The sequence below is a fragment of the Schistocerca piceifrons genome, chromosome 7 (assembly GCF_021461385.2).
Source record: "Schistocerca piceifrons isolate TAMUIC-IGC-003096 chromosome 7, iqSchPice1.1, whole genome shotgun sequence".
Taxonomy (NCBI): domain Eukaryota; kingdom Metazoa; phylum Arthropoda; class Insecta; order Orthoptera; family Acrididae; genus Schistocerca; species Schistocerca piceifrons.
Window position 1 is genome coordinate 210,491,465 of NC_060144.1, and position 72,089 is coordinate 210,563,553.

The 72,089-nt window shown below is 44.5% G+C and overlaps 1 protein-coding gene across 1 annotated transcript; it reads right to left on the minus strand.

The window, feature by feature from the left end:
- Positions 1-22,461: 22,461 nt before the first annotated feature.
- LOC124805556 (protein krueppel-like) lies at positions 22,462-44,852 on the minus strand. The gene is made up of 4 exons (XM_047266122.1): positions 44,798-44,852; positions 37,265-37,555; positions 29,298-29,668; positions 22,462-23,379 (listed from the first exon to the last, which is right to left on the minus strand). Exons 1-4 carry the CDS (start codon positions 44,850-44,852, stop codon positions 22,651-22,653), a joined length of 1,446 nt encoding a protein of 481 aa, XP_047122078.1. The 3' UTR covers positions 22,462-22,650.
- Between the last annotated feature and the right edge of the window lie 27,237 nt (positions 44,853-72,089).

Below are 72,089 nucleotides of genomic sequence, written 5' to 3' on the forward strand. Positions count from 1 at the left end.
ATTTTGATGCATTAACTGAAGGCAGAAAGTTGGTGCGGACGCGACTCAAACACCGGCGGACCAGAATTACTTCGTCCTAGTGAGCTAATGGGACAGCTGGTGCACAGCGCAGAATTCACGCTTCCTACTTCAGGCTCTGCTGCACGTTATTACAGCGTTGCCAGAGACTTATTTTCTAAATCGCATTTCTATCGGCCATTAAAATTGCTAAACCACCAAGATGTGCTACAGACCCGAAATTTCACCGACAGGAACAAGATGCTGTGATATGCAAATGATTAGCTTTTCAGAGCATTTACACAAGGTTGGCACCGGTGGCGACACCTACAACGTGCTGACATGAGGAAAGTTTCCAACCGATTTCTCATACACAAACAGCAGTTGACCGGCGTTGCCTGGTGAAACGTTGTTGTGATGCCTCGTGTAAGGAGGAGAAACGCGTACCAACACGTTTCCGACTTTGATAAAGGTCGGATTGTAGCCTATCGCTATTGCGGTTTATCGTATCGCGACATTGCTGCTCGCGTTGGTCGAGATCCAATGACCGTTAGCAGAATATGGAATTGGTGGGTTCAGGAGGGTAATACGGAACGCCGTGCTGGATCTCAACGGCCTCGTATCACTAACAGTCGAGATGACAGGAATCGTATCCGCATGGCTGTAACGGATCGTGCAGCCACGTCTCGATCCCTGAGTCAACAGATGGGGACGTTTGCAAGACAACAACCATCTGCACGAACAGTTCGACGACGTTTGCAGCAGCATGGACTATCAGATCGGAGACCATGGCTCTGGTTACCCTTGACGCTGCATCACAGACAGGAGCGCCTGCGATGGTGTACTCAACGACGAACCTGGGTGCTCGAATAGCAAAACGTCATTTTTTCGGATGAATCCAGGTTCTGTTTACAGCATCATGATGGTCACATCCGTGTTTGGCGACAATGCGGTGAATGCACATTGGAAGCGTGTATTCGTCATCGCCATACAGGCGTATCACCCGGCGTGATGGTATGAGGTGCCATTGGTTACACGTCTCGGTCACCTCTTGTTCGCGCACTTGAACAGTGGACGTTACATTTCAGATGTGTTACGATCCGTGGCTCTACCCTCCATTCGATCCCTGCGAAACCCTACATATCAGCAGGATAATGCACGAACGCATGTTGCAGGTCCTGTACGGGCCTTCCTGGATACAGAAAATGTTCGACTGCTGCCCTGGCCAGCGCATTCTCCAGATCTCTCACCAATTGAAAACGTCTGGTCAATGGTGGCCTAACAACTGGCTCGTCACAATACGCCAGTCACTACTCTTGATGAACTGTGGTATCGTGTTGAAGTTGCATGGACAGCTGTGCCTGTAGACGCCATCCAAGCTGCCTGACTCAATGCCCAGGCGTATCAAGGCCGTTATTACGGCCGGAGGTGGTTGTTCTGGGTACTGATTTCTCAGGATCTATGCACCCAAATTGCGTTAAAATGTAATCACATGTCAGTTCTAGTATAATATATTTGTCCAATGAATACCCGTTTATCATCTGCATTTCTTCTTGGTGTAGCAATTTTAATGACCAGTAGTGTATTTTGCTAGATACACTTCTGTCTTGATTTTGTATGAGGAATCGCGTGTTGACCTCGAAGTGTGACATTTTTTTCTTCACCCTGTGTACATATGTACATAAATATAAACCTGCTCCCATGTTTACAACATGTATTGATTTACACAGATGAGCCAAAATATTATGACAGTCTACTTGACAGTGTGTTGGTCCACGCTTGGAACGCAATAAATCTTTGGTCCTAAGCGGCACTGGTTATAAAAGTTCTTAGTAGGTTTCCAGAAGCATGTGTAGGCTCGGGTTACGCTATTCTCATCTATTATAGGCCGGTGATTAGTGGGGGCGGAGCTGGCGCCCAACAGCGTCCCGTATGTGTTCCAGCTGGTCTGATCAGGCGAGTTTGCTGCCTAAGACATCAATGGTAAATCACTATCATGCATCTCGAACCAATGTAGCGCCATGCTGGCCTTCCGACATGGAGAGTTATCCTACTGGAAGATGCCACACCATAGGGTAGAACGTCAAGCGTGAAGGGGAACAGGTGAAACACAATAATTTTGACATATTCTACAGCTACCTTGGTGCCTTCGATTAATAACACAGAACCCACGGAGTTCTAGGTGTATAATTAATCAGCATGCACAGTGTTTATAATTAAACTTTCGCTACTTGAGACAGTGTAGGCGGAAAAGTTTTTACCGTATGGGTACCCGGGTTCATAGTGTTGCGGCCACATGTAGTAAGCGTTGCTTCACGCAGTGGAGAATGGCAAAACACAGGCACGCCGGCGACCGAGGCATTGCGAAGTAAGCGCGGCACAGATAGCCTTGCTGACAGTTGCAGTCTACCAACAAGCTTACGCAAGGACGCACACACACCGAGCGCCAAGCGAAGCCTGGAGAGTGCTGAGTAAGGAGAAGTGAGGCCAGCACGCTAAGTTACGCTGCAATATACTGCGGGAGTAATAACAAGAAGCTGCCACCGAGGGTAAAAAACGTCTTCCTGCCGGATATAAATAGTGGAGCGCAAGCAGCAACGGAGAGAAGCCATTAGGAAGCAGTTCGGATCTGAGGACGGACGTGGTCCGTGTCCGAATGTTCAATCTTCGTATGACGAGTCCGGAAGTCTGTTCCAGCTCGCAGGAATCATCTGTTCGCCGCCAGATGTCAACTCCAGCTCGGGAGGTCGGCCCGACTTCGGTCGGCACCATAGCTGACTAACTACAGCGAGAACTTCCAGCAGGACCGGCCGCAGCGCGGTCTCGGTCACAGGCGCCGCCGGGGACTGACGCCCGGACTTCACGGCAACCGGCCCCACGACGCGTGGTCCGTCCATGACGGGAGCTCGCGGACATCGCGACTGACGGCTTCCCAGCCGCTGGTGCAGCAGGCGCCGTCAGCAGCTGACCTCACGGCTCCGTGGGCAGCGACGACGAGGGAGAAATTGTAAAGAAAGTTCAATAAATAATTGTAAAACTGCACGCCGTCTCAGTCTTTGGCGCAGCCACTGTGTCTGCTGCCAACAAGTAGCAAACGGCCGTAACAAGAGCTGCAGAAGTCGTAACAAGTGGCATCTGACGTAGCAATGGGAATGATGTTCAGACTGTGCACTGCAGGATTTGGTTGTTAGTAGTGTTAGTGTCATGACTTGCCGTTAGGCTCCGATACTGGTACTCCAATGTAGCGTCGAAATTCAAACATCAGTGTGAATTACCGTTGCAGACAGCCAACATGAATCTGGACAAGGTGAGCAGGGCTTTATTCGTAGAGTTGTTTTATCAAAGCAACAGCAATAGAGCTGCTGCTTTTCGTGAGTATCGACGCATTCCGCACCGGGTTTGAAGAACACGATCCGAATTAACTGGCGATATGGGAACTCCTCCAGGGAGAGGCCGACGGGCAATTGCGGCAAATTTTTTTGGAGATGTTACTGTTGACATGGCTGAGAATGCTGGACCCAATGCGTGATCTTCACGCAGTGCCCAAGCTGCGTCACGACAGCTCAGCAATGTATGGTCCACCGTTCGAATAGTGCTACGAACAGTTGTGAGATGGTATTCTTACGAAATTTCAGGCTGTTGTGCGCTGAGTAACGTTTTTAACCTGGGACGTAAACATGGGACTAATTAACAAATGCTACCCCTTCATTTACAAATAAATGTGTTTCAGTCATTGGTTTATTCGTAATTTCTGTTCCGCCTATCCTTACAAATGTTTCCACAAAGATTCATTGCCGTACCATCACAAGTTTTTCAAGGGGACCCTCTCAAGTAAGGAAAGTTTCGTTATAACCACCCAGTAATGTTACACCATCGGTCAGTGTTCGGGACATGGCAGCTCGCGGGATTAGCCGAGCGGTCTTAGGCGCTGCAGTCATGGACTGTGCGGCTTGTCCCGGCGGAGGTTCGACTCCTCCCTCGGGCATGGGTGTGTGAGTTCGTCCTTAGTATAATTTGGGTTAAGTAGTGTGTAAACTTAGGGACCGATAACCTTAGCACTTAAGTCCCATAAGATTTCACACACATTTGAACATTTTTTCGGGACATAGCGGATGTTTTGGTGTTCCGCTCACCTGGATGAAGGCTTATGGGCTCGTCCAACAACACTGTGGAAACGTGATTTTCCTGACCAAGTGACAGATATCCAACGTCCACTCTCGATGATCCTGCGCCCACGGCGATTGTAACTGACGATCTTGTGTGCTCAACATGGTAAAACTTGGTGGTCGTCTAGCTCAAAGATGCATGCCTAATAATATGTCGTGAGCAGTGTGCTCCGAACAACTTGTGCCTGCATTAGTATTATACTCTGCCGTCAGATCTGTCACATATCGCCACCTACGTTGTTTTAGAGAACGGGCAAGTCTAGATCTCCACATTCTGTAATGATGTATGGGCATCCAACACCTCGTAGTCTATTTGTGGTTTCACCCTCTTTCAACGATTTTCAGAAGACGCTCATCACCGTAGCACGCGAACAGCCGGCCAGTTTCGCCGTTTCCGAGATGCTCCTTCGCTTCGAAGGTGCCGCGCCATAATAACGGCATCGAGGACTTGGTTAACTTGTACTTGAAATTAATTAAGAAGTTGGGTAGCACCGTATATCTTAAAGGTGAAACACACACGCATACGCACACACACACACACACACACACACACACACACACACACACACACACACAACAGACATGCAGAGGAAAGCGTCCAAACAAATTATGTACACTGAAGCGCCGAATAAACTGGTACAGGCCCGCGTATTCAAATACAATGTAAACAGGCAGAATACGGGGTTGCGGTCGGTAACGCCTACGTAAGTCAGGTTCAAATGGCTCTGAGTACTATGGGACTTAACTTCTGAGGTCATCAATCCCCTAGAACTTAGAACTACTTAAACCTAACTAACCTAAGGACATCACACACATCCATGCCCGAGGTAGGATTCGAACCTGCGACCTAGCGGTCGCGCGGTTCCAGACTGTAGCGCCTAGAACCACTCGGCCACTCCGGCCGGCGTAAGTCAAGTGTCTGGCGCACTTGTTAGATCGGTTACTGCTGCTACAATGACACGTTATTACGATTTAAGTGAATTTGAACGTGTGTTGTAGTCGGCGCATGAGCGATGGCACAGCAACTCAGAGGTAGCGATGAAGTGGGGATTTTCCCGTAGGACCATTTCACGAGTGTACCGTTGCAAAATACTAACGCGAATTCTTTACAGACAAATGGAGAAACTGGTAGAAGCCGACCTCGGTGAAGATCAGTTTGGATTCCGTAGAAATGTTGGAACACGTCAGCCAATACTGACCCTACGACTTATCTTAGAAGAAAGATTAAGGAAAGGCAAACCTACGTTTCTAGCATTTGTAGACTTAGAGAAAGCGTTTGACAATGTTGACTGAAATACTCTCTTTCAAATTCTGAAGGTGGCAGGGGTAAAGTACAGGGAGCGAAAGGCTATTTACAATTTGTACAGAAACCAGATGCAGTTATAAGAGTCGAGGGACGTGAAAGGGAAGCAGTGGTTGGGAAGGGAGTGAGACAGGGTTGTAGCCTGTCCCCGATGTTATTCAATCTGTATATTGAGCAAGCAGTAAAGGAAACAAAAGAAAAATTCAGAGTAGATATTAAAATCTATGGAGAAGAAATAAAAACTTTGAGGTTCGCCGATTACATTGTAATTCTGTCAGAGACAGCAAAGGACTTGGAAGAGCAGTTGAACGGAATGGACAGTGTCTTGAAAGGAGGATATAAGATGAACATCAACAAAAGCAAAACGAGGATAATGAAATGTAGTCGAATTAAGTCGGCTGATGCTGCGGGAATTAGATTAGGAAATGAGACACTTAAAGTAGTAAAGGAGTTTTGCTATTTGGGGAGCTAAATGACTGATGATGGTCGAAGTAGAGAAGATATAAAATGTAGAGTGGCAATGGCAAGGAAAGCGTTTCTGAAGAAATGAAATTCGTTAACATCGAGTATAGATTTAAGTGTCAGGAAGTCGTTTCTGAAAGTATTTGTATGGAGTGTAGCCATGTATGGAAGCGAAACATGGACGATAAATAGCTTAGACAAGAAGAGAATAGAAGCTTTCGAAATGTGGAGCTACAGAAGAATGCTGAAGATCAGATGGGTAGATCACATAACTAATGAGGAGGTACTGAATAGAATTGGGGAGAAGAGGAGTTTGTGGCACAAATTGACTAGAAGAAGGGATCGGTTGGTAGGACATGTTCTGAGACATCGAGGAATCACCAATTTAGTATTGGAGGGCAGCGTGGACGGTAAAAATCGTAGAGGGAGACCAAGAGATGAATACACTATACAGATTGAGAAGGATGTAGGTTGCAGTAGTTACTGGGAGATGAAGAAGCTTGCACAGGATAGAGTAGCATGGAGAGCTGCATCAAACCAGTGTCAGGACTGAAAACCACAACAACAACAACAACAACAACCGTGAATACATGAATCCGGTAAAATATCAAATCTCCGACATCAGCGTGCGAACCATTCAACGAAACATCATCGACATAGGCTTTCGGAGCCGAACGCCCGCTCGTGTACCCTTGATCACTGCATGACACAAGTTCTACGCCTCGCCTGGGCCCGTCAGCACCGACACTGGACTGTTGATCACTGGAAACATGTTGCGTGGTCGGTCGACTCTCGTTTCAAATTGTATCGAGCCGATAGAAGTGTACTGGTGTGGAGACAACCTCATGAATCCATGGACCCTGCATGTTAGCCAGGGACTGTTCAAGCTGGTGGAGGCTCTGTAATGGTGTGGGGCGTGTGCAGTTTGAGTAATATGGGACCCCTGAAACGTCTAGATACGTCCCTGACATATGACACGTACGTAAGCATCCTGTCTGATCCATTCATGAACATTGTGCATTCCGACGGACTTCGGCAATTGCAGCAGAAGAATGCCTCACCTCATACGTCCAGAATTGCTAGAGAGTGGCTCCAGGAACACTCTTCTGAGTTTAAACGCTTATACTGGCCACCAAACTCCCCAGAAATGAACATTATTGAGCATATCTGGGATGCCTTGCAACGTGCTGTTCAGAAGAGATCTCCGCCCCCCCGTACTCTTACGGATTAATGGACCGCCTGCAGGATTCATGGTGTCAGTTCCCTCCAGGACTACTTCAGACATTAATCGAGTCCATACCACGTCGTGTTGGGGCACTTCTACGTGCTCGCGGGGGACCTACATGATATTAGGTAGGTATACCAGTTTCTTTGGATCTTTAATGTATACACTCGTACAACGGCTGTGAGCCTAGCACCTGAATCACACAAGTATGAGAGAAAATTAACTGAAGAACACAATTACAGGTAACGTCCGAAAACATGCTGTGTCGTCCCACGATGACGCGTAACTCTCCCAGTTTGTGAGTGGAACCTGACCAACACGGATGAGGCACAATGGAGCTAGGCCGCCTGGGGGCCGGGCTGCCACCAGTGAAGCAGGCGCCCTCGTCTTGGATTCTCGAGGTCGGAACCAAATACGGAAGTTACGGTCGTGGTGTCAGTGTATCTGGATGTGCCGCTACGGATTGATCGTCCTTTCCTTCTGAATAAAACTCACATGGTCTCCCACCCTCAGAATCAACTTCGACAAAAAACATGGCATAAAGAAAGAGTAATTAATAATAATTACTGAGTCGTTTGTGTATACGACAAAATGTGGCACCTGTCCAAAAACGTACAAATTTTAATATTTGTTTTAGAGAACATCGTAAGATAAGTAGTAACAAAACAATTTTTCGTTCACATTAAAAACATACGAACATGAAGTAGGACCTATGTATTAACATCTTTACTTACTTTTAAGGGCTTCTCCACTCTTCAGTAGTTGTCCTGTATTCCCATAACCCAGTTTTCACGATTGCGGTAGTCTTCCTCTTTCAGACCACTCTTCCTCATCGCTCCAATTACTCCCACTCTCCATCTTAATTTTAGCCGTCCATGCTTCCTCCTCCCTGGCGGTGACCACTCCAGGATTCCTTTTGGCCATCGTCTTTGCTGTATTCGCCGTACATGGCCATACCATTGAGATCTCTGTTCTCAGCTCTTTGCACAGCTGGTTGTTCCACCTCCATTATCAGCCTAAACCGCATAACTCCATTTAACATTTTAATTGCTCCTCTTACCTGCTGGATTATGCGTTCTACATCTGCTTCACAGATTCCCAACGAACAGATAATTGATCCTAAGTGTTTAAACTGCTTTACAGTTTTAATATTTCCTTGTGCCAGTACTGTATCCCTTCCATTTCCTCCCACTACTAGATATTCTGCTTTGCTCATATTTATTCAAGTCAACCTCATTCAAATGCTTCCATTAACTTCTTTGTTATGAATTTGACAGCCACTGTACATTGTGCTATCAGTACCTGATCATCGGCAAATAACAATGCTGGAAAGAAAATTCCATACCTCCTTGTGACTGATTCCACCGTTCTGTTTATAGAGCATATATATTTTAAACAGGTCTATGTCACATTGCAACCATGTCTAAGTGCTTTTGATGTTTGAAATGTCTCACTCATCTTTCTCCCTACTTCAACTGCTGCAAACGATTGGTTTTTAGTTGCAGACAGGCCATGAATAGAGACTCACAGGAGGAAGTTATGTAGACCCATCACAATTTTTATGGGCATTACTTTGGAAATAGCAGCTCTGGTATGGCTGTTTTGAAAGCCATGGTCAGGTGATAGGTGCTTAGGCATTGGTACGCTGAATTCATCAACAGACCTGTTTAGCCAGCACGAGGTGGTCTAGCCCATACCTTGCAGTCCTGACAACATAGCAGACGTTCAGCTCAAACGCGAGACAGGCCAGGGGATTACTTCATCGTTGCGCCACGGAAGTGTTGATTCGTACTTGGTTGGGAGCACTGCTCCAGCATAACAGTGTGTCATTAACCAGTATTAATATTGGTTGATTTTGGCAGAGAGATCAGTAGTGTGGTAGCACCCATCACAAGGCAAGGGCGATATGAGTCACCACCAGGTTATGGCCAATAAGCAGCCAATGCTGGTTTGAGTGGACATCTCTGCCAGATCAGCTCCCAGTATTAAGTCAGCCACTGTGCTGTAGATGAGCTGTTTCCAGGCTCTCTTCGGCAGCAGCTGATCCTCTACCCTGGAGAGCAGCAGTTCGTGTATGGAGTGGTGAAGCTGCCTACACATCTGCACATGTGTGAGCCTCCAGCTCGTGCCGTCTTTGCCCACTGGGGAGAGTTGTTTCTCCAGCACCTGAAGGTCTACACAAGAATCCTGGCAGTTGTACGGTCCATTGGCACTTGCTGCATGACACTATACTGCGTAAACTGGGGTGTGAATTACTGAGTGGGTTAGAAAAGTGTCAGAATCCCTCGGAGCAGACATCACAGCTAACCATGCCGCTACATCCTGTGGCAATCTAGTGGAAGAGTTTGAGTAAGGATGGAGAAAGTTACGTGCTATCACGTGTAGTGCAAACAGGGAAGTCGTGTTACAGTATAGGGTGTTTTTCGTGGTTAAGGTGTGGTGCTCCTGTTGCACTTTATAAAATGCTAAATACAAAAGGATATGGATACATTTTACAGCAATGTGTATCCCATACAGTAGAGGAACAGCTTGGAGATGATTGCACTCTGCCATAAAGCAGCATCTGTGAGGCAATGGTTTGTGGACAAGTTCTGAAACGGACTTGTGAGTATCTTATAATCTTCAACATTGGGTTATTTGTACGTATATTTTTGGTATTTTTCGTTAACTTTTTCTGTTTTATTACTGCAGAGTGCGTGTTATACTGATGTAGCTACCGCTGGTTTCAGCCATGTCCAGCATTTCACAGTGATCTTTAATAGCTGACAATGCCTTTTGAATAGAGACTGGCATTGTGCTTTTGTTCCCTTGCTTGGCATAGCACAATAATAGTTGGAAGCAGTGTGGGTGAGTATATAGTTGTTGTAGGGCAGCCACACTTCCACGACATGTGCAAGTCTGGAAATACTGTATCTGGAATAACTATTTGCATTGCAGTCTCGTGTTATTAAGAACAGTAGTAGCGAGTGTGGCAGCTGTGCATACTGGCCGGCTAAAAGTGCTTGTGTAAGACTTGTATGTTTGAATAATATAATCAGGTTAACTTTTCATGCTACATTCTCATGTTATCATGTGTAGTAGTGAGCGTGAGTCTGTCACTGCCACTGGTTAGCCACACTCGTATGACATATTCGTGTTCGGAAGTAACATATTCCGGCTAATTATTTGCACTAAATGCATATGGTCTTTATGTTTAAGTGCGAAGCAATTATTTTTGTATAGTGGCATATGGGACATTGTTAACACTGTGTGTACTTAAATTGGTTTGAAATGAGTAGAGTAACAATTTCAGTCATGGATTGTGCAATCTTTGATCCACCAATAACTGTTATCAACTGAATCTTTCACTACCCACTTCCCAAAATTACCAAGAAAAGAACGCACATAATGAGATATTTGGAAGTGAAGAGAAGTAACATAGCACGTTTATTATTCCGCACTGCCCCAATCACTTTATAGACTGGCCTGCCCAGAGTCTGAACCTGAACCCAATGGGAAACGTGTGGGATGAATTAGAATGTCGACTTCACCGCAGGCCCCAACGTCCAACATTATTTTCTCTGGTTTCTGCACTGGGAGTGGACTGCCATTCCTCAATGGACATAAGGCACATAACTGAAACTGTACCCTGCAGAGTTTAAGTCATCATAAAGGCAAAGGGTGGACAGACGCCATATTAATTTCCACTAATGGATGACAGATAATTTCGATCGGGTACTGTACACTCACTTTGAAAGTAATGAAAACATGTCAAGTAAATGTTATTATTTTTAATGGGTGCATATTTAAATTGAGTAGGCCCTTCTCGCACAATGTTTCTGATGGTGTCAAGTATAATGTATTCTGATCACTGAGATGCTCGATCATCATCAGTAATTTGACATTCATTACTGGATAAACGCCTCATTGAGACTTTTCCATGCAGCACAGTCTTCAGCTAAAACACTCCGTCACACCTACACGCTTTCTAATGTAATCTACCCACCTTCCATAAGAGCGCCAGCCCAGTCTTCTCTTGAAAGCCAACAAAGAACTTCCTTGTCCATCTGCTGCCCGTTCGCCTGGCTACATTTACAACAAACTAAACTTTCATTCCATTTTCATTGAAGCCTAATTTACGTCTTAGACCTCAATCTGTACTCTATTTCACATGTTTGGTTATTTTTCTGTGATGACAATGCCGACCTAACATCTGTTCATCTGCACCGATTTTTAATGAGTCCTCCAGTTATTCGATGTTTGTGCTACGTTTGAGCCGTACTACATCAAAACACGCTTCTGAATAGACATCTATCAGTGGACATATGTGGAATCATCTGTTTCTCTTCAGGCTGTAAGCTGTGCAAAAACGTAATAAGAAGATGAATGTCGATATAACTGTGGCTATAAGTGTATGTGTGTGGGAAAAACATAGACTACGGATCATTTTTATGATGTAAGCTAAAAACGGCGTTCCTCCGTATTCTCTGTACATTTCTGCTACGTACGTCCCTCGAAAAAGCCACATTGACAAAGAACGCAATCCTCATGAGGATGAGGTGATGGCTACACTGAAAAAAGAAACCCTGTACCCCAAATATAGCAGTGCACTACAGACTGTAAGTCGCTGAAAAGAATATGTGTCTGTTGGGAATGACTGATAAGGATGATGTGATACTTATACAGCCGATGGCTTCGATGAGGATTTCAGAAACAGTACTGTTTCCTGATAGCACTAGCATGCTTTTGTAGGGCTGTAAGTAAATTATGCGTAACCTGCCCAGCATTGTAGCTGCACATGCATAACGTATTGTATTACCAACTTTAAAGTACACATCATGAATTTTGAGAAAAATAGTAATGATCTACCAGGCCCCAAATCAGATAAAGCTCTAATAGTCAGAAACTTAACTTCAGATAAAGCGAAAATACTTTAGAATCGCTTAATTATACTATGCTGATGAAATTCATTCAAATAAAAAGAATAAAAAACAATACTGTTCACCCTTGAATAATTTAACCTTACTTGATTGTGTAGGCACTGAAATGCGTTGGAAAATATCAAAGCTGGTCGAATGAAGAGGATATGGGCATGTTTACCAGCTCCAACTTCCTTGATTTGGGTTTTACGAATCATACCATGAATGATTCGTACTAATAGGACTAAGCCGACGTTTCCATATTTCGTTGTCCGTTGTTAAAGTGAGTAAATTTATGTGGTGTGTATTTACTTTTATTACCGTCTTCCATTAGGATTTCATAGTTCCATGTTTCATTCCTCTGCTTTGTTTTCTTTCAGAAAACTCTGTGTCTGTCAGGAAGAATTCTATAAGTCTCTGTCACTGGCACTGGAATACAGCTTACTAAAAGTTAAATTAAAAAAAAAATTGAATTGCGTGGTGTCGATAAGATCTGCCCCGACGGCCGCAAGCATTTGTTTTGTCGTTGGGAACTTTTCCTTCTGTGATGGTCAGCAGGAAAAGAATGTCAGCTATTATCTGCTGGATAGTCATTTGAGATAATGCAACATGAATCTGTATACAGTTTGTAGTCTGAATTTATGAGCCATAAGACTAGAGCCTAAAGCCCTTAGACTAATACACTCAGACCAGTGAACTCTCTCTCTCTCTTTGACAGTATTTAAAGCTGACAGCAAAACGAAATAATACATAAGCACATGTTCCATATCAATTTACCCCCATTTTTATTGTAATTATTTATTCTACCGCAAAAATCACTAATAATCTGCCGACAAACATAAGGTGGGAAACTGGGAATAACCCAAATTAAAAACAATTAGGAATGAAATCGTTGAAGGAATCTTCATTTTTTATTATGTGTACAAATGTGATGGCTGACGTTGCACAAAACTGCACTGAAGTACTACAACACGAAAAGCAGCAGTTTTCGCCCTAGTAGATAAATTTGTTTACTGTCTTTTATACAGTGCAACTGACGCCCGTCATTGTTACACTACACACATCAAAAAAATTTTTGCATCACCCCGGTTCCCAAAACTCCTGAATATAGACGTTGACTGTGGATATTGTATCACAGACACAGTCCCTTTGACTGCTCAGCGATGTCACAAAAACCACCCAAAGATGTAAACAACTATGCATCTGTAACGCCTGTTAGACGGAGGGGGTCCGACAGCCGATCAGTTCCAGTCATTCCACCAGGACGAAGGTACACGGTTCGTGTTGCTGTATTTCAACATGGGAAGTGTCCAGGTGTCTCGTCGGAGTGAACCAAAGCGATGTTGTTGGGACATGAAATAGATACAGAGAGAGAGAGAGAGAGAGAGAGAGAGAGACAGGAACAGTCTATGACATGCCTCGCTCAGGCCGCCCAGGGGCTACTACTGCAGTGGATTACCGCTGTCTACGGATTATGGTTCGGAGAAACCCTGACAGCAACGCCATCATGATTGATTAATGCTTTTCGTGCAGCCACAGGACGTCGTATTACGACTCAAACTGTGCGCAATAGGTTGCATGAGGCGCAACTTCACTCTCGACATCTATGGCGAGGTCCATCATTGCAACCTCGACACCATGAAGCGCATTACAGATGGGCCTAACAACATGCCGAATGGACTTCTCAGGATTGGCATCACGTTCTCTTCATCGAAGAGTGTCTCATATGCCTTCAACCAGACAATCGTTGGAGACGTGTTTGGAGGCAACCCGGTCAGGCTGAACGCCTCGGACTCACTGTGCAGCGAGTGCAGCAAGCTGGAGGTTCCCCTGCTGTTTTCGGGTGGCATTATGTGGGACCGACGTACGCCGCTGGTGGTCATGGAAGGCGCCGTAACGGCTGTACGATACGTGAATGCCATCCTCCGACCGATAGCGCAACCATATCATCAGCATATTGGCGAGGCATTCGTCTTCATGGACGACAATGCGCGCCCTCATCGTACATATCTTGTGAATGACTTCCTTCAGGATAACGATATCGCTCGGCTAGTGTCCACCATGTTCTCCAGACATGAACCCTATCGAACATGCCTGGTATAAATTGAAAAGGGTTGTTTATGGACGACAGGATACAACAATCACTCTGAGGGATCTACGCCGAATCGCCGTCGAGGAGTGGATCTGGACCAACAGTGCCTTGATGAACTTGTGGCTAGTACGCCACGAAGAATACAAGCGTGCATCAATGCAAGAGGACGCGTTACTGAATATTAGAGGTACCGGTGTGTACAGCAATCTGGACCACCACCTCTGAAGGTCTCGCTGTATGGTGGTACAACATGCAATATGTGGTTTTCATGATTAATAAAAAGGGGCGGAAATGATGTTTATGTTGATCTCTATTCCAATTTTCTGTACAAGTTCCGGAAATATCGGAACCGAGGTGAGGTAAAACGTTTTTTGATGGGTGTAGTATAAACTGTACAGTACCTATCGCCCGAAATGTGTTCTCAATACAACTCTCACTTGGCACCAATTTCTTTTTTCCATCTCTGTACCAGGTTTCAAAATTGATGACTGATAATGGATTTGTATGTTCGGTGAACATTATGATATGGCTACAGGAGCTTATCGCAAATTTCTTCCGCGCAAACAATGATGCCTTCAAGTATAGATGACATGGCGAAAATGTTTAAAAGTAATTATTTCCTTTCCGTATCCCAAGAACCACCTTAAATTTGTTTACGCCTGAGTTTAAATAAATGAACATGTCTGTGTGTAAAATTCTGCTATTTTACTGCGCACAATGTAGTGAAACATTTCTTTTATGTCTCCACATTAGCATGGGACGATTCAGTACGCTTTCCTTGTCAGATGTAGTAGGAGTGACAGCAGGATCCTTAATCAAAGTAAATTGCGGTATTAAATTACGTGTTGTGTAATTTTTCGTGTTTTTGTCGAATGCATTATTTAAGCAGCACTTCCAAAGGCATTCTTTAACTGAAGGACAGTGATCTATCATCACCAGGAATGTGTACCTTACGAAAATTTTTCGTTGTATAGGGTGATTATAATTAAACTTTCGTTATTTGAGCCAGTGTAGAAGGAAAACTACCAGTATTTACCGTATGGGTGCCCACCAGATTATTAGCGTTAGTGTCACGTCTTGCCGTTAGGCGCCGCTACTGGTTCGGCGACATAGCGTTGAAACACAAGAATTAGTGTACATTACAGTTGCAGGCAACCAACATGGCTCTAGAGAAGGTGAGCAGGACTTTACTCGTCAAGCTGCTTTATCAGAACAACAATAGTGCACGTGCTCTTCGCGAGTATCGACGTGTTAAAGAAATATGAGAAATCCTCTTCCGCGCCGGGGTTGAATAACTTGATTCGGAAGCTGGAATTATCTGACGATTTGGGAATTGCTCCTGCGGCACAAATTGTTGAAGAAGTTATTGTTGCCATAACTGAGACTTCTGGATGCAATGTGCGGTTTTCACGACAGTTGGACACTCCATGGTCAACCTTTCGAAAAGAGCTGCGAACAGTTGTGACATGGTATCCGTGCAAACTACCAGGCTGTGTAGACGCATTGGAGGGAGAGTGAAATCTAAGATTTAGGTCTGAGGGGGACTGGGTGCCGAGCTCATAGAAACTTTGTATCGACGTGCCGTCTCCAAATAATATTATTTAGAGTAAGCGAAGATGGTACTTACTCTATTATACCTTATGGTGAGATAATTTTCGAGACTGTTAAGTCTGGAACCTATGTAGCCAGAAGCTTTTTTATTATATATTTTTTAAGGGAGGAACGGGGATACTTCTGGGGAGAGCCCCGTAACCTCTTGCCCCCACCGCCGGATTCGCCTTTGCGGAGCAGTCCTCTTTGCGCACTGTTGATGAACATGATTCGGAAGATCTAATTAAATGGTGATTTTTGAACTGCTCCTTGGAGAGGTCGATGACCAATTGCGCCAAAAAGTGTTGAAGAAGATACTGTTGCCATGGCTGAGAATGCTGGATGCAATGTGTGATCTTGAAGTAGTGCACGATCAGTCACCATAGCTTAACATACCGTGGTTCATACTTCGAAAAGTGCTGTAAATAATTATTGTGAATTGCATCTCTAGTACCGTTCCAGGCTCTCGTAGATCCACATAGTTGTCACACTGAGCAATGTTTGCAGCCTGGAACGTAAACATGATATGCAGGTTAGCAAATGTCACCCTGTCATATGGAAATTAAAATGTGTATCTTTCAATGCTTTCTCCTTTATTTCTCTTCGACATGTCGTTGCAAATGTTTCTACACTACTCAAAATAATTTGCCGAACATGACTTTGGGTGTCTGCCATTTTCCACTGAACAATAATTGAGGACTGAGTATATTACCAAATTATACCTTTATCTTTCACAAATTGAAGAAAGAAAACATCATTACATCCTCCATCGTTTACATAAAAACAACTGAAATGTCTGACAGGTGTCGAAAACCAAGTGGAAGCAATCATTGATCCCGTCGTTATGAGTGCATTTCTTTTTAACTTTGGCAGCTTCAGTAACGCGTATGCCCTCCGTGAGCATTGATCACTGCCTGGCACCTACGTGGCATGCTCCATATAAGTCTACGCTGGTAATCCTGTGGTGCCCGTTACCATTCTTCAATGAAAGCCCATGAGAGATTTTTGAGAGTCTGTAGTGGAACAAGACAACCACGAACACGTTCGTCAAGCATGTCCCACATATTTACAATGGGGTTTAGGTTGGGACTAACTGCCGGCCAATCTATTAATTCAATATCCAGACTTTGCAAGATATCCCTGCTGACGCCCGCCAAATAGGCCCTGCATTAGGAGGAGACCCTGGCATTAGAACGGATTCAGAGCCACCAACGTATGCGGCAACTACCACATAGTGCATGAGGATGTGTTCAGTGCACTGCCTGGCGGTAAAGCGACTGTGGTCAACGACGAGATTCGTACAGTTGTCAACACTGAAGCCTCCCCACACCATCAAAGAAACTCGGAAATCTGTGCATTTTCTGGGTAACATTTGGCAGGTAGCGCTCACCACGTGTCTCCGCACACGAACATGACCATCGTTTTGCGTCAGAGGCTATCTGGACTCGTCCGTGAAAAACACTTTTCGCCAGTGACTAAGGCCATTGGCATGGGAACGGCAGAACTGAAGTAGACCTGCAAGGTGTTGTCACGTCAAGTGGGATACTTGTACCCGATGTCTAAGTCGTATGGTCCTCTCTCATAACCTGTTCACCGCAGTCTGCTGGACACAGCAGCAGCAGTGGTCCATCTGAGATCGTCTTTCAGTGCTCTGGCAGTATCCGTGCGGCGCCACGACACAGAGATGGTCGGATATCAATCGATCTTCGCGTGGGATTGTAATGCGTCGGTGACCTTCGCCAACTCGCCTTGTGGTACTGACCTGTCTTCGTGTAGTGAGTCCATTACCTATGGACAATAGATGGCGGCACACTGGCACCTGCAGCAACACGACGGAATGTCCATCCTTTTTGGATTAAACAGCCGCCCTTGCGACCTGCAGTGTGTTAAGATATCGCATTGCATGTATTTGGTTGAATATAAAGCGTCCATAAATAACAACCGCCATTTCTGTACCTCACTATAAAACACTGGGACGCCGGTTATCACTTTCTTCTGGAGGGTCATCTGACATTAAAATGCTTAACACAGCCAGTATATGGCGAATGATTTTAAATATGTTGAGAGCGAAGATCTTAATCCGTACAATGAAGCCATAGGTGCCGCCTGTATCAAAATACAGTTAACATACCGTACGTTGATTCACATGTCCTCCTAATTCTTTTGAACAGCGTACAGCGTTTCGTTGTCCTGCGATCACTCGTTTTCCATGGGGGCTGTCTCAAGTAGTGAAAATTTGATTATAACCACTCCGTACTTGTGCAACCGATTTTCTGAGAAATTATTTGGTATTACTTCAGAAATGATCAGTAAATTACCTGTGGGGTATATATTTGCAGAGATAAACGTTTTTGCTGGCAATGAGAAACATTCTGTACAAGGCATCAGAAATAACTTAAAAACTATATCCTCTGACAAAATTGTTGATTACCATAAATCGGGTAAACAAGTTCTTTTAAATTCTCCGTAAAGGAAGGATAATTCGAAGGCTTCTCGTCGTGTATGTTTGTGTGTGTGTAGTATCCTCTCCCAGGAAGAGTTTTGCAACAAATTTTCCCATAAACTTTTTGTGATCCTTCGAACAAGGCCAAGTGAAGCGAGTCCCATTAGTGCAAGTAAAGAGTCACTATCTATACATTTATTAACTTAAATATAGTTCTGTCAAGTAATTCGGTGATATCCAGCACCAAGACAGTCAAAGGCGATATTCTTGTTAGTTCGCATCTGCCCCACACCACGGTGTTGCTATTCTCTCTCGTTTGTGATGTGAATATCGAAGTAATTAAATGCGGAACACTGTGGGACTATACCTCAGAACTTTTACAGAGCCTATTTCTAACGTCATAAGATGAAAATGAGATTGGATATATGGCAGATGTAAATCTTATTCATGCATTTCCAGCCAAACGAACATGCAAAATTTCAGGCACTGTAGCACTTCATTCCAGCTCGGGTACGCAATTCGTGTTAGGTCCGCTGCTGAAACGCAGCAAGCAAGTAGCAAGCAGCAGCCATTTGCAGAATGTGTAGGTTCGTTATGGATAAGAGCATTCAAATTAATTCACAAGAGCAAATTTTCAGACATTTAAGATATTTATTAAATAAAAACCTGAATACAAATCAACAGTAACCACAGTTTATATCTCTTTGGCATACACCGGCAGTTAATATTTAAAGCTATGGTCCACAACACAGTTTTGTTATGAAAAAAAACTCAGTCTTGAAATTGTTGTTACAAACGTGCATATTTAGGACTCAAAGGCTAATTGACAGTCTTATCTCTTCATGTAAATAATTTGTCTCTTTAAAAATCTCGGTCATGAGCTGCTATTTCACAACTGTCTCCAAAGAGATCTGAGAAAAAGTTAACATCAAAACCCCACTTATTTCTTAGTGGAAAGGAACGATACATATTTTCTCTCTGGAAAATGATTTGCATGCACTGCATTAGGAACTGATCCATTTAAGCTAGGCTAAAGTTGAAATACACAGTTTTAAGCAAAAATCAGACCTATACAGCATTGTTTCAACAGTAATAAAAATAAAAGCAACAGCACTGATTTCTACACCAATAAAAGCTTCTTAAGTAACAAAATTGCTAGGACAGTGCAGCCGTTAGGAACTAAACAGCAATAGTATGCAAACTGTATTCACACGGTAATGTGAAAACAGATGCGATTTGCCACACGGTATTGTACAAAATAAAAATTTTCTGTTGCACATGCAAATATAAATATAAATATATATATATCAGTTGAACCATAGGAACAGCAATCCACGTAAGAAAAGTACACGTTTATACATTTATTCTCAACGATGTATTTCTCTTTTCAAAATATCTGCTAGATAATCTACTATTTACACTATGCTACTTTCACATTCAAAAGTGTAAAAAATGTAATATTCAGTTATAGTACATCCATACAAAAGTAAATGCCCTGAGAGTGTTTGGAATGGCTTCCATCTTAAACTAATCCTTAAAACCTACACATGACTACATACCATCCGGTACATACCCGTAATTGTAACGGCGTAGCGTGTTTCAGCTACGCCGTGTGTCCGCCAGTTGACCTGGCTGGACGAGGTGCGTGACCTCTGACCTCGGAGCGAGGCGTGGGGTCACTTGAGGATAAAAAAAGGACTGACCTTGCGCTGAACTGCTGGCTGGTACAGAACAAAAGGAGTAGGGAGGAGGAAGATTTACACTGCCTACTTAGAGGTTAGGAAGTTGTTATGCTGATGAAATGTACCCTGTAACAGGCGATGAAGTATGAGACTGCAAGAGTCGAGGAAATCAGAAGCATGATTTTCAGCAAGCAGGTGTCCACAACGAATGGCATGCTGGTGACTGGGTAGACCACACTACACACGAGCAACTGCAAGTGTCTAGAAGCTGGAGAGTCGCAAACAATCGCAAAGGCATACAGAAGCCTGTGGCGAGTTTCAGCTCGGAAATGCTCTGCGTTGAACAACAGCGGTTGTCACAGACGAACCTAAAACCGTTCAAGTTTTGTGCAGTTATTGTATACACGCCCCACGCCCTTCCCCCGTATCATATTTCCAATGAGATGAAACCACACTGCGTATTACAATTCCAACAGCACAAAGAAAAACGCTGTCCAAAGAGTTTACATTTATTTCAGCCTTGGTTTGATTTTCAAATTCCACCGGACGAGGATGTAATTGGACGGCTCTTGATTAGTCTGATACCCTCACTTAAAGCTGATTTCAGTGGCCCTGGTTCAGTTTTTTGGTAGATATGAGTTTCGTTCCGCAGTTGCATTTGTGCATCACATTTCCGTTGAAGAAAATGGCACTGGACGGCTAATGTCTGAAATTAATTTCCTTCTCTTTCCAAGTAATGTAGATACAGATTTCTATGGGCGAAGGAAAGGTAAGAAATTCGAGGTTCCTGTAGATACATTTCCAACTTCTCTGCAGCCGCGCTGGCACCATCGCCCCTTGCCGTTCTTCACACTGACCTCGTATTTCGTGTTGCTGTGTCCAGACTGCTCATCGACTTCATTCTTGAGAACTGGCTTCGCTTCAGGTACAGCATGAGTGAATTCTCCCTTAGGTGAAGCTGACTGAAATGTGAAACTTGAAGAACGGCTAACGCTTATACGAGGAGTATTCCAAAACTAAGGTTCGTGGCCAATATTTATCTGATGGCAGGTCTGTATGAAGTTTCGCGCATGCAGGCCTGTCTACCGACTCTTTAGGAAACTACTGGAGTATTGGTTTGATTCAGTAGTCGTTTTCCAGTCGACGAGAGCAGATCGCAATGGCAGAGACCATCGTAGATCCCGCCAGTTGTGAAGTGCGCTGTGTGACAAAAGATCTTCAGCTGCTGATATCTGTCGTGAGTTATGCCTAGTGTTGGACCTGAAATAATGAGAGACAAGCAAGTTCGAAAATGGTGTCGATAATTTCAAAATGACCTCACAAGTGTTCGTGATGAACAGCGGGGTGGCAGACCTAGTCTGCGGACCAACGACATCGTTGATCAAGTGAACCAAAACTTCAAAGTGACCAGCGACTGACGACTTGTGGTCTGGCTAACGAATTCCAAAATGTTGCTCGAACCTCAGTTTACAGGTCTGTCACTGAACAGCTTGGGTATCAAAAAGCGTGTGTGAGGTGGGTTCCAAAAATGCTGACTGATCAGCACATAGAGCAGAGAATGCATAGTGCACGACAGTGCCATGGACAAGATGGAAAGGATTTGTTTTCCCACATTGTTATGGGCTGCGGGACGTGGATATCGTACACCGACGCAGAATGCAGTCAATACAATGACGCCATTCAAGCTCATCCAAACCAAAAGAGTTCACGTAATCTGCGTTCTGAAATCGAGAAATGGTGTTTTTTGGACGAGAAGGGTGTCCTTTTGATTGATTTCATGAGTGGGCAAGAATTACACTAAAGGTATACTGTTAACGCTAACCAAACTGAGGGGTGCGATCCCACATGGACGCCGAGAGGAACTGACATCTGGCATAATCCTCCTTCACGATAACGCACGTCCTCACACCGCTGCCAAAACCAAGGAGAAGATTCAAAATGAGAACATTTTGATCACCCTCCACACAGCTCCGATCCTGCACCAAGCGACTACTTCCTCTTCTTGCACTTAAAAAAGTGGCTGGGTGGACAACGGTTTCAAAACTACGATGAACTCAAGAGTGGCATTACCAACCGGTTCAATTCCCAGGCGGCAGGCTCGTATGCAGAGGGGTTAAAGAAGCTGGTGTAGCGTTACAGAAAGTGTATAGATGTGAACGAGTATTATGTGGAGAAGTAAAGAAGATATGTAGTAAAATATTACTGTCAATAAAAACATTTTCTCAATAGCTTATTTCTTTATGACCAGACAGACCTTAGTTTTGGAATACGCCTCGTATATCAGGCAGTATTGAACATTGCTTGTAATGAAGGATTTGAGGTCCGCAGAAGCCAGATAGAATGTCTCCAACTTTACTGTCATCCTCCACGCTAATGTATTCTGTAGTCTTGTCACCAGATCGTTGTCGACTACATTCTTGCAGTCTGGCCTGCTTTCAGGTACAACGTGAGTGAATTCTCCCTTAGGTGAGCCAGCTTGAAAGAGGATACGTGAACAACTAATCTCAATATATCAGTCAGTGTTGAGCACAGTTTGTGTTGAAAGACAGGAGTTTCTTCTTGTACATTTGTGTTGTTGATATGCTGATAGATTTGAACGCACTCAATGAAGGAATGGGTCTCCGCCATATTCACCAATACCTGCTGTTTCCTGCACCCTGTTTTCCCGTAGATACCGACAGCGAGTGTTCGCTCGACAGAGAGGAACGAGACCTGACAGTTCTTCAGCAGTCGTTCGGAGAGAAAGGACGAAGTGTCCAGCGCGACGACTGGCCGACCCTCGCAGCTGGGGGCTAGGACAGCTGTGGGGCGCGGTGGCGGAACTTGGGGTGGTGGTGCTTGGCCAGGAAGCTGGAGTCTTGGCGGACCACCGCCTTCATGGACAAGTCCTCCGGCTCGGTCTGCTCCGGAGGTACACTGTACATTACCAAGTTCTGCTCGTCGCCGTACCCGTCGTCCATCTCGTCGTCCTCGTTGACGAACTCGGTCCCGTTGTCGTCGTGACCCGAACCGGTCTGGACGACGTCGGAGAGAGGCGGCGACGGAGACTCCGGGGGCGGGACGGCGGCTGCGACCACCGAGGGCGGCGCCTGCGCGGGTGGCGGGGGCGGAGGCCCGGAGCACTTGTGGTGCGCCAGGTGGTGGCGGCGGCGGAAGCGGCCCCCGCACGACGCGCACTCGAACGGCTTCTCGCCGCGGTGGATGAGCGCGTGCGCCTTCAGCTGGTTGGAGTCGGAGAAGCGCGACGGGCAGAGCGTGCAGGCGTACGGCCGCTCGCCGGTGTGCACGCGCAGGTGGCGCCGCAGGTTGGCCACCTGCACGAACTGGCGGTCGCACTGCGTGCAGTGGTACGGCTTCTCGCCCGTGTGCAGCCGCATGTGCGTCTTGAGGTGGTGGTCGCGCGTGAAGCGCTTGCCGCACGACGCGCACGCGAACGGCTTCTCGCCGGTGTGCGTGCGCTCGTGGTTCTGCAGCACGTGCTTGTAGCCGAACGACCGGCTGCACACCGAGCAAGTGAACACCTGCACACAAAGAAACAGCCCACTGTACTAGGTGTCCGAAGACTGTGTTTGTTTCCAGTTTGGTGGTGAAGATTTCTGCTTTGGAAGCTGCATCAGTGTTTAATGATGGGACTGTGGCAAGAGGGTTGGGTTGGGTCGTTGAGGGGAGGAGACCAGACAGCGAGGTCATCGGATTAGGGAAGGACGGGGAAGGAAGTCGGCCGTGCGCTTTCAAAGCAACCACCCCGGCATTTGCCTGGGGCGATTTAGGGAAATCACGGAAAACCTAAATCAGGATGGCCAGACACGAATGTGGCAAGACTTCACATCCTCAGCAAGTTGGGGTTTACACCTGGAGTCTTCACTGAGCACATACTGCAGATCATCAATAAGCAAAGAATCCCGAAGGCGGAGACTTCAGTCCACAACATACAAAAAATTGCTAGGCAAAGGAGCAGAGAAGCTAAAAGAGCTGTAGAGAATGATGAGGAAGAAATGGAATATGGATATGAGCAGTTTTAGCTAAGGTATGATAGATTTTTCTTTTTCATTTCATCCAAACTTTAAAATGATTTTTCTGCAACTTAAGGTTTTCTGCTTTCAGGAACACATATCAGAAACTACTGGAAGGATTGCAATGAAATTTGGCACACCTATTCTTTTACTTTGAAGCAATATTTAAGTGGAACAAAATTTTAATCGAGATATTATACACTGTTTTGTGGTTGATAATATATTGAAAAGTTTGCTTGTAAAAAAATGTTCGAATCCAAAATATCACAGAAAATAATAGCATTAATTTACCAAACACTTACTGTACTTAATTGTACACCTATTAGTGTAGATTATTTTACCATTAAAAAAATTTGCCAAATGTGCCAAATTTGACTCGAAATTATGAAAAGTGTACCTTAAAATAATAATGCAATAAAAAATTCGAAATTATCTCACTGCATTAGACTGTTATTAAAAAATTCTGATTTTTAAAAAAAATCATATTAGATCTCTATACATAAGTTTGCAAAATTTCAATGAGATTGATCAAAAAATGGCAAAGATATGGATTTACAAAAATATCAGTGCAAGAATGCCACTGTCTCCCCTTAACGGGGGTAGCACGTCAAACGGGACGACTTGGAGCAGGAGAGACACCACAGGAATTTTTAATTTCCACTGTCTATAATTTTAAAAATAAATTCATAAAACTTTGTCAGAATGACCAGAAAGGATTCAGGATTTACATTTTTAGTGGTGGAAGTTCAAAAATATAAGAAAATAATTTGTTTTTTTTACATTTGTATTTCACATTTTTTTCACTTACCATTGGCTGCATTTGTTGCTATAGATACACTTTTCTTCATAAGTAAGGGAGATTCTTCGATGAATTTTGCACAGCATATAAACCATACTTACAGGTGTATGAAACTCTAGAATTTTCCAAATCTGTTAAAAACTGTGGTAAAAATTGAGATAATTAACTATAAAATTTGAGTTTTTCTAAACATGAAGTTTAAAATGTAACAGCACATTCATTTTTTCATAAATTAAATAATTTCTAGAGTTTCATACACCTGTAAGTACGGTTTGTATGCTGTGCAAAATTCATCGAAGAATCTCTCTTACTTATGAAGAAACGTGTACCTACAGCAACAAACGCAGCCAATAGAAGTGAAAAAAATGATGAACTTTCACATGTAAAAAAAAATTATTTTGTTATTTTTTTGAACTTCCACTGCTATGATTGTGAATCCTGAATCCTTCCTGGTCATGTTGACAAAATTTTATGAATTTATTCGTAAAAGTGTAGACAGTGGAGATTAAAATATCCTGTGGTGTCTTTGCTGCTCCAAGACGGCTCGTTTGACGTCCTACCCCTTCTTAAGGCCCCTCCGGCACATGCGTGGTGGATTCACTTGGCGTTGCGCGTGCGCTACTTGAGCACGTTCGATTCTGCAGCGCTGCGCGCTCTCCGTGGTGAAAAGACGCCGCATCGATATCAATTCGATTGTCTTCGCGTGGTTCCATCACAGACCGACGCCGGCTACAGAGGACACGAAGTTTTTCGACGACTGAATTCCATGCCGAATTCAATTGGAAACCGCCGTCACGATTAATAAGAGACTCATTGTCAGACAGCCGTATTTCCACGGATTCGTTAACAATAGAACTCTAAAAGTTAGACGTATGGGGTACAAGTTTTGTCTCTTTGTATTTCATGACATGACCAAAGGAAATACAGTGTTCGGCGATGGCAGACTTACAAGGCTGAAGAAGGCGAGTATTCCGCTGATTTTCTACAATGCGATCCTGCACAGTATCCGCCGTTTGGCCTATATAAGATTTGCCGCATTCACCTGCCTTGCGCAGCTCTAGGTCGTCTTCGACAGATCCCAACAGCGACCAAATTTTTGCAGGAGGGCGAAAGATTGCTTTCACTTTATATTTTCTTAGTATTCTGCGTATTTTCGCTGAAATATTACCAATATATGGTAAATAGGCTGTCGTTTCAAATGCCTCTTCCTCTTCTTTGTTCCGTCGTTTACAGTTCTGCAGCGCTCTCTCCACTTGCTGGGACGAATACCCATTCTTCAGAAATACAGTCTGCAGGTGCTTCCTGAACAAAGAAGAGGAAGAGGCCTTTAAAAAGGCGCAGCAGACTCGAACGCGCTCAAGTAGCGCACGCGCAACGCCAAGTGAATCCACCACGCATGTCCCGAAGAGGTCTCAAATACCAGAGCTCAGGGAGTTTTCGATAGTATCACCTGAAGATGGCCAGAAGACTCTGCGCCGAAACAATGTGGCAGGAAGTTGCAAACATCCGGCAGTTCGTCCGAAATTTTGTGGAACAAGTAATGTGGTGAAGACTGAATAGACACAAAACATTTGGAAGGGGGTAAGCGACATGTGTTGTAAAATATTATAATACTTACTTTCAAACCGATATGTGTGCGCAAGCCATATGTAAGTACAATAATTTTACAACATATGTCGTTTATCCACTCCCATCTGTTTGTCTCTATTTAGTCATCATCACATTATTTGTTTTTGATTGATTGAAAGAGTGATGTCCAACGCTGAGTATGTATGGAAACATGTACATGAATGTAAAGCACCTGACAATGGGCACACCCCAAAACCGATCAAGTGCTAAATAAAAACGCCTTTTGCAAGGTGTTTACAAATGATTCATAGGATTTTGGATGAATGTATTATACTAATTACTACATACAAATAATGACTGACACAAGTTTCTTACACATAATTAGAAATTTTCTATGTGCCATCCTTGTGCTACACAATACACATCTATACGATAGTCAATTTCAGACCACTGACGTTCGAGCATGTCCCTATCAGCCGGCCACTGTGGCCGAGCGGTTCTAGGCGCTTCAGTCCGGAACCGCGCTGCTGCTACGGTCGCAGGTTCGAATCCTGCATCGGGCATCGATGTGTGTGATGTGCTTGGGTTAGTTAGGTTTAAGTAGTTCTAAGTTCTAGGGGACTGATGACCTCAGAAGTTAAGTCCCATAGTGCTCAGAGCCATTTGAACCATTTTGTCCCTGTCAGTGTTCGCCAGCGCAGCAGTAATGCGATCCCGGAGTTCAACCAATTTGTGGAATAGGTGGTACACACAAACTGCCTTTCGCGTGTTCCCATAGAGAAAAATCACACACTGTAACGTCGGGAGAGCTTGGAGGCCACCTGAAGAGCGTCAGGTCATCCTGAGCGTATCGCCCAACCCATCTGTTTGGAAGTTCCTTGTTCAGATGGCGACGCAGTTCTTTATGCTAGTGAGGCGGAGCTCCATCTTGCTGGAATATGAAGTATGGGTTACCAACTATCAGTCTCGGAAACAGCCAGTATTGTAACTCGTTTAGGTACGTCATACCCGTCACAGTTTTCGCAGGAAAAAAATTAGGGCCCGTAAACGTTGCTACTTGACAGCGCAGAAGACATTCACCTCTGGAGAATCCCTTTCAATCTCCATTGTAATATTGGGATTTTCTGTACCCCATATACAGACGTGAAGATTCACTTTACCGTTTAGGTGGAACTCGGCCTCATCATCGGTGGGGAAATTCGTCATCTTCCATTTCTTACTGGAAACGTTCACAAAATACACGTCTGATGGTGCAGTCGTTTGGCTGTAAACGGTGCAACAGCCGTATGCGATACAGTTACTGGCGTATTCGCTTCCGCAGTCCATCTACATATACATCTACATCATATTCCGCAAGCCACCTAATGGTGTGTGCCGGGGGTACTTTCGGTACCACTATCCGACCCCTCCAACCATGTTACACTCACGAATAGCACGTGGGAAGAATGATTGTCGGTAAGCCTCTGTATTGGCTCTAATTTCTCGAATTTTCTCCTCGTGGTCAATACGCGAGATCTATGTGGGGGGAAGTAATATGTTGTCCGACTCCTCCTGAAAAGTTCTGTCCCGAAATTTCAATAATAAACCTCTCCGTGATGCACAACACCTATCTTGTAACGCCTGCCAGTGAAGTTTGTTTAGCACCTCCGTGACGCTCCCTCGCCAGCTAAACGATCCCGTAAAGAAACACACCGCTCTTCGTTGGATCTTATCTATCTCCTCTATCAGACCTACCCTATAGGTACCCCAGATACATGAACAATACTCAAAAATCGGGCGAACAAACGCCTTATAAGCCACTTCTTTCGTGGATGAGTTACATTCCCTTAATATTCTTCCGATGAATCTGAGTCTGGTATCTGTTTTTCCCACTATCTATTTCATGTGGTCATTCTACTTAAGGTCGCTCTGGACAGTTACGCCTAGATATTTAACGACAGGCGCTGTTTGTCATAGGTAGTGTAGCTGTACAATAGTGGATTTCTTTTCCTATGTATGCGCAATATGTTACGTTCAGGGTGAACTGCCGGAGCCTGCACCATTCATCAGTTCTCTGCAGGTCGTTCTGCAAATTCTTACTATCTTCTGGCGTTGTTACTTTGATGTTGACAACTGCATCTTTTGCGAACGCCCTTAAAGAGCATCCGATGGTTTCTACTAGATCACTTATATGGTTCAAATGGCTGGAACTTGAACCCAGGTCTCTTGCTTAGTAGGTAGATGTGATGATGTTCGGTTTGTAGGCCGCTCAACTGCTCGGTCATCAGCCCTGGAAGTCCCAACGGTACCGACCGGCCGCCGTGTCATCCTCAGCCCACAGATGTCATTGGATGCGGATATGGAGGGTCAGCACACCGCTCTCCCGGCCGTATGTCAATTTACGAGACGGGAGCCGCTACTTCCCAATCAAGTAGCTCCTCAGTTTGCCCCACAAGGGCTGAGTGCACTCCGCTTGCCAACAGTCCAATTTTTTTCGCAGTCGTTGATTCCTTGACTACGTTACAGAGAGCACGCAGACCTCTGACCGAAGACGCTGAGCTACCGTGCCGGCCACCAGAGCATTGCGGATATCACTGCTGCATGGCCTCCACTATTACGCCGCCCTCCCTAACAAAAACTTCAATTCACACCTTCAGTCAACTTCCCTCTACTTCAATCGTCATGCACAGGGAGGATTTCCTCATTACGTAAAAAAACTGGGATATTATTCGAATGGTGGAGAGGCTCGGCGTTACAGACAATTTAAGAAGGAGAAAATAGGCTGAAAGCGTGAAATGAAGTCTGTGTCACGGAGCGCATTGGACAGCACGTCCGTGCAGTTGTAGCAGCCACCTTGCTATGGTGGTGTACGGGTTAGCACATCTGCGTAATAAGCAGGAGTCCGAATCCTTGCGGTAGCACAAAGTTTAATTCATTACTTCAGCTTCTACACAGTAACAAATCAGTAACTGAAGAACTTGTCTAGCAAGATTTTAGTGCAGCCGCTAAAGAACTTGCTGACGTGCACCCCAACACAACGTCATCATCTCCTGAAGCCACAGTGTTTGCGATGACGCACCTTGTCGCCGTTGGGCGTGGTGGGTCCCGACGAGGTGGCAGCCTTGTCGTCGGGCGAGGGCGTGGTGGCGGCGGGCGACCCGGGCTTGGAGGAGGCGGTGGGTCGGCGGCGGCGCGGCGTGCTCGAGGCGGCGGCCGGGCGCGGCGCCTGCGGGGGCGGCACCGGCGGCTGCGGCAGCGTCGGCCAGTAGAGCGGGCGAGCCGCCAGCGTCGCCTGCAGCCCCAGCAGCAGGCCGGGGTGCGGCAGCCCGGGGAAGGCGGAGGCGGCGCGCACCACCAGGCCGCCCGGCTCGTTGTTGTTGTCCGCCTCCGGGGGCGGAGAACCCTTGGCCGGCGGCGCGCCTGCGGACGGCCCTCGCCGCGACACCAGCCCTGTTGGCACACACACACACACACCCCTGTAGTTGCCTGCCTGCTAACTTATAACAATTTGTTTAGAGGTACTTCGCCCTCACACTACAAACGAAAACATAATTTTGAGAAAATCAATGGTAGTTCAATAAAATACCACATCGTGGGAACATATAGCGTAGACCGCCCGTAGGAGAATCTGAGAACATCGATTTTTATATATATATACACTACTTGCCATTAAAATTGCTACACCAACAAGAAATGCAGATGATAAACGGGTATTCATTGGACAAATATATTATTCTAGAATTGACATGTGATTTCATTTTCACGCAATTTGGGTGCATAGATCCTGAGAAATCAGTACCCCGAACAACCACCTCTGGCCGTAATAACGGCCTTGATACACCAGGGCATTGAGTCATGCTTCCCATGTAGCTTCAACACGATACCACAGTTCATCAAGAGTAGTGACTGGCGTATTTGTGACGAGCCAGTTGCTGGGCCACCATTGACCAGACTTTTCAGTTGGTGAGACATCTGGAGAATGTGCTGGCCAGGGCAGCAGTCGAACATTTTCTGTATCCAGAAAGGCCCGTACAGGACCTGCAACATGCTGCTGAAATGTAGGGTTTCGCAGGGATCGAATGAAGGGTAGAGCCACAGGTCGTAACACATCTGAAATGAAACGTCCACTATTCAAAGTGCCGTCAATGTGAACGAGAGGTAACCGAGACGTGTAACCAATGGCACCCCATACAATCATGCCGGGTGATACGCCAGTGTCGCGATGACGAATACACGCTTCAGTTTGCGTTCACCGCGATGTCGCCAAACACGGATGCGACCATCATGATGCTGTAAACAGAACCTGGATCCATCGGAAAAAATGACGTTTTGCCATTCGTGCACCCAGGTTCGTCGTTGAGTACACCATTGCAGGCGCTCCTGTCTGTGATGCAGCGTCAAGGATAACCGCAGACATGGTCTCAGAGCTGATAGTCCATGCTGCTGCAAACGTCGTCGAAATGTTCGTGCAGATGGTTGTTGTCTTGCAAACGTCCCCATCTGTTGACTCAGGGTTCGAGACGTGTCTGCACGATCCGTTACAGCCATGCGGATAAGATGTCTGTCATCTCGACTGCTAGTGATACGAGGCCGTTGGGATCCAGCACGGCGTTCCGTATTACCCTCCTGAACGCACCGATTCCATATTCTGCTAACAGTCATTGGATCTCGACCAACGCGAGCAGCAATGTCGCGATACGATAAACCGCAATAGCGATAGGCTGCAAACCGACCTTTATCAAAGACGGAAACGTGATGGCGCGCGTTTCTCCTCCTTACACGAGGCATCACAACAACGTTTCACCAGGGAACGCCGGTCAACTGCTGTTTGTGTATGAGAAATCGGTTGGAAATTTTCCTCATGTCAGCACGTTGTAGGTGTCGCCACCGGCGCCAACCTTGTGTGAATGCTCTGAAAAGCTAATCATTTGCATATCACAGCATCTTCTTCCTGTCGGCTAAATTTCACGTCTGTAGCACGTCATCTTCGTGGTATAGCAATTTTAATGGCCAGTAGTGTATTATACTTCCGCTTGTATGTTGTGCGTAGAATACTGACTTTGTACTTAACTTCATCCTGCGCAATGCGAGGGTTGTCCAGAAAGTAAGTCCCAATCGGTCGCGAAATGGAAACCACTCGTAAAATCCGGTAAAGCTCTGCACAGGTGTGTTGGGCAGTGTCTCTAGTGTGCCCGTCGATCGAGTCGCGTCGCTCTTTTCTGTTCTGAGTGAACAGTGAGCACATAAAGATGCGTAGGGAATAGCCTCTCCCGCCAAGTAGGAGGGCCTGGTTAGATATTTCGCCTGTGTCATGCAGCCCACATAACACAACTGTAGAGCAGTTACTTCTTCATACCGATTCTCGGCCGCACACTGCAGGGGCAATGAAGACGCTCCTGCTGCATTTCCGATAAGAAGTGTTCGATCACCCACAATACAGTCCGTAATTGGCTCCCCCTGAGTCTCATCTCTGCTCACAAGAACTGATGGCTATGAAGACAAAATTTTTCCACAGAAAGCGAGTTGCTGACCAGAGCAGATAACTGGCCGAAAGCACAGGCGGCTGCTTTCTATGACGAGGATATTGGAAAATTGATACGACACTACGACATAAATCGAATTTGGAGCGACGACTACGTAGATAAGTAGGTGGAAGCTGTACCTAACTGTTGCAAATTAAACATTTCCGGTTTTCACTGTGGTTTCCATTTCGCGCCCTATCGGAACTTATTTTCTGGACAACCCTCGTTTAAGGCTGGATTTTCCATGCGACACCTCTAACATTTTCGTAATTGCCAATGTTGTTCTGTTTCCATCCTTTATCGTAGTTTACATAGTTGTCGAAACTTATGATAGAGTGAGAAAATTGTAATAAAACTATCTTAATGTGGCGAAACCTCAACAGAAACAACGTTCGTTATCTTGTCAAATCTTCCGTCAGTCAAAACCTATGGCATACACCTCCAACACGCTCCATGACTGACAAACACCTCAGGCAGCGTTGTACACTTTCAAACATACGGCAAACATAGTAAAATTCGACAAATTTTTTGATTGTTTACGAGGGTCTTTAGAGAAAGGAACTGTTGCGTTCAAATTGGAGAAGCAGGCACGCTACAGTGGAGACCTGCCTTCACCCCCACACCACGACAGAATGACCAACATAAGCTCTATTGAGTCACCCTTCACCACTTCGGATAAAAAGCCGTAGGAGTGATAAGCTAAGCGCCGCCTTCCCGATAAGGATGTCTACAGGAACAATTTTTTCCGGAGTTAGTACTTCACTATGTCTCCACTGACGCAATAAAACCACGATGACTATATCTGCGAACCCCATGTCGCCTGACTCCATACGTACAATTTTTAAAGGAGGTGATCGCGCATAAGTGAATCGCCTCGTAAAGTTCACAGCAAGCACTGTAGTTACATGATTCCGAGCAACAGTGACGCATGTAAGTTCGATGATAGAGTGCTGCCCCTACATTACAGACCCCATTCCCAAGCTCACAGCGACGCGCCCCAGTGCAGCCGCGACCGTTGGAGCCATCCATCGAGGCTTTTGCTTGTATCCCAAATAGCACCTGGCGTGCTGATTATGCGGAGATATCCATCGACCTCTGTGCTTGTATCACAAATAGCACCTGGTGTGCAGTTGTTGATGCAGCTTTCCGACGGAGCCAATTCTGACCCAAGTTCGTGACGGCGTTGTTAAATCGTTGTGAACAATTAGTGTGGAAGTCACCCCCATCTTTAAATAATATGTACTGGTCTCCTTTTGTAGTTATTTGTCTTTTTCTGGTGACAGTCAAATTTACTTATTTTGTGTTTACTTTAACTCACTGGAAACAATTTTCAAGCATGTTTTGCTCATCATCAGGCTTCTATATAGACAGATGACACGTAAAGATAAAAATCTTAAAAATTAACCCAGAAATGTTTGTTTAAAGTCTACTGTTGCGGTAATTGGAGGGGCCAGAAATCGAAGTCCAGTGGTGTCTTTTGCTGGCGTGGAACTGTGCCTCGTTGTTTGTTGTGATTGGTACGACAGTGATTTTGGTGTCCCAAAGCTTCATCGGCGTCGTTGGCACACTGACGGAGCTGTAGGGTAACATTACTATTGCGCTGCTTAGTCTGAGACTGGTTTTGGCGCACTTTCATTGCACAAACGTTTATGCATAGACGTAAACAGTATTTGTTAAATAAAATATGGCGGCATTGCTGTGGTATTAATCATAACAAACGAGGGACAGCCCCATGCAAGCAGAAGACACCTGTTTGGCCACCTACTGCACCTCCACCCCTCCTCCTCCAAATACACCAATAGTTACTCCAGCAACAGAACAGTGGACAAAACAGTTTTAGGTTAATTTAGATTAAGACATTTTATCTTTAAGTACTGTCTAATGATGAGAAAAATATACTTGAAACTCGTTGGAATATGTTAAATTAAATATAAAATAAATAAATTGACTTTAATCATAAAAATACAAATAAATATTCCACACTCAGTCACCGTTCCTAATCTTAGCCAGCATGGCCACAATTAAGCCATCATTTGCAGTTCCAGATGGTATTGGTAAAAGTCACGATTAAACTAAAACGTTGCATTTAAAGAATAAAGAAATTATAAGTTCTATGAGCCGCATAGAATTTAATCAAGCATGATTCTCTAGCCACCTTCATCGAAGCACATTCTGTACAAACCCTAATGTAAATGTGATGGAGAAACAACATAAAATACACGGTCTTGGTGAAAACTAATAATTTTTTTATGTGATAGCGAAGTTTTATTAAAGAAAAATTATTTTATTAGAATTCTACGTCTTTATTCTTCATGTCTACAAGTTTATATACTTATTTCTCAATATAGTCACCCTGGCGACGAACACATTTCCCCCAACGAGAGACTAGTTTCTTGACACCGTCAATTTAGAATGTTTGACTTTGTTGACGGAGCCACAACCCCACCTCTGCTTACACCGCTATCACTATCAAAATGAAGTCCTCGAAGTTGGTCTGTAAGTTAAGGAAACAGATGAAAACCGGGAGGGACCAAGTCTGGAGTGTACAGAAGATGATGGATGACAGGGAACCCAAGGCGTCGGAGTGTTGCAGATGTCACAGCAGTGGTAGCACGCTGTTTGTCACGCACAGTAATATTTACGTTACACACTGTCATGTTACGGTACACAGTTCGGAGCCCTCTGCAGACATGAAGAATGAAAATGTAGAATGTTAATGACGTTTGTTTTACTTAAAATGTTTTAAGAGTTTTCACATAAAAAATTAGCACGCGTTACTTTTCAGCACGCCCTCGTATAAATCAAATTTTGTCGCATGCAGGCTACACGCAACCAGAAAACTGATTTCGTACAACAGTTATCGCTATTACATCAACCAATACTCAACAAAATGGCAGTTCTCCTTCGTCAAAATAAGGTTTGGTTCTGTTGATCGTCTGTGTGTGTCTGTTAATAGTGTTGGCAACAGAGTGGATCGTTGCATTACTTTACTGGTTGAGTATTCACATATCAGTTCAGCCTTCCTCGCAGGCCGTGTCTTTTTTTACATAGTTGCTTCCATGTATCCACAATTCCGCGTCACTGAAGTACTTGGCTGACGCGGAGAATAGAAGGCGGTGGTGCGATCGAATAATCGCCGATCAGGCGTTACGTAGGGAGGAGGCTGTGTGAACTCGAGTCGGCCGGTATCTCGTGTTTGAATGCCGCGCGCTAGAGCGTTTCCCTGTTTGCACGGCGCGTGTTTGCCGACGGTCTAGACGCGTAATAAATATGGAAGCGGCTTGTGTGTACCATAGAGAGCAGTGGAGAATATTGACTCGCCGACAATATCGCTCAACGCCCAGGGCGAGCCGTTTTTTCCAATTCCTTCCTTGTAGCCTCATCTGTAATTCTAAAACGACTCCTCCAGAGAACTTTGAGACGGTGGACACTAACCTCCGCGGACAGCAAATTTCTGCATCTACGCCTGCTTTCACGCGCTGCAGTTGCCGGTTCTACTACTGACTGTCGCCCACATTCGTTGACCTTGCTAAGTACCAGCCCCTGAAAGTAAATTTGCATCCACACTCCAGAGGTCACGGTATAGTGTGTCCTACTGGTAACATCTTTTCCTCACTTCACCGTTCCGTTTACGAAAGGTACGTTGGAAGAATTATTGCGATAATCCGCCCTCGATTTTCGCGTCTTATTCATTTCGCTGGACATGTATGGGTCGAAATAATACGTTGCCCGACTCTTGCTGGAATATATACTCTCGGAATTTTAACAACAATCCCCTACGTGATATAAAATAAGTATATTGCAGCGTATACACTGGAGTTGGTTGAGCAGTTCCTTAAGTGTCCCGCGCTTACTAAACTATTCCGTGCCGAAACGTGACGCTCTTCGTTGGGCTATAGCTTTCATGAGGTCATTCTAACAAGCGCACCTCATAATTGAGCAATAGTCAAAACTCGACCAATCCTTTCGACGATGAATTACATCTACAGCTAGATGACTAGTCTGCAAATGACCCTTAAGTGCCTGGCAGAGGGTTCATGGAATCACTGTCACACTCTTTGTCTGCCGTTCCACTCTCTAACAGCGAAACGGGAAAAATGAACATTTAAATCTTTCCGTGTGAGCTCTGATTTCTCTTATTTAGTTACAATGATCATATCTCCCTATGTAAATGGGCGTCAGCAAAATATTTTCGCATTCGAAACAGAACGTTGGAGATCGAAATTGCTGGAGAAGATCTCGCCACAGAGAAAAAGGGCCTTTCTTTTAATGATTGCCACCTCAACTCGCATGTAATATCCGTAGCACTTGTCCCCTATTTCGCGGTAATACAAAACGAGCTGCTATAGTACCAACAACGAAATAAGGACAAGATGGTGTTACGGAATACGGATGTTTTTATTGCTTTTGTCGTGGTCTCCTTATTACGCCTAAGAAGATCCTAAATGCAGAAGGATATGAACGCATATTATAGCACTGTTTAGTGCGTACGGTACAGGAACAGTTCGTAGACGATAACTCTTTGTATCAGCATGTTAATGCACGCCGTCACAAAGCAGCATCTGTAATGCTCTGTGAACAATAACAGTCCTCAAAGGGACTGGTCTGCGCAGAGTCCTGATGTGTGCCCAATGGAACGCTGTTTGGATGTGAGAAAGTCAACTTTGCTCCAAATACCAGCGTCCTACGTGGTTTGGTTCTTGAGGAAGAATGGGCTGCCATTCCTGAACAGACATTGAGACACCTCACTGAAAGTGTCTCCAGCAGTGATCAAGCCTCCATAAAGGCAAAGAGTGGACATACCCCTTATTAATGTCCACCGACAGCTGTCCAGATAAGTTCGATTAGACAGTGCGTGGATTGTAGATGTTCTCAACAGTTGTCGCAACCTAACGGACATAACGCTGAAGCAACTTCCATATCCTGAAATAACTTCGATTTGGTGCCATATATGACAGAAAACGGCAAAACTCGCAGATACACGTTTCTAGTTCGTTAACATCTCAACGAAGGTCCTCATGTAACGTCCGAAGCCCTGAAAATGAGTATGTAGCTTCGGAGTGTGCATCAGGGAAGAAGTTGTTCATAAAAGGCTTCTGTTAAGGCAGGCTATAGACCCGACTTAAGGTGGATTTATTTCAAGACTAACTGGCACTTTCTATCACTGTTACATTCAGGCTACCACTTCCAGTCTCTGTGAGATACATCGTCAAGCTCAAAGAAGAAAGGTTTGCAGGGCCGAGATCTCTAAAAAGAAAGAGAAGCTTTAAGGAACAGAAGTGAATGAAAATTAGGAAAGCAGTAGACAAAAAGAGCGGAAGGAGAAAAGAGGGGAAGAAGTTTTTTGCTGAAGTTTCCGTAAGAAAATTTGCTAGATGAACTGGAAATTAATGCTATTAGAAGCAGTGAGGATGCCAGGCTGTCGAGGAATGAGAAGAGCTGTGCGGAAGGCGAGTGCACAGTTGAAGGAGAATTTAAGAATACAGGAGTGGCGAGAGCAAGAACGCTGGGGTCCGCACCAGACGAGGGGATGTCAGCCGGTGGCGGCGGCGGCGCGCGGGGAGAAATGAGACGCAGGGGGAGCTCCATATTGGCGTCTGCCATGATCGATATGTGCGCCGCAGTCGGAGGGACAGTCGACAGTCGATCACGGCGCCAGGGGAGCCGCGCCGGTATTCCATTACAAGCTCCTCTTTGTTCTCGCGCTTCGTGCGGCGCGACTCCAATCTTACACGCGCTGTTACTGTGTAGCACCAGGGAGGAACCATCCGCAGGTCATAGCACACTGTTATCTTCAATGATACCTCACGGCGTCCTAGAGGAGCGATTCATTCGTTAATACAGGGAAATCATAAGCGACAAGTAACTTTTCGAAAGCCAAATACTATAATGCCACGAACTTCTTTATTTGACAAAAACTCGTTTTCCGGGCAGCAGTACATACGAGGGACGTTGAATAAGTAATGCAATACCTTTTTCTGAAACCAGGTTGGTTTCATTCGGTATTCCAACGCATCACATTATTCCCCACTGTTTTCGTTGCAAGCCCCTATTTCTCAACGTAGTCAATGCGACGGCATTACGCCACCTTACGGGGAGAGCCCTCTATGCCACATGGTACTGCTCTGCTGGCCGGCGTTGCGGCCAACGTCTCGCTGAACAAATATCCTCTCCGTCACGCACGAAGTGCTTCCCGTGGAGTGCAGCCTACATTGGGATAAACAAATGGGAATCGGAATGTGCGAGATCTGGGCTGTAGGGTGGATGAGGAAGAACAGTCCAATGAAGTTTAGTGAGCTCTCGGGTGCGCAGACTTCTGTGAGGCATTGCGTTGTCACGGCGAAGAAGTTCGTTTGCATTTTTGTGGCAACGAACACGCTGAAGTCGTTCCTTCAGTTTCCTGAAGGTAGCGCTGCAGGAGTCAGCTGTGTGCGACCGGCCGGTACGCGGGATATCAAACGGGTTTCCGCAACCTGGTTGGGATGATGACAGACGCATCGCCCAACGACTCACCGTGCTTTTTTTCACTGCCAGGTCTCCGTAGACATCCTGCAAGCGCCTATGTGTATCTGCGAAGCTCTGGTTTTCCGCCAAAATAAACTCAATGATAGCTCTCTGGTTGGAACCTGGACCAACGAGACATACGGGCCCTGCAAGGAACTGGTGGCGTCACACAATCGGCTTGTCCGTCACACTTCGCGAACGCTCGGCTCCGTTTGAAGAGGTACCGACTAAGGGCCTTAAATTTCTCGTGTGTTACCGTGAGCGTACTCGCATTTATACGACAGTCAAGCATTATTAAACTCGTCTGAAATAGCTACTCGGTCCCCGCCGGAGACGGCTACTGGCACTCGTAGGACCTACAGTGTCACGTGCTGTGACGTACACACCACGGTCTGTACTTCTCGTTGGCCTCGCTTGGAAAACAACTCCGTTACAGACGCCATTTTGAACAATACGTATAGCGCCGCTACTTATCGGAACTCCACGAAATTATAGGGGCTAAAGCGAGAATAATTCACGATATCGCACAACAAATTCCGCAGTTTTTCAGCCGAAGTTGATAGAGGAAAAAGAAGTTTTGCATTACTTATTGAACGCTACTCGTATATAAGTACGAGTCTGTCGCTGATTAGTTAGAGTAGACGGTTAACAAGTGGAGCATCCAAATTAGATTCCCGGTACTGCCAAGGATTTTACCTCGGTGGGAGGACTGGTACGGGCTGCACACAGCCTCGTGATGCCACCCGAGGAACTACTTGACCTAGTAGTCTTCTTTCCTTTTGTTAACAAAAATAGGCATAGCAAGAACTTGACATCCTTGGCATCTTCTTCATCCTTCTGGCCGTCAACCTGATGACGAATACTGGCACGTTTGGTGGTGTTAACTGCTCTCTAGGATGTGAATACCGCCGTCGCTGGTCATAGAAGCCTGGAATCTCGCTGACTGGAGTAGAATTGTCTTCAGTATGATGCTAGATGCTCCACTTGTTAATTCTGCCCGAGCGCGAAAAAGGACTTGGAAGAGCATTTGAACGGAATGGACAGTGTCTTGAAAGGAGGATATAAGATGAACATCAACAAAAGCAAAACGAGGATAATGGAATGTAGTCGAATTAAGTCGGGTGATGCTGAGGGAATTAGATTAGTAAATGAGACACTTAAAGTAGTAAAGGAGTTTTGCTATTTGGGGAGCAAAATAACTGATGATGGTCGAAATAGAGATGATATAAAATGTAGACTGGCAATGGCAAGGAAAGCGTTTCTGAAGAAGAGAAAGTTGTTTACATCAAGTATAGATTTAAGTGTAATGAAGTCGTTTCTGAAAGTATTTGTACGGAGTCTAGCCATGTATGGAAGTGAAACATGGACGATAAATAGTTTGGACAAGAAGAAAATAGAAGCTTTCGAAATGTGATGCTACAGAAGAATGCTGAAGATTAGATGGGTAGATCACATAACTAATGAGGAGGTATTGAATAGAATTGGGGAGAAGAGGAGTTTGCGGCACAACTTGACTAGAAGAAGGGATCGGTTGGTAGGACATATTCTGAGGCATCAAGGGATCGCCAGTTTAGTATTGGAGGGCAGAGTGGAGGGTAAAAATCGTAGAGGGAGACCAAGAGATGAATACACTAAGCAGATTCAGAAGGATGTAGGTTGCAGTAGATATTTGGAGATGAAGAAGCTTGCACAGGATAGAGTAGCATGGAGAGGTGCATCAAACCAGCCTCAGGACTGACGACCACAACAACATGAGTCCCGCTTCCAACTGAGCCTCTGTGACCGACGTAGACGTGTCTGGAGGCGCCCTGGAGAGGTATGACATACCAACCAGGCTGTCAACTGCCATACGGCCCGACAACCAGGAATGATGGTCTGGGGTGCCATTTTTTTTCACAGCGGGATCCCTTTGGTTGTCATCCGCGGCACCTTTTCGACACAGCGGTACGTCGACGATATTGTACACCCCGTTTTGTTGCCCTTCATGACAAGGCATCCTGGGCTTAAGTTTCAGCAAGATAACGCTCGTCCGCAAGCGGCGATTGTTTCTATTGGTTCTCCTCGTGCTTGTCGAACCCTACCTTGGGCAGCAAGGCCGCTAGATTTCTTACCAATTGTGAACTTTCGGAGTATTATGCGCTACCGCCTCGGGAGCCAACTGAACAGAATTTGGCATGATATCTCTCAGGAGGACATCCAACAACTCTATGAATCAATGACAAGCCGAACAATTGCTTGCATAGGGGCCAAGGATGGACTTCATTAACTTGCTCAATTTGTGAAGCTATTTCTCTTGAATAAATCATTCAGTTTTTCTGAGATTGTAATGTTATCACATCTGGGGTTTTCGTCCCATTCGGAAATTCCTTCATGGTGCGTCCTTTTTGTGAAAGAGTGTGTCAGTGAAACATTAAACTTTTACTTCTTACACATGCACTGTTCTTTCAGGAAACTTGAAACTGATCAAGTGGAAACAAAAACTGGGGTTTATCGTGCCGCCAACGACTTAGTAATAAAAGGTGGAGCACAGTTCACTGAGGGTAAGGATGACAAATAAAGTTCAACATCCCCTATTCAAAGGAAGCATCCCGGTGTTCGCTGATATGGTTTAGAAAAATCACAGATGGTCAGATGGGAGCTGGAACGCTGTTGCTCCAACTCACTCGGTCTGTTATAGCGAAACAGTTTAACAGCGACAGCTGCATCTACTCAGTGTATACTTGACGGAAACGAACTGCGCGAGGGGAACACGCCGTTCCACTCAGTCTAGCGAACTGTGCGGCACTCATTTTCAACCGACTTCTACAAGAACTGAAGGTGATCAGTATCAAACTGCTTTTAAAGCATAGGCCAAGATCTTTCCCTTACAGATTCCTTCTGATTGTACACAGTAATGTTCATGATCTGTATAACTCCCGGTGTTGTTACCGTTACGTATAAACGAATGCAGTTCAGAACATAGTGCTCTTGTAATGAGGGCTCAGGTGTGTTACCTGATCCAGCCATCCGGATTTGCGATTTCCATGGTTTTCCCAAAACATTCCATGCGATGGCTGGGATGCTTCCTAATAATAGGTCAAGGCCGTCACCATCCTCGTTCCCTGCACATTATTAGTAATCTGGTATTAACATACAATATAAACATCATATTAGTATTATTATTTTATTATTCAGTACATTTAATTACTATTTTTTTAATTTAATGGTTTTATGACAGTGTACAATGGCACTATGCAATGGCACAAAATGAAAATAATCTTCCTTCCTTCTTGAGTAATGTTTATTCTTGACATCGAAGTTTTTCGCAGCGGCAAGTGCTCTTATCAATTGAGTTAACCATGCATGACTCCAACCCTCTCAGCTTCACTTGATAGAAGCTCTCCTGTGTAGAAGAGAGGTGCTGATGGAACCGAAGCTGAGAGTTCCGATCGCGATTTCTACCTGTATAGATGAGATGGCACAGCGTTTACATAGATGAGATGGCACAGCGTTTACCCACGAAAGGCAGAGGTTCCAGGTTCGAGACACAATCCGGCACTCAGTTTTAATCCGCCAGCAAGTTTTCAACCTTTGTATTGCTCGTTATTTCTAGCTGACTCAAGAGTCACACACAGTATGGTCACAGGATCACTAAATGTCTACAGAACAAAATCTCTTGTTGGGAGAAATGTGTTCGTTGCCCTGGTGACTATGCTGAGAAACATTAGGAGTGTTCAAATGAAAAGGTACGAAACATCGTAACAACCAAACCGGTTGAAATTTGCACATGTCGCTTTTAGATAACGTAGAGAGACATCTACGGGCACGAATGTAGTGCCCAGCGAGGTCACGCGCGTCTGTCACCTGCCCCTAAAAGATTAAAAGCTGTGCCCTCAGCAGAGAAAGTAATGCTCACCATCTTTTTCGACGTCCGAGGTGCGCTATTCATCGAATTCCTCGAGCACGGGAAACCCATTAACAGTGGCGTGTAGTGTGAGACACTCCGTAGCCCAAGCAAGTCCATCAAGAGCAAACGGCCTGTACTGCTCACAGAGGGAGTGATTCTGCTCCTCGATAAAAGCGTCCATACGTCTCCAAGGCCACACAAAGTGAAACGGCCAAGTTCTAGTGGAAGCAGCTTGAGCATCTGTCCTTCATGCCGGACATGTCACCCTGAGATTTACATGTGTTTGGTCCACTAAAAGAACATCACAAAGGAAAGCACATCAACTCGGACGGCGAAGTGAAGGACACAGGGGAGGAGGATTGGCTCCTGTCACAGCTACAAGAATGCCGGGAAAAAGGAATCCTTTGGGTCATGAAACAGTGGGATAGTTGTGCTCGGGTCTCTGGTGATTACTTTTGAATAACTGCCATTATACAGACAATGCTGTTTCGTACCATGTGTTTTGAACACCCCTCTTCATTTTGTAGACATGATGAATACAGATGTAGAACCTTAATAAAATTTGTTTTATTTAACGCCGGCCGGGGTGGCCGAGCAGGTTCGAGGCGCTACAGTCTGGAACCGCGCGACCACTACGGTCGCAGGTTCGAATCCTGCCTCGGGCAGGGATGTGTGCGATTTACTTAGGTTAGTTAGGTTTAAGTACATTACTGCCCATTAAAATTGCTACACCACGAAGATGACGTGCTACAGACGGGAAATTTAACCGACAGGAATAAGATGCTGTGATGTGCAAATGATTAGCTTTTCAGAGCATTCACACAAGGTTGGCACCGGTGGCGACACCAACAACACGCTCACATGAGGAAAGTTACCAACCGATTTCTCATACACAAACAGCAGTTGACCGGCGTTGCCTGGTGAAACGTTGTTGTGATGCCTCATTTAAGGAGGAGAAATGCGTACCATCACGTTTTCGACTTTGATAAAGGTCGGATTGTAGCCTATCGCGATTGCGGTTTATCGTATCGCGACATTGCTGCTGGCGTTGGTCGAAATCCAATGACTCTAAGCAGATATGGAATTGGTGGGTTCAGGAGGGTAATACGGAACGCCGTGCTGGATCCCAACGGCGTCGTATCACTGGCAGTCGAGATGACAGGCATCTTATCCGCATGGCTGTAACGGATCGTGCAGACACGTCTCGATCCCTGAGTCAACAGATGGAGACGTTTGCAAGACAACAACCATCTGCTCGAACAGTTCGACGACGTTTGCAGCAGCATGGACCATCAGCTCTGAGAGCATGGCTGCGGTTACCCTTGACGCTGCATCACAGACAAGAACGCCTGCAATGGTGTACTCAATGACGAACCAGAGAGCACGAATGGCAAAACGTCATTCTTTCGGATGAATCCAGGTTCTGTTTACAGCATCACGATGGTCGCATCCGTGTTTGGCGACATCGCGGTGAACGGACATTGGAAGCGTGTATTCGTCATCGCCATACAGGCGTATCACCCGGCGTGATGGTATGGGGTGTCATTGGTTACACGTCTCGGTCACCTCTTGTTCGCATTGACGGCACTTTGAACAGTGGACGTTACATTTCAGATGTGTTACGACCAGAGGCTCTACTCTTCATTCGATCCCTGCGAAACCCTAGATTTCAGCAGGATAATGCACGATCGCATGTTGCAGGTCCTGTACGGGCCTTTTTGGATACAGAAAATGTTCGACTGCTGCCTGGCCAGCACATTCTCCAGATCTCTCACCAATTCAAAACGTCTCGTCAATGGTGGCCCAGCAACTGGCTCGTCACAATACGCCAGTCACTACTCTTGATGAACTGTGGTATCGTGTTGAAGCTGCATGGGGAGCTGTACCTGTACACGCCATCCAAGCTCTGTTTGACGCAATGCTCAAGCGTATAAAGGCCGTTATTACGGCCAGAGGTGGTTGTTCTGGGTACTGATTTCTCAGGATCTATGCACCCAAATTGCGTGAAAATGTAATCACATGTTTGTTCTAGTGTAATATATTTGTCCAATGAATACCCGTTTATCATCTGCATTTCTTCTTGGTGTAGCAATTTTAATGGCCAGTAGTGTAGTTCTAAGTTCTCGAGGACTGATGACTTCAGAAGTTAAGTCCCATAGTGCTCAGTGCCATTTGAACCATTTTTTTTTCCTTTAAAAAGCCTTGAGAGTTCTCATATGAAAAAATTGGAGGCATTACTCTTCAGCGTGCCCTCGGAACTGAGCAGGCTGTCATGAAGCCGTAAACGGACATCGTTCTCACGAGTGTAGTCCCACACTCCGCAGCCACGAAACGCAAGGTGTTGGCGCCGGGGAGTCGTGTCCCACCCTTAGTAGAGGCAGCCCCACGCAGACATCGGCGGGGCCACGTCATGTTAAACAAGACGTCATCGGGCCACCGCTCCGAGGACGTCCATCACGACGCGGCGCTGCCGTTTGTCGCCAGCCGCAGGGGGCTATCGGCGTTCCCCGCGGCTCCCTCTCCCCGCAGCAGGCAGGCGGCGCGGCGCGGCGAGCAGCAGGTCCGGTAAATTACTGCGCACTGAGTCACTGGCCAGCGCCCGGGGGAAGTCATTGCGGCTGGTCACGAACGGCGGGGGCGCGCGCTCACGTATTCACGCACACTGACGCACGAGCGTGTGTGGACGCGGGGGAGCGGCGGGGAAGCCCCGGTCGGCGGCCATGATGCGCAATTGCGCAGGCGCAAGGAGTGTCGTGGAGGGAAGGGGGAGGCCGGTGGCGCGCCGGCGCTCGGTGCAAGAAGCGCACAACGGCCAGGCGCGGCCGGCGGGAGCTGACCAGCTGTCCCGCGGCCATTGCGGGCCCGGGAGGGCGCGACAGGCTGTCTGGCTGGCAGCCCCCCAACCCCACTGCCCCCAGCAGTGGCCCAGGTCACACACGCCGCCATTTTAACGTTCCCTTCAGCTGTGCTCCAACCTCTTACACTGCCACGTCTGCGAAATTATAGAATTTCCAGACCTGTTGAATGTGATGAAGAGTCTGAGCATGGAATACTGGTTGACAGAAAAACTGAGGAAAGACAAGAGTAATGAACAGTACCGGTAACGAAAATGAGATTGGCGACGACGTTTAACACCGTAGTTAAGGACCATACAGTGGACGAAGGGAATGAATTCATCTACTCCTTGTAATCGGTTCAACTGTAGGTTCTTGGGGAAACATTGTATGAGGGTAATCCCAAAAGTAAGGTCTATTTTTTATAAGTACATACACCTGTTTATTTCTGTGATGGTTTACATCTTGAACATTTAGCTATTTTTCGACATAATCACTGTGGTGTCACCGCCAGACACCACACTTGCTAGGTGGTAGCCTTTAAATCGGCCGCGGTCCGTTAGTATACGTCGGACCCGCGTGTCGCCACTATCAGTGATTGCAGACCGAGCGCCGCCACACGGCAGGTCTAGTCTAGAGAGACTCCCTAGCACTCGCCCCAGTTGTACAGCCGACTTTGCTAGCGATGGCTCACTGTCTACATACGCTCTCATTTGCAGAGACGATAGTTTAGCATAGCCTTCAGCTACGTCATTTGCTACGACCTAGCAAGGCATCATATTCAATTACTATAATTACTTCAAGAATGTATTCTGAACAGATAATATTGTGAATCATGTACCGTCAAGAGCGACGATCATCATTAATGGATTAAAGTTAAGTATGAAACTAATTACGTCTGCTTTCTGAATTCTCTTTCCTTGTCATGTTCCAGACCTCACGTCTGTATCGTTCTTCCCTCCTCACGACAGCCTGCGTGAGCTAAAACGCGTGCATTTCTGCCTCCACTCGTAACACGGTGTTGGCTCTTCTGCTAACACAAAAATCACCATTTCTGTCGATGCATTATTGTAGACGCTGTGGCAGTTTTGTATGACCATGTCATACCAGTTCACCGCCATGCTATTCAGAAAGTTACGAACCTCTTCTTTCACCTCGTCGTCGGAGCTGAATCGCTTTCCGGCCAAATGTTCTTTTAACTTAGGAAACAGGTGATAGTCACTGGGTGCCAAGTCAGGACCAAAAGGGTGGGTGGGTGATTATGTTCCACTGAAACTGTTGCAGAAGAGCAACGGATTGCCGAGCTATGCGTGGGCGAGCGTTGTCATGGAGAATGTGTACGCCCTTGCTCAACATTCCTCTTCTCCGGTTCTGAATTGCCCGTTTGAGTTTTTTCAGAGTCTCACAGTACCTGTCAGCGTTAATTGTGGTCCCAGGGATTCAGCTCCGACGACGAGGTGAAAGAAGAGGTTCATAACTTTCTGAACAGCATGGCGGCGAACTGGTATGACATGCGCATACAAAAACTGCCACAGCGTCTACAAAAATGCATCAATAGAAATGGTGATTATGTCGAAAAATAGCTAAATGTTCAATCTGTAAACTGATGTAAGCCATTGTAGAAATAAACAGGTCTATGCACTTATAAAAAAATAGGAGACCTTACTTTTGGGATTACCCTCGTAACATGCGTCGTATTAACAACCGAAATACTTTTTTGCCTTATTTCACAAACTTAATTATTTTTGTATGACCTAGTTGCGTGTGTAACCCCATTATCTAGTACACAATAAATCTCAAAGATGGCAACCAAGCAAATATAAACGTTCTTGATCTATCGATTCTTGACTTAAATTATAACAGTTATCTGTATTGGCCATTCTGACGAAGTTACATTTGTACTGTACAGCCTTTATTCTACGAGGGTTATTCAGAAAGTAATGTCCGATCGGTCGCGAAGTGGAAATCACAGTGAAAATCAAAACTGTCTTGTGGTGGTAAGTTCCTATGGGACCAAACTGCTGACGTCATCTGTCCCTAGGTTTGCTTACACACTAATTAACCTAACTTTAGCGGCTACCCCGCGCAAAAAAAGTATATATATTTTATTTGCAGCAGTTTGCTACACCTTCCAGCTACCCCCCCCCCCTACCTCCACATAGTCGCCGCTCCGACTTAAGACATTTGTCGCACGGAGCATTGTACCAACTTTCCAGTCCTGTTGTCACAGAAGACAGCCGCCTATGCTTTCCGCCATTTCTCTACGCTGGTCTGCAGTGTGTTGTCTGTGCCACATTTTGTCCTCGTAGCCAGCGGTTCATGTGAGCAGAGCTGGACGTCAGAGGGAGACAGGTCCGGGGTGTATGGTGGGTGATCAAATACTTCCCATCCAAAGTGCTGCAGGAACGTCCTCATTGCCAATGCAGTGCGAGGGCGAGAACTGTCATTAAGAAAGTACATTATGTGGGGTTGCATGAAATCAGGCGAAACCTCTCAGGGAGCACACGTACGCTGTGGGAGACGCTATTGTTCTCGGCATCTTAACTTGCTCACTGTATCCCCAAATCTAAAAAGAGCGCAGTGACGTTACCGACAGGAATATTACAGACACTGCCCAACTGCCCAACACATCTGTGCAAAGCTGCATCGGATTTTCAGTGTCGCTTTCATTTCGCGGCATATCGGACATTGATCTTCTAATAGCCTCCGTAATAGAATAAGCAAAATTTTAAAGGAAAAGGGTCTCTCTGTGTTTTTTTATGTCCCACAGACTTTAGGCAGATGCCCCTTCGATTTAAAACATAAACAACTGACCATCATGAACACCGTGGTTTCTAAAATCATCCGCCAAGACTGTCATGAATGTGAGGTCAATCAGTACTATACTCAGAGGACAACAGAACGCTAGTGATTAAAGAAGGCAGATTCATCCTTTGCCGAAAATAGGTTAATCACAAATACACAGCGTCTAAGCTCGCTCAATTATCCTCGTAAATACTATAAATTTAAGAAGAATAGATGCGTATGTCCTCACACTTACTACTAATGAGCAAACTCAGTTTAATAATTTACCACTTTTAGAAAATGTTACAACGTCTACGTAGAAAACAATCTTGATGCCTTCATTCATATAGCTCAACTCCACTGCATGTCATAGTTATTGTAAATGCTGTCCTATTGAAAGTTGTAGAACACAAACGCAACTGTGTCAAAGTCAAGAATCGATGGATGAAGAAGTTGACGTGCTATCTTTGCTTGGTTGCCATCTTTGGGAATAGTTTTCTACTACAAAATGGGCTTATGACCCGAAGCCTAAGTCGTACGATAGTAATAAAGTTTCTTAAACAAGACAGAAAAGTGTTTCGTTTACTTAAGACAATTCTTCTGATAACAAAATTACGAAGCAAGTAGGTAATAATAGACACACTACCATAGACAAGGAAACATTTCTTACTGAAAGAAGTTAACCAGTACCAGACACAGGCGTTAAGGAGACAGATTAATAGGAGTTGCTTTATGACGTCAGTAAATCAGTTCTTTTGTACCGTTTAGTGAGAAAAACAAATGGATTTATATTTATGTTCGATCGAAGTAGAACATTTGCACTGCTAAGGAAGATTTTTCATTGTAAGTTCAAACCCTGAGTCTTCGATTGTGCGCATTTTATTAATATGGTTAATGTAAAGCTAGATAAATCAATATATTTCTCTTACGTGAAGTTTTTACTTTTCGGTGGCAGCAGGAATTGTGTTCTCACTCGTTTCCATATCAACGATTTCCGAAATTGAGGAAACGACGCTTCGTCTTGTCAGTGTAAAAATAATTAGAGACGAACTCTAGATCAACTGAATAAGGATGAGGAAAGGAACTGGGGTGTCTTGAAGGCGTTCGCTTCAAGTTATTTAGTAAATACTAGGAAACGTAAATCAGTACGAGCAAGTGAACGAGGCTGCTGCGTTGTGCTTCCAAAGTTTTCTGCTTTCTGCCGTTACAGGGCCATAGTGCTGACAGGTACGTCATTCGGACTGGGTAACACTCATTCGACTTCTTTGACAAAAGCCCTGCTTTATGACGCAATCAGTTCCTCAGTTGCGCTCACGCATTCGAATGAACTCTGTTGTGGACAACCGCAAGTTTCAGAAATCGAATGCATGTTTCCACATTATAGACACTAAAAAGCTAAACAGCAAACTAGCCAAATGAAGTCACGACAAAAGAGATCAGAAAATTTAACAAGGAGGGAGAAGAATCGTGCTCTTAAGTGAGAGATTAATGTGAAAGTTCAGACATGCCAAAGGTGAAAGAAATGTATGCAGACACCCGTAAATTGTTTCTGAGCAAGCAAAGCAAGATGTGCCATGTGACTAGCAACTTTATTCGGTATCATAGCATTCGCTGTATTGATTATCTATGACTAATCCAGAATCATACTATTTTACGAACACAAATACTTTACTTCTGCTGGCGGCGGTCTCCAATTGAGCCTCCACAGCCAACTAAAGCTTCAGTTTTTCACCAAAACCCCTTCATTCTTTCATGGTTGAACGTAAACTCGATTACTGAACGAGAATTTGAACTTCACTCTTCCGGAACAAGCGCTGAGTTTTTTAATCACTTCGCCACTTCGATTAAACGGTGATTTCTTAAACATAAGCAATTACGGAACGTCAAAAGTATGTCATCCTCCATAGCAACCATTTCCACCAATGTTCTGTGAGAACTCTGAAGCACGTTCATCCTTACTTCGCCGGAAGATTGAAACCACAGCAGCTGAACTCTTGAGTTTCTCCGATCTCTTTCACTAAAGAAAATCTTTGATATACTCTCCTTTGTAGCTGCGTTACATTTTTACGGATTCCTCCCAACAAATCCATTTTCTAGCCAACATCCCTATGGTGGATTTTAAATGTTCGTCATTGGATACTCCTAATAGTCGGCGCTCAACCACTGTTCGCGCTATCATTCCTTACTGTGTTAGGCGTGATCGTAACATCTAGAAATATTTCGTGTGTGAATATATGAGATCAGCCGTAAGTATAGCTTACACATGTTGTTGTGGCGATCTCTGTTTTGTGATAGCCAAGAACGCTTGATTTTAAAACCTTTATTCCAATTGCTAGTTTCGACTGAATCATAGTGCCATCTTCAGTTTGGCATTACACTTTGCGTATATGTTCACATGCATGTATCGTCGACATTTTGAGAACAAAGTGTAAATACATTAAATAACTCCACATGGTTTCTCATTTATAAAACAGAATACCCCCAAATTAGTTGCCAAATGAACAAAAGGTAAAATTACATCATCCATAGCACCAAAGAGTTAAAACTACACGCCATGTCGGCGACTTCCACGTGGATGTTTATAAATGACAAACCTTGTGGAGGTTTTTAATGTGTTTACACTTGGTTCCCAAAATGTCAATGACACATGTATGTGAACATATATGCAAAGTGTAATGCCAATTTGAATGGAACAAAGGTCTTAAAATCAAGCGATCTCGGCTTCCCAAAAAAAAAAAAAAAAATTCCCGCCTCATTCTGGCATATATTAAAAGGGATTCCATTAAGAACCTAATTGTGAGAAAGTGTTAGCTCCACAGAGCACAAAAAATCTGCTTGGTCGATTTTCCGATCCGCTACATCTCGGAAAAACTGGACGTGTGGTAGCAGGACTGGCGCTCTGACGGTTCCGTACAAACTTAATTGTGTATATAGAAAATAATAATAATTTCGTATCGCTCAAAGGGCTGGTGAAAGATTTTCGACAGTTCGCGTGTCCCTAACCTACCACAGTTATCCAGTTGGGTAAAACGCCCCTACAGTTAAACTTGGAATCCGAAACATGAGTTGTTTCTGGCGATTCCTCACGTCACTGAGAGATGAGCGCTAGTTTATAACGAAGACTGAAAAATTTGTCGTCCGACTGAGACGAGATTTCACCAAGTCTGGGTTTTCAGGCACGCGCTTGACCGCTAGAGCACCAGGACCGAGATGTATATAGACACTTCACCTATAGCTTTTGATGGATGAGTTCGCGAGTATCAAAACATGTCACATATGTCAGTATCTTCTGACTGTGTTGACTTCGAAGCTTAAATTATTTACACCGTCAACGGACCGTACACCTTAATATTTGATACAAATTTCAACTCCATACCTCCACTCGTTCCTGATACAAAGGGGTCTTAACAGTCGGACAGACAGATGGACAACAATATGATCCTATAAGGGTTCCGTTTTTGCCAATAGCGGTATAGAACCCTAAAAACATTGGTAGTCACACGAAGAGAGAAAAAAAAAGAGTGAGATGGACAGGTTTCAAGAAATATGTACTTGTGGAACGTACGAGCGTTACAGAAGTCCACATCACCATAACTCACAATCCTGATTCCGATTCCCTTGTGTGTCAGTGTGTAAGCAGGCCTACGTCGATCAACAGCCTGAATTCCTTCGAATCCAGAGTGCTTAATTAAGAGTGCTCCTACTGGAAAAACAAGTCTTTCTTTTGGAATGAAATTTTCACTCTGCAGCGGAGTGTGCGCTGATATGAAGCTTCCTGGAAGATTAAAACTGTGTGCCGAACCGAGACTCGAACTATGGACCTTTGCCTTTCGCGGGCAAGTGCTCTACCAACTGAGCTACCCAGGCACGACTCACGCCCCGTCCTCACAGCTTTACTTCTGCCAGTACCTCGTCTCCTACTTTACAAACTTTACAGAAGCTCTCCTGCGAACCTTGCAGAGGTTGAGCACTTGCCCGCGAAAGGCAAAGGTCCCGAGTTCGAGTCTCGGTCCGGCACACAGTTTTAATCTGCCAGGAAGTTTCAAGTCTTTCTTTTGTATGGAAATCAATTTACCGAACCAGTTGTTGGGGGGTGTATAGTATAATGTTAAGTCCGTATCACACTGCAGCCTTTCCCACATTCTCTAAGTAATGGCAACAAGTATTCCACTTTAAGTACCGTGTTATTCAGCGAGACGTCGATGTAAGTCAGAACCGATTCGAATACGCCTACTATCTAATAGTCTGGCCAACGTAGCTGCGTGGATTTTCTTTTCTAAGCTCTGATATAGATTAAGACCTGCTACGCTTCTCATCCAAGCCGCAAATAGTTAAAAGACGAGTAAATAAAACAGAGTTTACATTTTTCAGACGCAAGTGGCGTACATCTCACCCCAGAAATCACAGCGACGCTGTGAAGCCACGTGGCACTTCTTGTCACAGAAGCACTTTAAGGTAAGAATAGAGTACTTTACGAAAGCAGGTAACTACCTGAAAAGAAACTGTTGCTAGGAGCCCTGCACATGCTAAGCACCATAAGGCGTTCTTCGAACACATCGATGACGAACTTCAAAGCACTGGATTACCAATCGAACATACATCCCTCTGAGCCACTCACTGAACCACACCATCGCCAATCAAGCAGGATAAATCACCACAATATGAATTCGCATGAATTACTGGACCCTTTAGGGAGAGTCACGTATCGAGAGACAGATCTGATTGAGCTGAGACTCGGGGTGTGGAACATTCCAGCGGCGGTGATCTTTGTTGTTGACTGATAGACGTAAGTTTAAAAATAGCCTGCGCAGACCTACCTGTATCCAGGGCGGGGCGATGGCCGCGATGCGCTCTGGATGCGCGACCGGCGGCAACTGGCTGCTTAGTCCCCCCTATCACGAGGCGGTCTTATCTGACTGACCGTCGAACACGTCAACAAACGATCCCGCCCACAACAGATCAGCTGGAGACGCGTTTCCGCCGTCGGCGGTGTGCCGTGCGCTACTCACCAATCTCTCGTCACCACGGTAACGAAATACACCGAGCAAAAAGGGCCTAAAATTTGGCAGAAGAGCTTATTCTCCTGAACTTCTGCATTATTCAGAACCTAGTAATAGGTAAAATTGTCAGAGCGCAAGGGTTGACTTGAACACTACAGTGCGTTACTAGGCAAGGCCTAGTATTGTGACCATACGAAACTAAAATCGTCAGGCCACAACTGTGGCTTCTTTGAGTGTTGTGGAAGATGCTTCATCTTTAACTACAACAGATGAATAAGAATAAGAATCTTTATCGGCCGTTCAGTATTTTATTATACAATGGGCTTCGTCAATAAGTTCAATTACAGTATAAAGATGGTTATATTCTCATAACAACGTATATACAAATCATATGAATGTTAGTGTAATACAATAGCACACATTTGGAATTTTGTATAGTGTTAATTTCACAATAAAAAATATAACATTATACAAACTTATATTAAGCAGGGAGTATTCATGTTGATGACACTATGTCATTATCATATACATGTTGATAACACTATGTCATTATCATAAGATTTTGATACAAATATAGAGCACTCGAAAGTATAGAGCACTCGAAATAGTTCTACGTCTATATGTTAGATATTGTTTTTCCAAATTTAGGTCCTACTACAGGCAGAGGTACCTTTTTCTATGTTAAAACAGCAAATCTGCCATATTACAATCTTTATATTCATCAACTGAGTAAAATGCTTTACCTTTCAGCCATTGACCCAATGTTGTCTTAAATTTATTTTTAGATACTGTTTGTACAATTTTAGGGAGCATATTAAACAGTTCGAGGCCTACATATTTATAACTATTATGTATCTTGGACAATCTAGAGTATGGCAGACCAATTGTGTGGTTTCGTCTTGTATTAAGGGTGTGGACAGATGACCTAACGGGATATTGAGCTATGTTTTCTTTTGTGTGTAATAAGCAATAATACATGTACAAACAAGGAAGATGAAACATTAGTAATCTTTATTACAGGAATGAATAAAAAGATTTACTTGAGACAGTACATTATCACAGGAGAGTGTATAATATTTACAAATGTCATTGACTATGAAAGCGTCACTTCGGCAGGGCCGTAGACGGAACGAGAGGAAGAGGAAGACCCAGAATAACAACTGGCAGGACATAGCTAGGATGAACATCAACACCGAACGGACAAACAATGAACTCGACTGAAAGAAATCCGAGAGGATCGTAGAACAGGCGTATGGTCGAAAAGGACCTTGCCATACGTAAAGTAAAAAGTCTTCCCTTGTGCTGAAGTATAACGAAGTACAACGTTGTACAAATGTTGATGCAAAGCGTGACCACCATACTGGGCTAGCGTTCGGGAGGATGACGTTTCAAACCACGTTCGGCCATCCAGATTTCCCTAAATCGTTCCAGGCAAATGCCAGGAGGTTTCCTACGAAAGGACGCGGTCGATTTCCTTGCCCGTCCTTGAAACATTCCGAGCTTGTGCTCCGTCTCTAATGAACTCCATGTCGACTGGACTTAAAGGATAATCTTCCTTCATTCCTTATACAAAAAATAAAGAAAAATAATGATCGTGCAAGGTGTACATTTTATATCAACAGGGATACAAAAATTTTTAACGCCATTAATTGATTTTAACTTTTTCTTGCAGAATATTTTCTCTGTTCTGTGTTGATATATTGTTTGAACTGGTGTTGAATTTAAAGTTGAGAAATTAAATAGCTGAATTTCACGTCTACTACAATAAAGTGAGTATCTGATATTCATGTTAATAGTGTGAATGATTCGTTCGTTTTTTTTATGAAAGTAATTTATCCAGATTATTGAAAACTGCACACATAATACAGCCAAGACGTGAAACTGAGCCTCCTAGACGAACTTAAATTTCACATCCACACAGAACCCACTCCAGATACGCCTTTATGCAAAACCTGCACCTTGATTTTTCGTGTCCCCATAATCAATTCCTTTTTCACTGCTATTTAATACACCATTATAGTCTTTCCAATCTTCCGCCTGCAAATTTCTCTATGGCGTTTCTCTCCTCTTGTAATCTATTCCATCATCTCCGGTCTTCTGTCCTCGCCCAAACGGCATGCATGCATGCACCATCTCAATCATTTTGCATCGACTGTATCCATTACCGTGACGCCCATGTTTTTAATTTATTGGCTTTCAAGACGTGCCCATACAGCCGTCTCAATATTGGAATGTCAGTTTTGGCGATAGGAACGTGAGGAGAACGGGGAAAAGTCTCCGATGTGGCCAGGAATTGAGCCAAAGCCCCATCGTTTAGCAATCCGCTGCGCTGACCGCGCGCGCAGCTGTGGAGGACATGCTCAGGTTCATTGCCTTGTATATGTCTTCATTTTTAATCTCACACCAAGAGTCATCCTGCAGCAACATCTCCAAAATCCCAATTCCACTGACAATAATTTCGTCTTAAATCTTTCAGTTATTTCTCATGTTTCTTCCTCATAAGATGCTATACTTTCTACGAAACCTTTAAATATTCTCATCTGGGCTAATATACGTGCACCATAAAACGCCACTTAATTGTCTGGTTGCTTGTCCTGCATGGCCAACACTGATCTTAATTTCGTTTTCACTGGCTCTATTTTTTTTTATAATGACTCCCAAGTATTTATAAGAAACGACAGACCTTACTACCCCAGAGCCTCCTCCAGTAAGCAGGTATTCCATTTTCTCTGAATTAATGGTTAAACTCCATTTCTTATATTCTCCGTGTAATTTTCTTGCCATCTAGTTCATGTCATACTAATCCTCTGCAAAAATGATTTAATCATCAGCGAACTGCAAAGTACAGTGCTTCTCATCATTTACAGACACAACCACACTACGACTGGAGCGTTTCCATAACCCTATGGTAGAATTCAGGTATATTTTAAATAATTTAGGTGCTATCGCGCATCCTTGTCGTAATCCTTTGGTTACTGCAATCTATCCAGATATTTTTGTACTAACTTTAATTAAGCAGGTTGTGCCGCTATATGAAGGTCTAAAAGTTTGACATATAAACATATCACTCCTTCCTCTGACAATGCAGTCCACAATTTACAGAGAGGAACGCTATCATACGTTTTCTTAAGATAAATGAAAACGACATGGATCTCAAATAATTTATTCTACCGGCGTCATATACAAGAAATTAGAGAAGTATTGTAATGTACAAACCAGATTCTGATATGAAACTTCCTGGCAGATTGAAACTGTGTGCTGGACCAAGACTCGAACACGGGACCTTTGCCGATCGCGGGCAGGTGCTCTACCATCTGAGCTATCCAAGCACGACTCACGACTCGTCCTTACAGCTTCAATCCCGCCAGTACCTCGTCTCCTACCTTCCAAACTTGACAGAAGCTCTTCTGCGAACCTTGCAGAACTATCCTTTCTTCCAGGAGTGCTAGTTCTGCAAGGTTCGCAGAAGAGCTCAGATGTTGGAGCACTGGCCCGCGAAAGGCAAAGGTCCCGAGTTCGAGTCTCGGTCCGGCACACAGTTTTAATCTGCCAGGAAGTTTCGTCTCAGCGCACACTCCGCGGAAGAGGGAAAATCTCATTCTGGCACACTCTGATATCTGGCAATCATGATGACGTGGGTTGAAATTCACGTCCCGCCATCGAGATTTAGGATTTCCGTGATACCCCAAAAGTCTTGAGGCAAACGCCAGTACTGTTCCTTATGAAGGGGACGGTCGGTTTCCTTCCTCATGCTTTCGCAGTCCGAATTTGTTCTCCCTCTCTTACTGGCTGCTCCATCTCTTAACGACCTAGAGGGCGACAGGACGTTAAATCCTCTAGTCCTTTACCTTCTTTCTTCACATTTTGGTAGAAATCACAGCTCGATACATTGCAGACCAGACATTAAAAAAAATAGAACTTATGGTTATACTTTAAGAGAGCATAGTTAAATTGAAGCCGGCCGGAGTGGCCGTGCGGTTCTAAGCGCTACAGTCTGGAACCGAGCGACCGCTACGGTCGCAGGTTCGAATCCTACTTCGGGCATGGATGTGTTTGATGTCCTTAGGTTAGTTAGGTTTAATTAGTTCTAAGTTCTAGGCGACTGATGACCTCAGAAGTTAAGTCCCATAGTGCTCAGAGCCATTTGAACCATTTACATTGAATTGTTGGCTGTGGTATTCCTCATTGGCATAAGCGACTTACATTCAGTGACGTAAATACTCAGCAGAATGCAGTTAAGGTGAAGAGGTCAAGCAGGCCGAAGTGGCCGAGCGGTTCTAGGCGCTACAGTCTGGAACCGCGCGACCGCTACGGTCGCAGGTTCGAATCCTGCCTCGGGCATGGATGTGTGTGATGTCCTTAGGTTAGTTAGGTTTAAGTAGTTCTAAGTTCTAGGGGACTGATGACCACAGCAGTTAAGTCCCATAGTGCTCAGAGCCATTTGAACCATTTTTTTGAAGAGGTCAACCGGGAGGGGGGGGGGGGGTGACGTTGACTGTCGCGAATGGCATTCAGGAGAACGCTGCGTGCAAATCGCTGTACACGTGTACAAATTTAGGCGGTCTATAAACAATTTCAAGTGGAAGCTAGGATAGTTTCTTTGAAGGAGCGGCGGCTGATTTTCTCCTCCACCCCTATCCAAGAGAAATATTACTCCGTCTGTCATGACATACAGATCGGAGAGAAGATTTTAATGTTCCTGTAGAATAACTCGTTAACTTGTGAGTTAAGCAGCCACGACTTCCTCTGACATGCGTGGGCCGCGTAGCTCCTCTGGTGAGGTACTTTGCAGCAAGGGTAGATTTGAAGACGGGTTGCTTGTAATCAGGCACTGTTCATGTTTTAACGGATTTGCAATCCCAGATGCTGAACAAAAAACTGTATTGACACAGTGGTCGAGGTTCTCCTTATGACTTAAAAAGTCTTATTTTTGCTCCTTCCTTTCTTTACACAATGGAAGGTAACGTCCTAGCACGTGAATGAGAAGAAAAAAATAGAATATTTCGGGCTTCTAGCGGCACTAGGTGGTTAAAATCACACGACCTCTCTTGCCGAGTCGGCTGCTATTCGGCTATTTACAATGGCCGAACGCTCGTAGAATCTTAAACACTTGTCGCTGCTCGGAGCCAGAGCAGATTTCATTCATTCACATCGTCATGGAACGATGCATTTGAATATGTGATGTGAAAAGATTTCATCTTAGGATTGCTAATAAATTTATAATCACACTATTTCTGCAAAAACATTTGGTTGAAAAATTTTCATCTTGGGAGAAAAATGTTGCTTCATGTTAATGTGGTTTGTTGAATTTGGACAAAAATATTCCCTGAACTATAGAAAGTAGCTTAACATGCAAATAATTATTAGTCAGGTTATTGACAGATCGAATTTGATGAGGATTATAGAATAAAAATGATTCTGAAATACTTCCATCATTATTTCCTGGGTTTTGTGTGTTAAATTTACATCAAAAAATCATTTTTATGAGCAACATGGAAAGAAAATGGTTCTAAAATACTTCCACCATTGTCATTATCTCCTAGTAATCATATTTTAACTTTTAGATCATTTTATACGATTAATGTGTGCCTGGTACAAGGATTAGATCTATTTTGCCTTTTTCATATAGCCATAATATTTGTAACCGCTAGTGTTGTTGCTCCATAATCTATTGAAGCAATCACCCCATCATTCAGCTAGATTGATCTGCGCAAACGACTGAAAACTGAAAACGTTGCTGGCATAGAGATTACGCAGACAGCGCCATATCTCGTACGTTTATCAAGATGACAAGATTTGATGTTAGATTGCGTAAGGTTAGTTCTGGTGCGAAGGCGAGAGATAATCCCCGTCTTCTGTTTGACTGCTTTGTGTGCTGTCGGCTAGCGTTGTTTGTCAGGCAGCAGTGTACCCCTTGCCACGCCACCACTGCGTCAGATAAGAAAATTCCCACGCAGCGCAATGTTAAACTTAAGCTTCGCGTCGATGCGTATGAGTGTGGACTGCTTGGAGCCATTCATACATTTAGTACGTTCTCTTAAACGCAAAATTGGTATCCGTACAAAGTGACGACGTTCACAAATGTGCGAGTGTTGACGATGGCAAATTAACCTCAAATTACTAAACCCTCGAAAAATTTACCATTGCAGTAGGGTACAAAGCAGGACATTTTATACTTAATTTGGTATGTAACGTACCGGTGCTTTTGAAGATCTAATAGTTGTAATTAACTAATGCAAAACCCATAAATTATGACTTCCTCCGAGTACATTTGTAGTAATACAATTTACGGTGGTTTAGTAGCAATGTAACCTTTTCCCCCCCTTTAGTGTTCGACGGCTAATTGAAAAAGTGTCACCTTCCTCTCGCTATGTTGCGCTGGTTATTAATTGAAACAATTTTCTTTGCGATGGTCTGACATTGGCAAAGAATAGTTAACGGAGACTGCTAACCAAAGGGGTCCGGTTTCGTTTCCCGGCTGGGTAGGAGATTTTCTCCGCTCAGGCACTGGGTGTTGTGTTGTCCCTACGTTCGTATCGTCGTTAATGACAAAAAGAAAAATCGTCTCCAATATACTGCCGTATTGTCTTTTCATTACTGAGATGGCTGAATGGAGACGAACCGAAAGCCAACAAAAATAAAAAAAATAATAAAAAAGGTTAACAGAGGGAATACACTTCGTACAAAACTTGAATGTGTTGCGTAAAACTAAAACGTTTTGCAGTTTGAATAAAAAGGTTGCTATGAAAGGATAACAGTGTAACACACTTCCGAACAATGCTTAGACCTAACCGTGCACATATCAGTAGTTAAATGTAGTACCCCTTTCGGACTGAAGCTCGTCATTGCTGTAGTACTTTTCCAAAGTAAACTACCCAACTATAAGAGGACACGGTAACCTTAATAACTGTTCAAATAATGATTTGACCGCTGATTTCGTGTGTAATTACGCGTACCCTCCGCTAACAAACCGATAAACCACTCAGTGTTGCCCTACCATCCGACAGGAAACGTCCAAACTCGTATTTTATCAACGTTCGCAAATTTCGCATTGCTTTGGTGCGAATTGGGTGCGATTCCACCGTACACCACCGTTCCACGCGAATCCTGAACAGCGACTACCCAGAGCCAGGTACGGTAGTTATAACTGAAACTTCCGGTTTTCCGTTATATCGGTTTTTTCTACGCCAGTTTGACTTAACTGTTAAAATCGCTCAAAATAACCGGTACCAACCGATTTTCGGGTATTTATTCCTATTATTTCTTGTAATAAACGTAGAAATCGGACAAAGATTGAAAAAAATTGACTCTCGCGGTTTCAAAATTCATAGAATCAAGCTATTAAATTAAACAGGCAAATAAAATAAATCTTACTCCCTCCACCATTCGCTGGCTTTATCGGAAAGTGATAGTTGGTTGAGTACTATAAAAAGAAGAAGTCGACTGTATTCTCCTATTGATTCTAATTTTTTTAAATATCGCTAAAAATCATGTTTTAATCGAGCATCATACCTTTATTAGGTCATTACAGTAGTCAGTGCTAAAAGATAAAAACTGAGACTGAAAAATTCTATTTTTCGCTTTAACTTGTCCATTTTCAAGGGCTACAGGCAGATATTATGTAGACACAGGCAGCACATCAGCTATATTCTGTTTTTATTGTATACTATGAATGAAATGTTGTTAAATTATTAATTTATTATTGTTACCATAAGTTTCTTCCACTTTTATTACTTCACAGATATGGCAGAGAAATCTTTAACCTTTTAAAGCAAATGAAGCATTGTGCTTCATTGCTACGTCATTTCGTAAAAGTATTTCCACTGCAACTGATGTTCGGCGACGACGGCGAGGAACTACCGTGTAGGCTAGACCACGTGGGAACAACTCTTCAACACTGAACATACGCGCACACGTAAAGCCACGACTGGTGCATTGTTCTCTCAACAACGCTGTGCCAATTCCTATGCCATGCGTTTGTTGCTCGTTTCTATCGACATTGTTATTAATATCCTATAGCTCTGACCAGTTTTCCAGTTTTTTATAATAACACCATGCTTCAAACCAATACAAATTTTACGAATAAAAATTATTCCTTTTCAAAAATTGTTTATTTAAAAATGAAGAATTTTGACAGTTCTATGGCTAACTGATGTTTCAGTTTTTTTATTCGATTATTAGTGAAAAATAAAAAGAATCTGTTATAACCGAGACCAAACAAATACCGAAAAATAGCGGTTGTTCAGAGCTAAAATATTGGTTTCGGTTTTTCCCATACCTACGCCAGAGCCCACGCCTTGCATAAAGGCACCCGAACAGTGGCGTTGGGACACTGTTGAACGAAGTAGTAAATATCTAGGCTAAGCGAAGATTCCAATTTTGAACTGTCTAGTAAGATAATCGCTGTCAAAGACCATAAAATACACACTCAACAACCGAATCGACGTCGTCATTTGGCCTGAATAGCTGCCTGATGATCCATATTCTGAGACTGTGTAGCAGGAAATGTCGTACGGCGCAGGGTCCTGGAGATTACGCTCAATGAGGCACTGATTCACACGGCCGTTGGTATAGTCTGATCATATGCCGCTCTTAGAGTGTGGGGCGCTGCTTGCGCAGTCCTGCTGAGACGCTTCCTATGCAACATTACCTAATGTTTGCCGCCAGAGTTCCTCTTTCGCATGGTCTAGATACCTTGAATCCAAATGTGTCCTTTTTTATTGTTCCACTCTTTCCAAGAAGTCGAAGAGACTTCCTTGCCCCATAAGAAAACCAGCTGCATCCTAAAACTCTCTTCGCTTTTTCGATACAGTTTCACCACCTGCAACCCACTGCTCGGGTTGTTGGTTCACCTCGGTTCACACATCATGACACATTGCCAACAGACATAAAACCCATTTGGACTGTAGCAAACTCCGACGAAAAAGGATCATTCCAAAAAATGAAAACAGTTTACTGCGACACTCGCTGTTTTATTAGACACTATACGTTTCATGGTAACACGCTCCTCATCACATGCCTTTGTTGTGTTTGCAGAAGAGCCAACACCGTGTTACTAGAGGAGGCAGAAATGCACGCGTTTTAGCTCACGCAGGCTGGCGTGAGGAGGGAAGAACGATACAGACGTGAGGTCTGGAACATGACAAGCAATGAGAATTCAGAAAGCGGACGTAATTAGTTTGATACTTAACTTTAATCTATTAATGATGAACGTCGCTCTTGACGGTACATGATTCACAATATTATCTGTTCAGAATTCATTCTAATTACTTGCTAGGTTGTAGCAAATGACGTAGCTGAAGGCTAATGAGAGCGTATGTAGGCAGTGAGCCATCGCTAGCAAAGTCGGCTGTACAACTGGAGACGAGTGCTAGGGAGTCTCTCTAGACTAGACCTGCCGTGTGGCGGCGCTCGGTCTGCAATCACTGATAGTGGCGACACGCGGGTCCGACGCATACCAGCGGACCGCGGCCGAATTAAAGGCTACCACCTAGCAAGTGTGGTGTCTGGCGGTGACGCCACAGCCTTCGCATTATACTACGTCTACGCCAAGGTTGGTACACGTGTATATTAATGTTGCTATCAGTAAATACCACTGTCCATCTCTCGGTACCGTTTCTAAAACTAAATGAGAACCAGTCCACTTATAACCATCTTAAATAGTAGAAATATGCGTATGTGCATCTCACTTACTTGTTATGCACAAGGTGTTCATCCCTGTGTTCCCACCAAAGACGGGGGTAAAAACAACCGCGCGAATTGAACACTGCTATACACAAGAGTGCTGTCAGTGACTGCGGAGAAATCTCACGTCGCTTCTGAGCAGTCGGCGCAGCTCAGAAAGGATTTCTCAGGTAGCGCTCTCTCTCATCCGTGTGGCAAAAAAGGGAGCAGATTTTGCGAAATATTGTGCAATATAGAAACGCTGACTGGCGTCAGATCTGAGAAACGTCAGACTTCTGTGCTCGCACAAGTTTAAAACTTCAGTTGACTTCTTTACAACATCTCGTCTGATTAAGTGTCTATCCGCAAATACATGGCATAACAACGCAATAGCACTGTCAATAGTTAAAATATTCCAATCCCTGTCACTGAACGCAGCTATTAATTCAAAATCGAAGAAGTAGTACGTACGTATTTCATGCACGAAACATGAGGCAAGTGCAGACTGAATAAGCACTCTGTTATTGGTCCCTGCAAATCGTTATCGCCTTTAAATACTACAATGCTGCAGGTGTTGACGTAGTGCTTTGATGTAAAAAATGTACAGTTTCCAGTATCTCATCATCGAATCATTTAGTAATTATGTGTATAACATGACGTAAATCACTACTTTTTCTCATTATATTCCATTTACTGTGCTCACTAGTTATATATACAGCCTGAGGTAACATTACATGTAAGAATGCGAAACAGAACGCTGTTAAATATCTTTTTCTAAAAATACGTCACAAGCTGCTTGCGGTCATTTTCTTGCAACTAAAGGTCTTTATTAAGGATGTACAACACGGTTTTAAGAAGATTTTTAATAAAATACCTGTTAATCAATAAGCGACGAAGAAAAATTTTGAAACACAAAGAACCATTAGAGATTACAGGCAAAACTTTGGAAACAAAGTAATTCATACTAAAAACCTCAAAAATAATACAAGAATAACACAAAATAAATATAAAATCAAAGAAAATATGTGTCAATTCCAGCGATAATAACCAATGTGAAGCATAGATACCGGAGGGAAAGACGAAGAAAAAATGCGATATGAGCTGCAGTTCCTGAGATTCATTAAGTACTACAAAATGGAATATTACATTTTAAAAAAAATCTGAATTGCCGAAGCGAGCTAGATATTAAGAGTCGTTGACAACAACGGAATACTAAAAGCCGTCACGGAGTAGCAGCCAAATGGCAAGAGCCGTGCAGGACTTGGCGATAAGCACTTTGGATAATTTATGATCAGAATAAGAGCGAGAAAATGGTTCTTTTCTTCCCTTTCAAACAGGTAACTACTTGATTCCGTCAGCGAGATTACACATTTGGTTCTTGTGTTCCACATGTAATTATTTTTCCGTCGACATCGCGATAGTGAAATTAAGAAAAAATTGTACGTAACGAGAAGAATGCTGTAACATTGGGGAGAGATGTACACAATGAGGCGACAAGTCATGCGATATTTCCTAATATCGTTCGAACCTCCTTTCGCCCGCCGTAGTACACCGGCCGGCCTTTGTGTCCGAGCGATTCTAGGCGCTTCAGTCCGGAACCGCGCTGCTGCTACGGTCGCAGGTTCGAATCCTACCTCGGGCATGGATGTGTGTGATGTCCTTAAGTTAGTTAGGTTTAAGTAGTTCTAGGTCTAGGGAACTGATGACCTCAGATGTTACGTCCCATAGTGCTCAGAGCCATTTGAATCATTTGAACCATAGTGCACCAACTCGACGTGGCATGGACTCAATGGGTCGATGGAGGTCCACTCCATAAATATTGAGCTGCCTCTGTAGCCATCTATAATTGCGAAAGTGATGCTGTTGCACGAACTGATCTCTTGATTGCCGGCCGGGGTGGCCGAGCGGTTCTAGGTGCTACAGTCTGGAACAACGCGACCGCTGCGGTCGCAGGTTCGAATCCTGCCTCGGGCATGGATGTGTGTGATGTCCTTAGGTTCGTAAGGTTTATGTAGTTCTAAGTTCTAGGGGACTGATGACCTTAGAAGTTAAGTCCCGTAGTGCTCAGAGCCATTTGAACCATTTTGATCTCTTGATTGTGTCCCATAAATGTTCGATGGGTTTCATGTCTGGCGGTTTGGATGGTCAAACCATTCGTTCAAATTACCCGGAATCGCGAACAATTGTGGCCCGGTGACATGGCGCATTGTCATCCACGAAAATTCCATAGTTGTTTGGGAACGTTAAGCCGATGAATGCCAGCAGATGGTCTCAGTTGGTTCAGATGGACTAGAGAACCTAGTCCATTTTATGTAAACACAGCCTACACCATTATGGAGCCACCACCAGCTTGCGCAATACTTTGTTGACTACATGGGTCCATGGCTTCGTGGGGTCTGCACCACACTCGAACCCTACCATTAGCTCTTACGAGCTGAAATTGGGAGTCATGTGACCAGGCCACGGTTTTCCAGTTGCCTAAGGTCCAACCGACGTGGTCACGAGCCCAGGAGAGGTGCAGCAGGCGATGTCATGCTGCAAGCAAAGGTACTCGCGTCGGTCCTGTGATGCCACAATCCAATAACAACAAATTTCACAGCACTGCTCTAAGGGATAGGTTCGTCGTATTTCCCACATAGATTTCTGCGGTTATTTCACGCAGTATTGCTTGTCTATTAGCACTGACAATTCTACATAAACGCCGCTGCTCTCGGTCGTGAAGTGAAGGACGTCGGCCACTGCGTTGTCCACGGTAAGAGGCAAAGTCTGAAAGCTGGTATTCTCGGCACACTCTAGATACTGGATCTCGGAATACTGAATTCCCTCACGGGTTCCAGAATGAAATTTTTCATGTGTCTAGCTCCAAATACCATTCTGTGTTCAAAGTCTGTTAATTCCCGTCGTGCCACCATAACCACGAAGGAAAATATTTCACATGAACCATCTGAGTACATATAACAGCTCTGCCAATGCACTACCCTTTTCTATGTTGCGAACGCGATACTACCGCCATCTGTATATGTCCATATTGCTATCCCACGACTTTTGACATGTCAATGTATGGTTACCGTTCTTGCAGCAGCGAATTCTAATTAAAAAAAAGGTGCAGCTAAGTGACTAGATTACATATGCTTTATTTAGTACAAAATGAAGAAATTCACACCTGAAATACCCTTTTGTTCAGTTAATGTGATTGTATTGTATGGTAACCGGGGACCTAGAAACGACGGAGAGGCTCCGTCCCCGCCGCAGCCGCAGTGGTCCACAACCTCACGACGACTACCGCAGTCCACTTCACCCCACCGCCGCCCCACTCCGAACCCAGGGTTATTGTGCGGTTCGGCCCCTGGTGGAACCCCCAGGGAGCGTCTCACACCAGACGAGTGTAACCCCTATGTTTGTGTGGTAGAGTAACGGTGGTGTACGCGTACGTGGAGAACTTGTTTGCGCAGCAATTGCCGACATAGTGTAACTGAGGCGGAATATGGGGAACCAACACGCCTTCGCCGAGGCAGATGGCAAACAGCCTAAAAATCATTCACAGACTGGCCGGTTCACTGGACCTCGACACAAATCCCCCGGGCGGATTCGTGCCGGGGACCAGGCGCTCCTTCCTGCCCGGAAAGCCGGGCGTTAGGACCGCACGGCCAACCGGGCGGGCAGTTAATGTGATTGTAATGAAAGCAAAGCGCTTACTTGGTTTGACTTTAATTAGATGTCAAGTTAGTTTAGTTAGGTGTGTTTCGAAGTTTTGTTTGTAACCTGTCACTCATTTGAGAGCCACGTTTGGAATAAGTCGTTTCTTATGTTACCGAGCGGCGCGGAGCAGTGGGTACGATGTTATTGACGGACAGCGCGTCGGAGCGAGTTCCGAGAACTCATCCTGAGCAACGTGCTGCTGGTTGAGGTGAGGTCAGGTGGGAGAGGGTGGTCAACAAGATAGCAGCAGCCTTCCTCTCCTATCGGACAACGGCCCCTTTCTCTGACTGGACTCCGAGCCACAGACCAACAGCTTTCGTGCTTTCAATTGCCAGATAAAACCGAGGAACGGATAACAAAGTTGCTTACATTAGGTTCCAAGAAACGGGCTCTAGGTAACTTCTCAGTGCTCAGGACAACAGGAAATTCCATTGTGCGCCACTCAGTTGTCGGCAAGGAACAAATAACAAAACGTGCACTATTTTGTCTTTAGTAACGAAATTATAGTACGTCAAAGAGATTCGAGCACGTAAGGAGGTAAACAATCAGTTTCCTCTCTTGGTTGTGATTGGATTACGAAAGGTACGAAGCATCCTCCACCACGCATTATCTACATCTACATCCATACTCCGCAAGCCACCTGACGGTGTGTGGCGGAGGGTACCCTGAGTACCTCTATCGGTTCTCCCTTCTATTCCAGTCTCAAAGTGTTCGTAGAAAGAAGGATTGTCAGTATGCTTCTGTGTGGGCTCTAATCTCTCTGATTTTATCCTCATGGTCTCTTCGCGAGATATACGTAGGAGGGAGCAATATACTGCTTGACTCCTCGGTGAAGGTATGTCCTCGAAACTTCAACAAAAGCCCGTACCGAGCTACAGAGCGTCTCTCCTGCAGAGTCTTCCACTGGAGTTTATCTATCATCTCCGTAACGCTTTCGCGATTACTAAATGATCCTGTAACGAAGCGCGCTGCTCTCCGTTGGATCTTCTCTATCTCTTCTATCAACCCTATCTGATACGGATCCCACACTGCTGAGCAGTATTCAAGCAGTGGGCGAACAAGCGTACTGTAACCTATTTCCTTTGTCTTCGGATTGCATTTCCTTAGGATTCTTCCAATGAATCTCAGTTTGGCATCTGCCTTATCGACGATCAACCTTATATGATCATCATAAATCACTCCTAATGCGTACTCCCAGATAATTTATGGAATTAACTGCTTCCCGTTGCTGACCTGCTATTTTGTAGCTAAATGATAAGGGATCTATCTTTCTGTGTATTCGCAGCACATTACACTTGTCTACATTTAGAATCAATTGCCATTCCCTGCACCATGCGTCAACTCGCTGCAGATCCTCCTGCATTTCAGTACAATTTTCCATTGTTACAACCTCTCGATACACCACAGCATCATCTGCAAAAAGCCCCAGTGAACTTCCGATGTCATCCACCAGGTCATTTATGTATATTGTGAATAGCAACGGTCCTATGACACTCCCCTGTGGCACACCTGAAATCACTCTTACTTCGGAAGACTTCTCTCCATTGAGAATAACATGCTGCGTTCTGGAGAGGCTTGCGGAGCAGTCTAGTCTGCGTAAACGACCTCTCGGTCAGGTAGCAGAAAGTAGCTCGTCTACAGTACGCAGCAGTGAATTATCATTACAATAGACAGCGACAAATATGACCAGTGGAGAAAAACGTAACATGTTCGACACATTCACTACTTTTCAGGTGCAAAAATACTTGGGATTTTTTAGCACTTTCCGTTTAAATCCTCGGCGCCCATCTGGACATACAAAAACCGTCTCTACCCGTGTGAAACGATGGTAAAAGCTAATCACAGCATTTTGACCACTTACATGTGCTGTGGAGCGAAAAATAACAGCAATTGCGAAACTGAAGAAAATTTATAAACGAGACATCTTGGCATTATGTGCGAGAAAGTAGAGAAATTACGCAAAATGCAAAAAAAAGTGTCGATAGACACATAGTCGTCGTAGCTACAAAAAAAGAAAAAGTAGGGAAGAAAACACTATCAAAGACATTACTTAATTTTGAGGTTATTTCAAGTTCGAGAAAAGTCACCACCATGGACATAGTCTATCAGAGACACAGATATGACAGACATGTCTGTGGCGACAACATTACTTGAGAATATGGAGGTATTTCCTAAATATTTTGGTGTAAATGAAACATGGTCCCCAATGACTCTTTACAGTGTATTAATTTAATTCTAAGTGAGTCGGTTTGTTACCATCATTACCTTTATTTTTTTGAAGGTACCTTATCAACAGTGAAAACGCCAGGAACATGCTGGAACAATCATCGAGGGGTACAAAAAAAATGGAGTAAGACAACAGCTATCAGACGAAACATTTTTATCGCAGTGTGTTCACCCTGTACTGACGGTGCTTAGTACAGCACGTAACAAATGCAGGTCTCTTCCGTAACCGTTACTTTGTAACATGTCGAATACCATGATGAAGGTGACGTGTACAGCGATGCACCATCACACGCCTTACACGTTCAAGTACTGTGATGTCGTTGACGCCTCTGCGGCAACGGTTCTGCATAGCGTCGTTATGCCGACCCATCATTGCATTCAGTGAACCCATACCTCTCCGTCCGAACAGGCCTCGTAAGACCCATCGCTACCGACCGGCGGCCGTGTCACCCTCAGACGATAGGCGTCACTGGTTGCGGCATGGAGGGGCATGTTGTCAGCATACCGCTCTCCCGGTCGCCGTCAGTTTCCCTGACCATAGCCGCTCCTTCTCAGTGTAGTAGTATCCTCAGCTGGCCTCACAAGGGCTGAGTGCACACCGCTTGCCAACAGCGCTCGGCAGACCCAGACGTTCTCCCATCCCAAACGCTAGCCAAGTCCAACACGACTTGACTTCGGTGATCTCACGGGAACCGGCGTTACAAGTGTGGCGAGGCCGTTGGTGAACCCGTACATGAGGTGCATATTTGCCTACTCTTCGTCGTCCAAACTACAATGTACAATCGTTAACGCACTGTTAACACTGCTGGAAAAACAGACGCTAGATAGACCAGAGCATTACTGAGTGCAAGTTTGAAGGCGAAGAATAACATGGGCATTATTGCTGTCAATAGAAGGTACCGTGGGTGAATGCAACAATTTTGTTACAAAATAAGACGCACAGAGCACACTGCCGACTCTGTTATGCGGATAGTGGTAGCTCAGGTTCAATACAATTACAAAGGAAAATGGCGATAGGAATTTATACGATAGACAATTACTCTGTAACGAGCCATAGCAGTCCACAGGTTTCTTATTCCAAAATACGCACAGAATATCCCTAAATACCTCCGAAATTTGGCGTTACTAGGCTGTGGCAGCAGACAACAAAAGCAAGTGCCTTTTCTAACGGCACAACACGTCTGTAGCGCATCTCCTGGGCTCGAAATCATATCGGTTGGACCCTATACTACTGGTAAACCATGGCCTGGTCAGATGAGTCCCGATTTCTGTTGGTAAGAGCTGATGGTAGGGTGCCTACGAGGCACTGCAAATGGTGTTGGTGGCCTCGTAAGGATATGCGCTGACGTCAAATGGAATGGACAGGGTCCTCTGGTCCAGCTTAACCCGTCATTGACTGGAAAACTTTATGTTCGGCTATTTGCAGACCGTGTGCAGCCACTCGTGGACTTCATGTTCCCAAACAAAGTTGGAATTTTTATCGATGACAATGCACCCTGCCACCGGACCACAATTATTCGCGACTGGTTTGAAGAACATTCTGGACAATTCGAGCGAATGATTTGGCCACACAGATCTCTCGACATTAATCCCCTTCGAACATTTATGGGGCGCAATCTAGAGGTCAAAAAAATGGTTCAAATGGCTCTGAGCACTATGGGTCTTAACATCTGAGGCCATCAGTCCCTTTAGAACTTAGAACTACTTAAACCTAACCTAAGGACATCACACGCATCCATGCCCGAGGCACCTAGAGGTGAGTTCGTGCACAAAATCCTACACTGGCAACACTCTCGCGATTATGGACGGCTATAGAGTATTTCTGCAGGGGACTTCCAACTACGTTGAGCCCATGCTATGTCGAGCTGCTTCACTGCGCCGGGCAAAATATGATGTTGATGATGATGATGACGATGATGATGGGTTTGTGGGGCGCTCAACTGCGCAGTTATCAGCACCCGTACATATTCCAAACCGTTGTTCAGTCGAGACTCGCCTCTTTCATGAATGATGATGAACTGATGAGGACAACACAAGCACACCAAGCAAAATAGGTCCTACACAATATTAGGAGATACCCCATGACTGTCGTCACTCCATCTGAGTGTAATGGTGGAATATATTTGTCAGCTAAGTTCACGAATTTATCGCTGACCGAATCTTTAAGGAGAGCGGTGTGAGCGCATTGTGCACTTGCACACATTATCACTGCTTCTCAGACTTTAGTGTAGTAGATCGGCATCCATATCTGACCGAAAATATTAATACATAAAGCTGACTGGGTGCTAATAGCGTTGCGTATTATTCACAGAAATGCTCCCGAATAACAGGAGCTGACACGAAAAGAACAAAATACGAAGACTTTACCTGCAAGAGAAATGCGTAATATTTTATAATGGCAAAATCTAAAAGTAATTGTAAACGAAAGATTCTCATTTAACGACGGGCCATTAAGTAGGAGGGTGACTCTCGGCGACTAACGAGCTAATCGCAGTTGGAAAGAGTTTTGACACAAGGTAATTTACGCTCAACCTTAAGTCGGCAGTCGTGCTTCGCGGATGGAGTACTTGCCTGGTATCTCCTCTCCTGCACCTTCCATAACTATCTGAGCCGGAGCAGGGTCGCGAGATGCGTCTTGTTTCTTCCACCAGGGCTGAACGTATTGCCGGGTAACGACTACCTTGTTGACGAGAGTTAAGCTCCAGATCCATCATCGGAACGACCGAGTGATTATCCCTGTTTACTCCTCGTTGCTCGCCTTAGTTGAACCTTTAGAACTATGGATTACCCTAGTAGCCTATTAGTGCACGGGTAGCAGGCCAACGACGAATAGTCCCAAAATCCAAACCAAAGTTTACTTTCTAATACTTTTTAGATTGGCTACACGCGGTTTTCGACAGAATGCTGGACTCATTTCAGGCAGTTGCTCTAGGGACGGTGACGATGATGATCGTGTGTAATTAAAGGGTGGGATTCCTCACCTGGGGAAATTCGGCCTCGAGATGCAAGTGTTTGCACTTGGCGCCACACTGGGTGACTTGAGTGGCAATGATGATGAAGACAACACAACACCCACACCACGAACGAAGAAAATCACCGAGCCAGTCGGGAAGAGGACCCGGGCATCGGTGCATGGCAGCTAGACACAATGACCACTGAGCTGAGGAGGAGGACAGGGAGGCAGTAACTCATTTCTAATTCTATATTTCTAATATATAATAGCTCATTGTGGCACTCACTGGATAAGTGCCAGAATACAAATTCTAAAGAGTAACTTTCGATTCCCAGTCGGTATTAGAACTTTTTCTGTCACTTATTACTTATTTCACCTCTGGCGATGATCTGAATATGTAAAAAACGCAAAGTTCTATCGTTATTGGAATGTTTACAGAGTAATTTTAGCTGCCCCTACCGACGGGTTTTATGCAACGTGTAACACCTGCAAATACCATTTCAAAATTTTCGTATTCTCTCGCTCATTACATACAAACTGTTACTCTTAAAAAAAAAAGAACAGGACCTTTTTGTAAGAAATGCAATGTAGTTAAATTTTGTACTAACATACGTTTCCGTTAGAGGTTGTAGTTTTGAAATGATTCGAGAAAAACGTACAAAAGTGACCTTCAACTCGAAAACCGTTACCTCCAGCGAAAATATATCACAGTAGAAAATTTAACTAAATTAAATGATCTACAAAAAAGGGTCTCATCCATTTTTTTCTGTAGGGATAATAGTTGGCGTATAGTGAGTTTG

Excerpts from the sequence above, each read along its gene's own strand:
- LOC124805556 (XM_047266122.1), bottom strand. The coding sequence starts at position 44,852 with ATGGCCGCCGACCGGGGCTTCCCCGCCGCTCCCCCGCGTCCACACACG. Across the intron at positions 29,669-37,264 it reads CCACCGGCTGACATCCCCTC|GGCTGGTGTCGCGGCGAGGG; the intron begins GTCTGGTGCGGA and ends GTGTGCCAACAG. Across the intron at positions 23,380-29,297 it reads CCACGCCCAACGGCGACAAG|GTGTTCACTTGCTCGGTGTG; the intron begins GTGCGTCATCGC and ends CTTTGTGTGCAG.